Source organism: Melitaea cinxia, chromosome 3 (genome assembly GCF_905220565.1).
Source record: "Melitaea cinxia chromosome 3, ilMelCinx1.1, whole genome shotgun sequence".
Taxonomy (NCBI): Eukaryota; Metazoa; Arthropoda; class Insecta; order Lepidoptera; family Nymphalidae; genus Melitaea; species Melitaea cinxia.
The window spans coordinates 664,871-736,959 of NC_059396.1; the positions used below are offsets into that span (position 1 = coordinate 664,871).

Genomic DNA, 72,089 nt, shown 5'->3' on the forward strand with positions numbered 1-72,089 from the left:
TGGGTTGTTCCCTCTGAGCTAGGAGCCCCACACTCCCACCAGCCTCATTGGCATTTGGCGGGTAGATGAAAAAAAAGGTTACGCAAATACACATTATTAGCGATAATTCAGAAGTACCCGTCAGATCATGCTTAAATTTAAACCAACCGTGCACCACCTGACAAGTTCCACCATACGATTAATAAAAGAATCATTGAAACCGGTCCACTCAGTCAAAAGTTCTGAGGTACCATATACATACTAATAAATATGTTAGAATTGGGAAAGTCCTCCTTTTTTGGAAGTCAATCGAAAACATTTCAAGTCCCTTTCAATTATAGGTCAATAATTAAATATAAAAAAAAACTTAATTATACCATTCATAGTCAAAATTTTGTACAAAAAACATTTCCTTTTACACGTTGTTTTTTCACCACAATTCCGAAAGTTAATTTCTCGGAAACAACATCGCTATTTTCAAAGCCGAATTGGCTTAAAATTCTGCATTTCTGTATGCAAATACATAGACGGCTGTTATCTCGCGACTATTGTGCGCGGATTTTCCGCCGGCACTTAATGCAACCCCCCCTTCAACCCCCCTTCAAACCCCCTTGATTCAACCCCCCACGTGTGACTCGAATATTCTATTGGCGAAAAATTTAACACCCGTTGAGTATATCTCTGAAGTTACATTGAGGCTGTGAAGAGTTGACAACGTTTCTAAGCCCACTTCAAGTCATTTTCAGACGGCAAGTTGTGTGAGTCAGATTATGGCGTTATATCGTACGACCATATACAGTACGCGGTAACAACATATGTGTAATAAGAGGTTCAGTATATTTTCTTAATATTAAATTTTACATTGAATACACTCATTCTTTTTTTATGCCAGACGACCACGTGGACGGTGTATTCCATACTATCATTATACGGTGTTTTGCTGTGTGGCCGAGTAGAATAGCACCACCCCCTTTCTTCCCGTGGGGGTCGTAAAAGACGACCGAAGGATAAACCTGGCCCAAAATCATCAGGGTCCTGGAAAAGGAAAACTTCATTTGAAACCCGGAATGGGGTCTACGTCAAGCATTCGTGCCATAGTTCTAAAATGTGTAAGACTCCTGCAGCCGAACTGGCTCCTCACATATCGACTCGTCGTTCCTGTGGGCCTAGCCAGTGAGGTCGGGAGGATGGCGCAGAGCTTGAACAACTCTGCGTTTTCCTGAAGAGTGTCCTAGGCGACACAGTGTCTGTCTGACACTGTCTAAATCGTCTGCAATAGACGGACTAAGGTCAATGAGAGCAGTAGATATTTTATTAGATCTCATCAAAACGCAACTGGGGAAGTACTTCGTCCTTACAGAATATCATAGCTAAATAAAACTGTTTTCAACTAGTGTTGTGTTCCTATGGTAAGTAAGGAGACCAGGGCTCCTGGGGATTGGGGGTAGGGTCCGCAACGTGCTTACGTTGCTTCTGGTTTTGTAGGCGTCTATAAGCTACGGTAATCACTTACCATTAGGTGAGCCGTTAAGCTTGTTTGCCGACCTAGTTGTATAAGAAAAAAGTGTTATTTATTCCTCCTGGAATGCTTTGTGGGTAATCCATCACTAGGCTAGACCAACTTACACCTGGGTATATTATCTAAGTTTTTAGTGTACCTTATATTATTATTGCTTGTTGATTTTGCTACTATGACTTTTGTGATTTTCGAAGTGCAACTTCTTTAAAATCGTTGTTATTTGAAACTCGATGAAACGAAAATACGTCATGACAAAGAAACAAAACACATAAATGTATAGGAGAGAATGAGATGGAATACATTACACGGTATTTTATATTCTCGATGAAAAAGTCTCTCGTAGGCTACTTTTCGGAAGTTTCACTTTTGATGTGTGTGAATTGTACACACATACACTTATTTTATTTTTAATCTAGATTCTATTTGACGTTCCTTAAAATTAACCGTTTCCATTTCATTCATTTTCAGCCTTTTAAGTAATAACTTAACTTTCATAGTCTCGTACCGTCTTTAAACTCCTGACGTCTGAATTTACTGCATTCAACAAGTTTCCTGCATAAATATATTAGTTTCAATATTATTAGCGCCATCAAACATGCAAACGCACTTAGCTACGAAGTCCGGTGGTTACGGAATTTTTACGAGTTCAGTTACGTCGACTCACACTTAGCTAATTAGACGCATTTGCATCGAACACTCAATCTATCCCTCAGATTAAATAACAGATTACCTAGATATTTTAGTTCCCTTGAAACCGGTTAACTTTGACATATTCTTAAAAGAATGAAATGGTTTTTAAAGCTTCAGACAATTTCAAATCAAAAATTATAGGAATATTTTGCTTTAAATATTATGCGAGATTTTAATTACCATAATGAGTATTGAGTAGATGCGCAAAAAATTGACAGTAAAGTCAGATAAGACAGTAAAGTAACATCTCAACTACGATTTTCTCCTATGTCTGAGACCCGGAAACTCACACAATACGCAAGCACAAACGGCTAGGCTACGTAAAATTTTATATGACCCATAAAAATTATATTGTTTGCTTAGAGCGAGATTTGAACTCGCGACCAGCCCAATAGCAACTGTGAAAACCCAACATAATCATATATATGCATATTATTTCATACTAAACCTGCTATAATATTAATTTACTTAAATTTGTAACAGCTGCTCTGGGGTCTCGGTAAACGCTTCACACTCAACAACCCCTAGTAGGATTTTCTCCTGTGTTGAGGGTCCGGAAACACAATACACAAGCACAAACGCCCAAACCACGACAAACATCTATAGGGCCAATACAAATGTCTGTCGTGAGCGGGATCGAACCTGTGACCGCCAGCGCAACAGCCAGTGCTTTGACCGCTGCGCTAACGCGTGGCGCTGGTGCGTGTAGTTGCCTAAAACATCGATGGTTTGCGGGTTCAATTGTCACTCAGGATAGATATATATACAGGATGTATTTGCACAAATATTAATTTCTTTACGGTTTGGATGCCTGTCCTTGTAGGTTTCCTCGCCGTGCCTCGGAGAGCACGTTAAGCCATCGGTTCCGGTTGTTATCATAAATACCTGATAGCGATCGTTGATCATCCTAGGGGACATATACGCCACACAACCTGGTTAAGCTCTAATCCTTCTCCTACGTGGAGGAAGAGGCCTATGCCCAGCGGTGGGATACTACAGGCTGAACCGTATCCTATCGTAATTGTAACCTTATAACAAATCCTTCGATCTGCCGCAAAAGCTTTCTAACAATTGACAAATATACAGAGATATTTCGTCACTACTTACACAATACATTGCTTACGGCACATATGCAATACGTTATTTTCGTAATATAATACATTCCCTATCAGTAAAATTGTATATAACATATTCATTCATTCATTACAGCCTATACAGTCCACTGCTGGACATAGGCCTCCACAAGTTTACGCCAAAAATAACGTGAACTCATGTGTTTTGCCCATAGTCACCACGCTGGGCAGGCGGGTTGGTGACCGCAGTACTGGCTTTGTCGCACCGAAGACGCTGCTGCCCGTCTTCGGCCTGTGTATTTCAAAGCCAGCATTTGGATGGTTATCCCGCCATCGGTCGGCTTCTTAAGTTCCAAGGTGGTTGTGGAACCTTGTTATCCCTTAGTCGCCTCTTACGACACCCACGGGAAGAGAGGGGGTGGCTAAATTCTTTAGTGCCGTAGCCACACAGCACATATAACATATAAATGTATTAAATTAATTTCTGGCAAGAATCCAGTAATAGATATTAATTGTATGGATAATGTGATATTTAGAGAAAGAAAAACTTAAAGATAATAATGAGTATTATATAATTGTGTTTGCTCGAAAAAAAACCGACTTCAATTACATCGACAAGTAATTAAACGTAAGTAACCAAAAAAATACTCAAGTTAATACGGATTAACAAAGATTACTCTACAAAATTAAAAAAAAATATCAGCTTTCGAATGAATCAAGAATCATCAAAATCGGTACACTCAGTGAAAAGTTATGCGGTATAATACAGAGTAGGTCAACAAAAAAATAGTCAAGTAAATACAACAACACATTATTACATACACGAAAAGTAGTTGTCAGATCTCAATTAAATTTGAATGGGACCACATTGGTTAAAATAAAATCAATCAAATCTGTCTACCGTCAAAAGTTCTGAGCTAACACATACATTAAAAAAAATACGAAATGAGAACCTAGTCCCTTTTTTGGAAGTCGGTTAAAAAAGCAGAATTTGTTGACAAGTTATTATAGAGGTAACAGATTGTCAGTGGTCGTGGCTTCGATCTTTGCTCTCGATAAATGTTCACCTAGGTCGTACAAATATTTGTGCTGTGTGTGTTCCTGACTCGGGAGTCAGGTTCGTGGGGTTCTTTTACTGGAAACTGAGACGTGGTTTCTTTTAAAACATTTTGCGTTTTGCTATTCATAGTAATTAATTCGTAATAATAATAATTAATTACTTTTAACTTTAACTATATACAAATTTAAAAAAAAAATCTTAAAATAAAATATATTTTTTATTAATTATTAAAATGATATTTTCTAAAAGATCATTGTTATTAATTAATTGAACTAATTTAATTGGTCCTAAATAAATTTTTCGTAAAATACATAATTACTTGAACTGAATAAAAATAATACATTGTCAATTCTGTCTTACTTATAAATAAAACCCTAGAATACAATAATATAACATTGGAAGGACAAAGGATCGAGCCTATAGTAATGAAGTTCAATGTGTACGGCGTCGAGATCGACAATTACATAAAGCGGATCCCGGAATCCGGGATTCCGATCCCTGGAGTCCGAGCCATTGTGCGGATACAATGGACACCCTAGTTTGCGGCGTCATTGATTGCGGTGTGTAGCGAAAGTTAGATACAATATATATGATAGATAACATGTAAGTATAGTATAAGTTAATTCACATATGTTTCTTACAATAGGAAAACGGGCGCCTGCTCAGCTAAGAGACAGGGCCCCTAGCACTCTACCATAAGGTGCGCTTAGCCCAGTATGGGTGTATTTTTTTTTTCATTCAATTCACGTATCATTGGTTTCATTCAAGTAGTCGAATGTTAATGTCATTAAGTTATCATTATGTGATGTGGATTATCTAATGGATATATATTTATTATACGTTACGACCAACAAATTGGGTAAGTAGCAAACGTAGGATATAGCAGTAACCAGGGCGAGGTGATGAATGCTAGCGTGACCCCGTCTCGCCCCATTCAGGCGGATTTCTGCTGACACATGGTGGTTTTTGGTTAGTAAGAGTCCATAACCTCTCCGGTGCCCCCATTTTTTTCCTCACGTAAAAAATATAGCAATAAATATTGTGCTCATTATCTAGAGCAACTCGATTTGGAAAGTACCTCGGCCTTACAGAAAATCGCAACTAAATAGTACTGCTTTCAAGCAGTGTTGCGTTCCTGTGGCCTATTACTACGGTAAACGATTACAATCAGATGAGCCGTAGGCTTTTTTGTCGACCTAATTCTATAATAAAATACAGTATAAAAACTAAAAAAATACAACAATATTACGGCCTGTAAGCGTAGTTGTGATATTTTGTACATTAATAAGGCGGCACATGTCAGGGCCGTAAACAAAAGCAAAACGGTTAAACAAATACGGACCTAAGTTTCCATTGTGTTTGCTAAGCCCCTTTGTTCCGTCGTATGTCTTCATGCTTAGAAGTTCCATACTTAATTTATTTGTATTGTTAAGACAAGTCAGTTCAATTGTTTGAACACTAGCTACACACCCTGACTGTGTTAAGATATTAAATAAATATAGAGGTGATTGAGGGGCTTATGGTGGACTTTGGGGGGGTTATTGGAGAAGGTTAAAGCGTAGTTGCTTGTAGGAGAACAAAAGACAAACATAATGTACTGATTTTTGTTAATACCATAAAATACTGTATGTCACTTCAGATGTACGACTTAAAAAAAGGAGGAGCTTACTCAATTCGACCATATATATATATATGTATATATATATATATATATATATATATATATATATATATATATATATATGTGTGTGTGTGTGTGTGTGTGTGTTCGGGGATAACTTCGTCGTTTACGAACCGTTTTTGATAATTATTTTATTGTTGGAAAGGAGATATCCCAAGGGTGGTACCGTGATAAGGAAACCAGGTTCAGATAATGGAATTGTTTGTTTTTTTTTTTTTTTTTCATCTACTTACGTTGTATTATTTGTAGATTTAATTGAAGTCGGTTTTTTTCGTTTTATTAATATTGTATGAATTTAGTCAATCAACTTATTTCCTGCTCAGTCTCACTATATTGTTGACTGGTGACAACCAATCAGTATTGAGTGGGGAGTGTTGTTATAAATTAATAAATAAAAATCTTACAACACACACACGGTGTTCCTAAAGTAAGCTACATATAAATAATTATAAATAAGCTACATTGAATTAGACCGTGATCTTCGAAAGGACTTAGTTATAAATCATACTGAAACGTATAAAAAATAAATGGACTTGTTCAGTTAAGTCACCAACCCGTCTGCCCAGTGTGGTGACTATGGGAAAAACACGTGAGTTCGCGCCATTTTTGGCACGAACTTGTGGAGGCCTATGTCCAGCAATGGACCGTAATAGACTGAAATGATGATGAATGATGATCAGTTAAGTTTTTCAGCAGTTATCGTGACCACACCAGTTTTCATATATACATTTGACAGCCGGACGTCCACGGAATAATTTTTTTAAACATTTTTTTTAATTTATTTAAAAAGCAAAATATCTTTTAAAAATGTCATAAGTGTTGAAAATAGTATTTCTCCATTACATTCATATGTAGATATTATTCTACAAGTGCGATAGAAAATAAATAGAGATAATTTTAACCGACTTCCAAAAAAGGAGGATGTTCTCAATTCGATTGATTTTTTTTTTAATGTATGTTACTTCAGAACTTTTGGCTGGATGGACCGATTTCAATTTTTTTTTAAATGAATCATTTAAAGTCATTTGGTCCCATTTTAATTTTACTTTTTGAGTTATATCTAATAATGCGAATTTACGTGACTATTTTTTCGTTGACCTACGCTGTATTATACCATATAACTTTTCACTGAGTGTACCGATTTTGATGATTCTTGATTCATTCGAAAGCTGATAATTTGTTTTGTATCTAAATTTAAGTTATATTGAAAACTCATCACCACTTTTTGAGTAATCTTCGATAACGCGTATTAACTTGACTATTTTTTTGGTTACTTACGTTTTATTACTTGTCGATGTAATTGAAGTCGATTTTTTTTTTCGTTTGCGAGCAAACACAATTATAGTTCAAGAAATCGCTTTATTTTTCACTTCGCTTATGAGGCATGCAAAAAAACTTGCCCTTAAAAACCACAGCGAAATCCGATTGTTCTGTCATTTAGTGGTCAATAGTTAATAGGTGCATTAATCTTTGAAATCACGATTTATTTCTTTACCTCATCTAGGGAAAGCTAATGCCACTACGTTTTAAATGTCATTAGTACGTGCAATAATTTACTTACAAGTAATGAAACATAACCGCGCCAGAGCCATTTAACTGTTTACGAGCATACTTCGGACCGCGGCTCATTAACTTGGTGCGAAGTTTGGCAAGACGGTTAACTACCGCGCGGGCAATGTTGATGCATTGTACTCGTAAAAGCGGTTAACAAACGCACTGATTCTTTACCAAATTAGGAACCACTATTCGATAATTTTATTGCCTTAATAGGGTTATGTGTAATATTATCAATTAAACATATAATGATGTTTGCTCGCAAACGAAAAAAAACCGACTTCAAATACACCGACAAGTAATACGAAGTAGATAGACGAAAAAATAGTCAAGTATCTACGCGCTATCAAAGATTAATCAAAAAGTAGCCATCAGATCTCAATCAAATTTAAATGTAACTACATGACAAGCACCAGATTTTGTTTGAAATAAGAATCATCAAAATCGATACACTCAGTAAAAAGTTATGCAGAATAATACAACGTAGGTCGACGAAAAAATAGTCAAGTAAATACGCGTTATTGGATTAATGGAATTTATTTTGTATTTGCATATTGTGGTGTACAATAAAGAGTAAATAAATAAATAAATAAATAAAATCGAAAAGTACTCGTCAGAACTCAATTAAATTAAAATGGGAGCACACGACACGCACCACCTTTTGATTAAAAAAAAAAAATCATCGAAATCGATCCACCCAGTGAAAAGTTGTGAGGTTAATATATATATACATAAAAAAAAATTACAATCGAATTAAGAACCTCTTCTTTATTTGGAAGTCGGTTAAAAAGAAGTATAATGTTATAGCCAGGTTGCAGGTTTGATATCCGTACATGGCATATATTGTCCGTGCCGATGTTTGCTATGGTCTACCGTTATGCTTGTGTGTTGTATGTAGACTCCCACCACAGGATTAACCGCGTCTTGGCAAACGCAGTGTGGGACGTCATCCGGCCCGTTGGACTGACGATCTACATAAGATTGCCGGTGTAGGCTGGATGAGGATTGCGGAAAACCGGGATGTCTGGCGCGAACTTGGGGTCCTATGTCCAGCAGTAGACTGGCTGAAGGCTGAAGTGATGGGGCCGTTGAGTGTGACTGTGTGGCTTTTAGAGGCTAAGGTAGCCTACCATCATTGGCCATAAGATTGTTTACCACTCTAGTCATCTAAAAAAAAAGTGAGACTCCACTCCGAAACGCGACTGAAATTCACTCCATAAGAACGATTGCCGAGATATTAATTTATATGGGGGGGGGGGGGCAAAACTCTTAGAAGAGATCTTAAATTTTTTTTTATGTCACTAGGTCGGCAAACAAGCGTACGGCTCACCTGATGGTAAGCGATTACCGTAGCTTATAGACGCCTGCGACACCAGAAGCATCGCAAGCGCGTTGCCGACCCAATCCCCAATCCCCCCAGGAGCTCTGGTCACCTTGCTCACCAACAGGAACACAATACTGCTTGAAATAGTATTATTTAGCTGTGATACTCTGTAAGATCGAGGTACTACCCCAGTCGGGCTCCTCCATATTTTGAGCAGGAAATTCCTGCTGTGCCCTACCTCAGATATTTTTATTTTTTTTCCTTTTTATACCTTGCATCTTTAATTAAGGAGTAAACTCCAAAACGTCTTTTGAATTTCAAATCCTATAATAATACTTCTAAAATTGATTTCACTACCAAGATATTCTTATTTTATGTCAAGTATTTACTAAATAAAACTGAAATATGTAACAAAGTTTTGCCAACCATCGTCGATCAATCAATCCGTCCCTTTGGTAAATACGTCAAACTTGAATATAATTAAGGCAAAGACGTTGAATATTTTGGCAGTTTAACTTAGAATTATTTTTAAAATTAGTTGTTTATAGCGGTTTCTCTTGTTACTTATTGCTTAGTGGATATTTGTATCGTAATGATTATATTTGACTAGCCCGTTAGCGTAGTTTGTAGTGGCCCAGCTTTCGCGGGTTGTAGGTTCAATCACCGCCTGAGACGGACCCCAGAGTTTTCGTAATAGGATTTCATTATCATCCCTTAGATTTGGAACTTTAAAACCTCTCTCTAAAATTATTTATTGACTTTATAATCATTATAATCATCATCGTCATCATTTCAGCCTATTGCAGAATACTGCTGGACATAGGCCTCCACAAGTTCACGTCGAAAATTGCGTGAACTCATGTGTGTTGCCCATAGTCACCACGCTGGGCCGGCGGGTTGATGACCGCAGGGATGGCGTTGTCGCACCGATGACGCTGCTACCCGTCTTCGGCTTATGTATTTCAAAGCCAGCAGTTGGATGGTTATCCCGCCATCGGTCGGCTTTATAAGCTCCAAGGTGGTAGTGAAACTGTGTTATCCCTTAGTCGCCTCTAATGACACCTACGGGAAGAGAGGGGGTGGCTATATTCTTTAATGCCGTAGTCACACAGCGATATATAATCATTATGTTATTTGTATTAATTGATTAACATAACACGGCCATAAAGAAAAACTGTTGATAGAAAAGTGCTTTTATATTTTTTATATTCTTGTTATTTCCTTCAAAATTTCGAAGATCCCCGTTAATTACTTTTTAAGAATTCCCGCTTTGACAGAGACGGAAATAATTGTGTCATTTTTAATTAGGACAAAGTTTTAATTGAATGAACGTCGCTTACAAGTTTTTCGAGCCGAAAAATGAGCTTAGTAATTATATTACGAAAATTCTTCACGTGTTTTGACGAAATCAAGCGATGTAAACATTAATAAAATTTGAGGTTCCTCCCGTGACTATGGTTCTGTACAGTATCCGAAACATCGGGCATGTAAAAAACTTTATAAACCGCAATAAAATCCAAAAAAGTTTTATAATCACTCGTTTGTTTTTTTGTATGTCTTATAAATGAAATAAATAAATAAAGATATAGTAGAGGTCTGAGTAATAGTTTACATCAAACAAAAATTAAAAGTTACGAGTTCTACGAACATAATACGCAACAACATACATAGTTTGTTTTTTGTGTGTTTGTGTTATTTGTGTGTGGTGTTTGTTTGTTTCAAACTATATATGTGTTTGAACACATATATAGTTTGAAATACACAGGCCGAAGACGGGCAGCAGCGTCTTTGGTGCGACAAAGCCAGCCCTGTTGTCACCAACCCGCCTGCCCAGCATGGTGACTATGGGCAACACACATGGGTTCACGTCATTTTTGGCGCGAGCTTGTGGAGTCCTATGTCCAGCAGTGGACTGTAATAGGCTGTAGTGTGAGTGAGTGAGTGTAGTGAGTTCTACGAGGCACGTTTGGATTAGACCACCCACCGGGACGTACATTAATCAAGAAATTAACCCGTTAAAATTTTATTTGTAGACCAAGCCTTATCCCCATAATTATAGGAGAAGGATTAAGTATATTGCAAGTAGGCGGATAACTTATCTAGCATGAGTAACAATAGCTATCATGTGTGTTTAATTATAATCGAGACTGAGGGCTTTATGCAAGCTTAGGGGTCAGACGAGGAGACTCGCCAGGACATAAAGATGTTCTGTCCTAAACCTGTGTCTGCCGGCGCTTTAATCAACTACATGCACCACTACACAAGAACGATTATCTATAATATGTGCACTAGCTGTGTCCCAATTTCACTTGCGTTATTTTGAGAAAAAACATACTAAATAAACTAGACAACACAAAAATATTTTTTCAATTCGAACCATTAGTTACGAACAAACAAACTCATCAACTTTATACGCAAGTACTTATACAGGTAAAGTCGATATAACCATAATCACGGTGTAATAATGAACATATTACATGTAAAACGATTATCGTTCGTTGTAACTGTAGATTATGTTATTATACGATCAAATATTGTAGAAAAACTAACCTTATCTAATCAAAAATAAAGTATATTTTACAATGATATTTCAATGGTTTTTCAGTAAAAATGTTATCGCCTTTAACGGTTACAGCTATATGGGAAGAGAGTTTTAAGAATTTAACGATCTAATTAATGTGGATTATGTTTATGGCTCACGAAAAATTGGTTAAATATTTTGTTGTGCATATTGCTTATGCTACGGAATCGGAAACTTAAAAAGAAAATTCAGGACATAATCTATGCTCAATAATCTGCTCATATAAAAAGATCACGTTAAACAATCGGTCCCAGTTTCTATCACGGAGACCTGATAGCGATCGTTACTCATAGTAGAGAATATATCCGCCAACCCACATTGGAGCAGCGTGGTACATTAAGCTCTGATCCTTCTCCTGCGTGGAGAAAGTGACCTATGCCTAGTAGTGGGATATTACAGGCTGAAGCGTATAAACAGTACAAATTCGTCACTAATTCCAAATGACATCTTTGTACCGGTTGCAGTCGAAATACGGGGTCCTTGGAGTAGGAGTTATTTTTTTTAAAGATTTAACGCCTCGACTTATTGCCTCCACTGGTGACAAAGGATCTGGTGAATTTGCCCAGATAATCGGCATAGCGATTCAACGGGGAAACGTTGCTGGCATTCTTGGCACCATTCCACGCGAATATAATTTATACAGCAACTATTAATATTTGTAAATATTTGTAGTGTTAAGTCGTAATTTTTTTTTCCATTAGCTAACATAGTGTTGGAATATATATTAAATAAAACTATTTATATCATATTTGAGCCGTGTTTACTTTCTATCCAACATACATAAGTCTTAGAAAAATTACAGAGTCAAATAATATGTCATAGGAATGTGTTCTATTTACAAAATATATATAAAACCTTTACATAGGCTATAAACTTATGTGTATTCTGTATAAAAGTGTGTATTTTAAAGCATAATAATGCATGGTTATAAAAATATACGGGTACGATACAAATGGTAATGTTAGTTTGAGAGCAAGCGCTTCCGGTACTTTTGCAGAACTCCCAACGTTTCACTCAAAATTTAAATACTGATCTAATGAGCCGTCAAATCTATCAAGGTACATAAAAATATTCTTTCTCTTTAAGTTAACCAACAAAATTATACATTTCTATAAGAATAAATGCTTAATAAAGGCCTAAAACATTTCCATATCGTAACGAAGCAATCTCCTTTCTAGTTCTGTTCGGAAAAACACAATCGCGAGAAATCTTTACGTATTTGATAGAGTGAATATCGCGACAATTTATTTCCTGGATATGGAATAAGATATATGGAGTAGGCGTTTTCAGTATAATAAAATACATGTGTTAGAACGATGTGAAGATCACGTAGTGTATAATTGTGTTTGTGTGTGTATGTGCCAAACTGAATAGAAATTGAATCATAACTTGGATAAACTGTCTTGTGTATGTATAATAAAATCCCAAAAACGATTTTACAATCGTATAAACATAAATTTAAAGTTTGTATTACTAAGAAAGTAATAGCTAAAGCGTATTATTCGGTGCAGGATTACACAGATGATAAAGATGTATGGACTCAGTGACGCTGTATTTCATGCAAGATATTACCAATTTTGAACTAAAACACACTTTACATATTATTTTTTAAAGAGTAACTGCTTCACTTTTAAAAATAATTAAAATTTCTATTTGACGATTCGATAGTGCTTATTGAAATCAATTTGAATACAGGTATTTTGATTTTGTGTAATGATGCTTTTAGTTGCCTTAACGTCGTTCGTGATTTTAATAATAATAATAAAACGAGTGTGCTTTAGAAATTTAGACCACACATCATTACAGCCTATACAGTCCACTGCTGGACATAGGCCTCCACAAGTTTACGCCAAAACTAACGTGAACTCATGTGTTTTGCCCATAGTCACCACGATGGGCAGGCGGGTTGGTGACCGCAGGGCTGGCTTTTTCGCCCCGAAGACGCTGCTGCCCGTCTTCGGCCTGTGTATTTCAAAGCCAGCAGTTGGATGGTTATCCCGCCACCGGTCGGCTTTTTAAGTTCCAAGGTGGTAGCGAAACTGTGTTTTCCCTTAGTCGCCTCTTACGACTAAGGGAAAACACAGTTCCGACTGAGTTAGACCACACTACTGAAGTAAAACTTCTTGAGCAATAGACCTGCACAATAGACTTGCACTGTGTCTTAGATATACGAAACGTAATTGGCTATGAGAGAAAGGGAGAAAGAAAATGTGTGCTCGCACCTCTCTCCCTTGCTCCGTTCACCTCGCTCGATCACACTTTTCGTAACGCTCTCGTCACGCATTCGCCAGCTTACTCCTCAAGTCAAGCATGCGTAAGGAAGTTTTACTTTGAAAAATTATGATTCTATGAATATTTGTGTCTGGTTCGGGTATATGTCCTTGGGGGGTTGCCCACAGTACCGCGGAGAATAACGAGATTCGACGCTCTTCTTGGCTATCATAGATACCTAATAGCGTTCGTTACTTAAAGTTGAAAAATTATTTAAATTTATTTTCTCTATATGTAGAGAAGATCTATAGCCAGCAGTGGGTCGTTTATACGCTGATTTAGTTTAATCGATAAAATCAAATTGATATGTATAAAAACTTTGTCTCATAATTGTGTTTCCAGGCAAACGAAAAAAAACGACTTCAATTATATCGACAAGTAATACAACGTAGGTAGACGAAAAAATAGTCAAGTAAATACGCATGATCAAAGATTACTCCAAAAGTTGTAATCAGATCTCAATGAAATTTAAATGTGACCAATTTGACTTTCGATTAAATTAAAAATCATCAAAATCGGTACACTCAGTAAAAAGTTATGCGGATTTTCGAGAGTTTCCTTCGATTTCTCTGGGATCCCATTATCAGATCTTGGTTTCCTTATCATGGTACCACACCAGGAATATTTCCTTTGCAACAAAAAAATTATTGTCAAAATCGGTTCATAAACGACAAAGTTATCGCCGAACATACATAAATATATATACACATATATATGTACGGTCGAATTGAGTAACCTCCTCCTTTTCTGAAGTCGGTCAAAAATAAAATAAATACGTTGAAAAAGACATTAAATGACTTAAATAGTGAACAAGAGTAAAGTTACACTAGACTAATTGTATTAAAATTTTTATTACAGAGGAAACACACACAAAAGCGCTTTAGTGTATTATCTAATTAAATCTTCTCACGTATGATTCTTAATTAAGCGCTAGAATCGCTGGATGAGCAACATCGACCGGGGCAAACGGGACACAGACAGTTTATGACGTATTTGACCTTGAATTTTAATGTCGACTAACCCTTAATGACGACGATTCACGATTCAGCCAGTAATATCACACTGCGGGACATAGGCCTCATTCTCATATATTCCATGTAGGAAAAGGCTCGAAGCTTAATCCACCGCACTGCTCTTTTTGCGCGTTGGCGATACTTTTAATGACATAGCATTATGATTCAAATAAATATTTGCAACATACACACATAGTCATTTGTTCCTAAAGTAAGCAACTTAAGGCTTGTGTTATAGGTAACAGTCGATTGATATAGCTACATTTTCTTTTTTCGATAAACATACATTTAAATAATACATATTTATTTAACATATATATTAGACCCAGACTCTGTGGATGGGAATCGAACCCAAAACCCCCAGAGCAGAAAGCAGTTTGTAGTGACCCACAAACTGCGCCAACAGGCTAGTCATAGTCAACATCATTTCAGCCGATCACAGCCCACTGCTAGACATAGGCCTCCATAAGTTCACGCCAAGAATGGCGTGAACTCGTGTGTTTTGCCCATAGTCACCACGCTGGGCAGGCGGCTTGGTGACCGCAGGGCTGGCTTTGTCGCACCGAAAACACTGCTGCCCATCTTCGGCCTGTGTATTTCAAAGCCAGCTGTTGTTAGCCAGGTGGTTATCCCACTATGGGTCGGTTTTGTAAGTTCCAAGGTGGTAATGGAACTGTGTTATCCCTTAGTCCTAGTTATCCTTACGACACCCACGGGAAGAGAGGGGGTGGCTATATTCTTTACTACCATAGCCACACAGTAGTCATAGTCATAGCATGTTTATTTATTTTTTCTGTTTCCACTGTAGGTTGACGCATATATTTCCTACTATGTGTAACAATCGTTATCAGATGTCTGCGATAACGACCAAAATCGACAAATTAAAGTGATCTCTGAGGCATGGTAAGAATATTTTTATATTTGAAACGTAATGATTGAAGGAGTCAAGGAAGGCTCTTTTACACGTTCAGTCTGTAACATCCCACTGTTGGGCATAGATCTCTTTCGCCATGTAGGAGAAGGAATAGAGCCTAACCCATCACGCTGCCTTTTCAAGACTTTAGAATTGTAATTTACACACAGCATAAAGTATTTTTGAAATAGTTAGTGTGAAAGTATCACCATTTTGAAATAAAGATTCTGCTAAGAAGAATCGGAACGAAACTAAACAGTTGCGCTCACAGAAACGTAAATAAAACAAAATATCTACGAAAATTCAGCTTCCTCGAAAAAACTCGAGAAAACCCACAAATGTTTTAAAGGGAAAATCCTAGACATATACATCTGCTAATTTGCAGTGCAGCAACATTTCAGATTAAATCTAACATCCGTTTACTCCTTAATTAAAAAGTCCAATTAAATTTAAAATCTTAATACTTTGGAAACAGAATCTGGAGCAGCTCGACTGGGGAATAACCTCGACAGACGATTTACGACGAAAATTATGTTGTATTATTACTTTCTTTTACCTTTACTACTACTATCTTATTTTATTTTACCAAAATATTCTTATTTCTTTTTTGTTAAAAGTTCTACAATCCTGACACTATAACTGACATAAGGCACAGCAGGAAATATCCTGCTGATGATGAAGATGACAGTTAAATAATACTGCTTTCAAGCAATGCTATGTTCCTTTGGTGAGTAAGGTAACCAGAGCTCCTGGGGGTTCTTAGGTGGAGGGTAAGCAGCACGCTTGCGATGATTCTGGTGTTTCTGGCGTCTATAAGCTGCGGCCATCGCTTACCATCAGGTGAGCTTTAGGTACGGTAGTTTGCTAAAAAAAGTTAATTTGCCACAGACTCGACAAAAAAACGTAATTTTTTTTCGACTTGGCCAAACCTTTCCAAGTTCCAAACCTTTTTTAAATTTTCATTCCTAATTTGCATTAGGATAAGTAATGTCTTTTGCAGCGCAAGTTAAACAAGATGTTTGCATTTAAATCTTTCTAAGATATACCTTAAAAGATGAGATAGAGGAACGGAGTGGTCTGTATACATACAAGAGATTGTGTCCATTGATTGAACGCTATAAAGCGCTATATTAGCACTCTGGGAAGTGTGAGGGGAACAGGGCGTGAAATCCCTCATCCCCATCGAAAAGGAATGAATGTCTACCTATTGCCCCAACGCTTGTTGTCGAGTTCTTGTATATGTATTCAATCACTCTGATAACTTTGATAGCGCGATGTAGGATACGTCAGTTTTCCCTAGTTTTTTTATGTCGCGAGATAGATGGCGCTACAGCACCAATGCAAATTTTAATTCAATTATTATATTTTGACGCGTTTATGAATATTTTACACTGTGTAACAAAATCGAATGACAACTAGTTTCGACTTGTTTCTGCCTTATCTGGGTGAAGAGTGCTTTTTAATTAAAGAAGTTAGAGACCCCAGACTCAGTTATTTTAGATACAAATTTTGTGGTTTGTAAATCAGTGTACCTTTTAAACATACAGAATACCACTAAACATAGGCCGTTTCCGTTAAACATCCCGGTTCTCCGCAATCCTCATCCAGCCTCTACCGGCAATCTTACGCACTTATGATCAGTCACTATTGCTTCTCAATTTTAGAATATTCTGTCGTACTGTATATACAGCGCTATATTTTTAGCGGATAGCCAGCTCAATCAGACATTCGGATTGTAGCTCCACCTCGTAATTAGGTCACGTACACGCTTGCTTTTGAATTGTAAAGCCGTATGCACACTGAGCGATGAATTAGCGTGCGGATGCTCTGAATAGAGATAAAATGTTTATTTACAATTAAAATAAGCTGTTATTTATTTTAAAATAATGTCGAGACCGGTTTTAAAATAATGACTAGTTGTATAATAGGCTAGTAATAAGCTAGTCTAGTAGGATATCGTTATGATTGTGTTACTATGCCAGGTAGAGCGTTAAATGTATAGCTGTTGTAAATAACTAAAGGCTTAGCGATCACGGGTTCGATTTTCAGACACGATAAATGTTTGTATAACGCTTCAGCCTGCAATATCCCACTACTGGGTATATGCCTCTTTCCCCATGTAGGAGAAGGATCAGAGCTTAATCCACCACGCTGCTCCAATGCGGGTTGGCGGATATATTCCCTACTATGGGTAACGATCGCTATCAGGTGTACATGATAACAACCGGGACCGACAGCTTAACGTGCTCTCTGAGGCACGGTGGGGAGACCCACAAGGACTGCACAAACACCCAGACCACGGCAAACACCTGTATGGCCAATACAAATGTTTGTCATGTGCGGGGATCGAACCCGCAAACGCCAGTGCAACAGGTACAATCCTTGGCTGTGACCCTTGCGCCAACGCGGCGTCATTTATATGCGTGGCGTTTGCATGGGCCACACAAATGTTTGTGTCTGAGTATTTGTGATTTTATCACGGGTTTTCGGACCGCGACACAGAAGTTAAATTCCACTAAAAGCCGTTGAATGTAATGCATAAAAATTGTGAGATATAAAGATTGCTTATATCAAGCTAGGAAAATATCATTACCAAAAACTGGAGCTGCCCGACTTGGTAACTCAAACCTTACAGAAGATAACAGTTAAACAATGATGTTTACTACTAGTGTTGGGTTCCTGTGGTTAGTAAGGAAACCAGGGCTTCTGGTAAGAGACGAGAGTCGGGTCGGGTGATGTTGCATTTATCCATAGGCTAGCCCTTTAACATCAGACGGACTGTATTTTCCCCTACCCTAGTAATATAAAAATATGCCAATATGGGCTACTTCACAAGTGAGCAAACTTTTTCTTTGTATTTTTGTATTTTTAATATATTGTTAATTATATTGTGGGTCGCCATGTAAAGGATGGGTGTTAGAAAGAAATATAAGATGTCGATTGTTCACCGGTCAGATTTATTATACTCTAAATACATGAGATATTATAACTTATATACTAAGACAACGAGGCGCCGCGTTGGCGCAACGGTTACAGCCATGGATTGTACCTGTTGCGCTGGCGGTTGCGGGTTCGATCCCCGCACATAACAAACATTTGTATTGGCCATACAGGTGTTTGCCGTGGTCTGGGTGTTTGTGCAGTCCTTGTGGGTCTCCCCACCGTGCCACGGAGAGCACGTTAAGCCGTCGGTCCCGGTTTTTATCATGTACACCTGATAGCGATCGTTACTCATAGTAGGGAATATATCCGCCAACCCGCATTGGAGCAGCCTGGTGGATTAAGCTCTGATCCTTCTCCTACGTGGGGAAAAGAGGCCTATGCCCAGTAGTGGGATATTATAGGCTGAAGCGTACTAAGACAACGATAATAGTTATATGTATATATCACTACACTACAATATCAACTTAAGGCCTAATACCGTTGCCAATTGGCGTACGTACAATCATGTTTTTTTTTACAATTTTATAATATAATTTTAAGGTGACTATAATATACCCATTAATGTTTTTATTAAATAATAACATTATTATATAGTCGTACAGTCAGACTCGGAGCGAGAAAAGAACCCACAAGCGTGGAACGCTAAACAGGATCCCTTGCAACTAACCTAGGCTTTATACAGATTCAAAATGACAGCATCATCATTGAACATGACATGATTATCAGCTCTTTTGCTAAAGAACCTTTAAAACGTAAAAAAAGTTTGTCTGCACGCACGTAAGAAGTTAAACTTCGTTGGCTAGCTATATTCACGTTGCTAACTTCTTCGTTGACTAGCTAACTTCAGGGTGTCGGTTTTTTTGTAACGGTGTGCGCGCGCATCGTAAAAATTTAGCGCAAATTTACACTCATCATTATTCCGTAACGCGCCAAATGAAATATAACTTCAAAGAATATTATTGAACCTCAAAACGCTTTAATATGCTATTGAGAAGAATTCTCTGAAAATTTCTCGCTAAACATTAGCATAGTTGATTACTTGGGGAGAGGAATTCGGCGCTTGCACGAAAGACCCGGATTCTTTGTCCGAATACTCGGTTTCATATTCACAATACTCGACATATTCCGTTTATTAATTACTAGCTACGCCCCGCGGTTTTACACACGTTAATTTGAGGAAACATAGCATATTAGTTTCTTCGATAAATGGGCCATCAGACACCAAAAAAAGTTCGAAGCAGTAGCTTCTGAAATTACAACAACACAAGCGCGTCAAAACAAACGAGCAAACTTTACAACTTTATTTTATAAGCGATTACAAAAAATGAGTACATACATAGAAGTAGCCACGGTTTTGTTTGTAAAAGTTTTTACTTGCAAGAGTTTTGCCTTAATTATTTACAAAAGAAATAATGTAAAAAAAACTACAATACTTAAAAGCCTCAACCCAAAAGATATAAGTAAAATGAGTGCGATTTTTACGTACATTTTAGCATTTGATATCTTGGAAGTGACCGATTAGTGGGCACGGCTGTTCCTTGTAAACACAAATTAAATAAATAATAAATATCATGTAACATACGCACACGGTCATCTGTTCCTAAAGTAAGCAACTTAATGCTTGTGTTACAGGTAACAGCCGACTGTTATAACTATATTTTTTTGATAAACATACATAGAAATAATACTTATATAAATATATAAATACAAATATTATATTACACACAGACTCAGGCGGGAATCGAACCCGCAACCCGCGGCGCAGAAAGCAGGGCTACTACAAACGGCGCCAAAGAGCTAGTCTATTGAATATGTTTTGTCCATCAGAAAATAAGTAAGGTCTAGAGGGTATTGGGTTCTGTTCTTTATATTTAGTAGTAGCCTGAAAAACCGACGCCACGTTACATACGCCATACAGTTGTTTGCCGCGGTCTGGGTGTTTGTGCAGTCCTTATCTCTTCACCTTGTCTCGGAGAGCACGTTAAGTCGTTGGACCCAGTTGTTATCGTGTACACCTGATAGCGATCGTTACTCATAGTAGGGAATATATCCGCCACCGATTAAATTCTAATACTTATCTTACATGGGAAAAAAGGCCTATGCCCAGCAGTGGGATATTACAGGAAGCACGAAAAACTAACGCGATTCCTACATTTATCTCTGAATAAAACAGACAAGTACAATTTCAGCTCTGGCCGTACAAATGATTATTCGCTAATCAATCGTTTCACCTAACGCTACACGCGTTCGAAATAAATCCTTTATTAGTTCTCATATAATCTGAACTCTATCACACAAGCAATAACGCCTAATTTCGCGCAAAACCTTTTGTTTTATAATTACATCTAAACGTCCTACGTCCGTATTAATCTACCCCAGTTTTCATTTCAACGCTATCATCCGTTTCTATTACAAATTTATTGTTTTCTTTTCGCATTTCCCTATTTCGAAACACGTAAGGTCGCTTTTTGTAAGAACTGTGATAATTCGGCTAGCGTCTATGCAAATGAGGCGGGAGAACTCGTCGTTATGAGATCAAATTAAAATTTCGCTCATCATAATCGCGTATACGCGCAATATTATTTTAAGGTGCACTCCGCATACAGAACACGGCTTTCATACACTAAATATAAAACGAAGGTACCCTCACATTTCATATTTCATATTTATCTTATGACCGGGATTTTCTTGAACGCCTTTTCTTGTTTTTTAATATTTTTTGTCTGTGGTAAACATCGTTTTATAAAACTTGTTTATTACTAGCCCTTTGGTGCAGTTTGTAGTTCTCTCCTTTTTGCTACGGGGGTTATGGGTTCGATTCCCGCTTGATTCTGGGTGTAGTATAAGTAACTATTTATATATGAATTAATTTCATGCATATTTATCGAAAAAAAAATGGCTATAACAGTCGGCTGTTATCTATAACACAAGCATTAAGTAGCTTACCGTAGGAACAGACGACCGCGTGTATGTTAAATGTGTTTTCCAAAAGACAGTCTTAAACGACGAAATCCTGCAAAAAGTAATTTTTATTCTTTAGGGCCAGTTCCACTGCGAACATGTTTATCCTGCACATACGTTTCGCCTAAATTAAGAAATTATAGCTTTTATTTTTAGATTTAAATTTCGAATAGAATAATAAAGTGAAATTCGATTATTAAAAAAAATACCTGAGTATACCTATTACCTAAGTTTGTACTGTCCCCAATGTTACATGTAGCAATTTTTAAATTGGTTTTTGTATTTCGACTTTGTCTTTTTTATGTTTTTTTTATATATATTATTTTATTTGTTACCTTATGGTGAAATATATATTATATTTTCATTCATGTATCATAAAATTGTATCCGTGGAATACTATCATCTGTCATAAAGCGACAACGGCAACCGGTGAAGCGGGCCCTTAATGTCCTTATAAGGTAAGCATGAACTACAATTCTATATGAACTTATTAGTATATTAAAATATCCTTACGTTTTATTTACCATAATTCCATCAATAAAACGAGTTAATACTATACGTATATGAATATTGAATTTCAGTTAAAGTGTATTAGATCATTTATAACCATTATAAACACGGTCTAATAAAAATCGAGTGTGCCTTAGACCACAGAACTGAAGGGAAAGCTACGAAACCTCTCTTTCTGTTTCACTAACATGATATTTCCCCCTTCAACTTCCATTCGCTTCGCCATGTCACATTTTTCGTAACGCTCTCGTCACGCATTCACCAGCTTACTCCCCAAGTCAAGCATGTGTAAAGAATGTTTACTTCAAAAATATATGTATATGAGAATTTCGTAGACCGATAAAAATAAAACTTTATTTTTGTCATAAACAGCGCGTTGTTTTAGACACAACGGCAGTATTTATTACGTCACGTCAAGTAGGGGTTATAATCCATATTCACGCGAAATATAGCGCTATTTAAAACTATATATTACGCTTCAGCCTGTAATATCCCACTATTGGGCATAGGCCTGTATGTAGGAGAAGGATCAGAGCTTAATCCACCACGCTGCTCCAATGCGGGTTGGCGGATATATTCCCTACTATGAGTAACGATCGCTATCAGGTGTATATGATAACAACCGGGACCGACGACTTAACGTGCTCTCCAAGGCACGGTGGGGAGCCCCACAAGGACTGCACAAACACCCAGACCACGGCACACACCTGTATGGCCAATACAAATGTTTGTCATGTGCGGGGGTCGAACCCGCAACCGCCAGCGCAACAGGTACAATCCATGGCTGTGACCGTTGCGCCAACGCGGCGTCAAACTATATATTATCTACTAATAAATTATATTGAATGGAATAAATCTGAAAACTAACTGAACTAAACTGGTGTAAATAAAATTGTTACGTTAGCATACTTTGATTTCAATAGATGTATAACATTAAGATCGATGTTATGATAAGGGTTGGTTTCCTTTTAATAACATAAATTTTCCTTTAACGTACAAGAATATTAGTTATTTTGATATAAATAAAAATAATCGCAGTGTAAACACGAGAAGGAATAACAAAATTGAAACTCCAAGTTTCTGACTGCGCAAAGTAAACATCTCTTTTCTGGGTTATAATATTCGCATGTATAATACAATTCCACGGCGATATTGAAATTTTCTGGAAATAATTTTAAAGTTTGTATTAAAAAGAAGTTAATAACTATAACTTATTATTCGGTGCAGGATTACACAGATGATAAAGATGTGTGGACTAAGTGACGCTGTACTTCATACAAAATATTACGAAATTTGTATAAATGTGTTTATATACTTAAAAAAAGTGTAACTGCGGAGTTTCCTGCCTTCACTGCAGAATCTGTATTCCAAGCCAGTGGTAGTCTCACTTTTATAAATAATTAACATTTTAATTTTTAAAATGACGATTCGAAGGTGTTTTTGAAGCATATTTGAATAAAGATGATTTTGATTTAAGCTGCTAAAATTCTTATTAAAATTTATTAATTTCATAATACCGTATTAAGCTATTTTAATCAAACTAATAATTTGTGTTTTGACAATTTTCATTATTCAGGGTACTTTTAAAAAAGATCTTAATAGTTTAGTTGTTTCTTCTCTACCCCCCCCCCCCCTTATAACTTAGGGGTATGAAAAATAAATGTTGGCCGATTCTCAGACCTACCCGATATGCCCACAAAATTTTATTAAAATCGGTCGAGCCGTTTCGGAGGAGTTCAATGTTTAACACCATGACACGAGAATTTTATATATTAGAGATATTGGGTTATTTTAGATAAATGTGAATTTTACTTAAAAGAAATTTCACATTTAACATCTGGGTGACCGAGCTTGGCTCGGTATTTTTAGCAAATCGTAGTTTTTGGAAATCATATTTAAATACGAATTACGTATTGATATATGAATAAAAATATGAATTTACCGACCCGACCGAATTTACCGACCCGACCGATTTCACCGACATAATAATAAAAAATATGAACTGGTTATTTAAATTAAAAAATCATGAGTGCTATTAAAATAATCAATCTAGAGACATGGGGATTTAAACCGTGGTCTTCTCGGTCAATCCCGACCGGCCGATTTCCCACCTGAGCTATTACAACCTTATTGATAATTGCGAAATTTACCTTCGTATTCTAACGATATTGTAGCCATTTCATTGCCTAAAAACAGAGATTAAACGACATTTTATAAAAATAAATCCTAGCTATATTGATTTATCGCCCATGTAATCCTCTGCATACTAAATTTCATGAAAATCGTTTGAGCCGTTTCCGAGATTCAGATTATATATACAAGAATTGCTCGTATAATAAATAGTATTAGATATAATTGAATGTATTTGCATATACTATTTGATATCACTCATTGGAACACAATTTAATCACTATTTGGAACTCAATTTAATTTAGACAGTCAATTGACTTTATTGAAATCGTATAAATATCTGATAAGAGAGAAGGGAGGGATATTGTGTGAAAAGGTTTGGTGGAGTGAACTTGTGAAAATAAAGGCATTTGTGTACACCTACGACGCAGATTTATTTCAAGATATATACCATTTAACTGGCTGATTTCCTTACCTCGTAATGTCTTAAAGAGGATGTGGATTCGTTCCTGTTATCTTAAGTACCTGATCACTATCGTTACTCATTTTAGTAGGAAAACAAATTGCTACTTCAAACTCTAAAGCTTCTTCTGTATAGCCAGTTAGGTCGTTACTAGTATTAAGACTTGAGGTTGTTTTAAGTACAGTTTAATTTAAATACGTTATTTTTACTTTCAGTTATTTTGTTGTGTACACATATTTAAATCTATAGTTTTTGGACTACTATTATATTATACCCACATCTGTCATAAACAGCAAAAAGCGCTCTTAATCTTCACTCTCAGCATTACTAAACTTCAATGTCTGTTCTTTCATACAGTTTCACTCCACACGTTTTTAAGGCATTAAGCCTGTAACATCCCACAGCTGGGCATAGGCCTCTTGTAGGAGAAGGATTGGAGCTTAATCCACCACGCTGCTCCACTGCGGGTTGGTGGGAACGTTCCCAACCTAGACCCTAAAACATTATATCTATGTGCAACTTTCTGATCATATATTAGTACGTATGAAAGCTAAACATTAAAGATAGTTCACGCACAAATCTCACAAAAATACATTTTCAAAATTACATACATAAAAATTAAATACATTACTGGACCCTAACTGTTAAAGCAAGCTTTGCACTTAGGGGAATTACCCGATTGACTGAGGTCGTTACTTCTCTCTGATAATCTAGCTAAAGCCCTTCTGTTATAAGGATCATATAAACAAACTAAGCATGGCTCAGCGCTATCAAGCGCTATAATTATGTGAAGGATCAGACCATAGAGAACTAGATGCACTCTTAAAACTACTAAACCCGAACGAAAGGCGAGTGCCCTCAATATTCATAAACTGCGCTGAAACAGTGCAACAACGAGACAGAGCGGGTTTACGCAATGTTCGTACAAATTGTTCGTTACTTTGGTATTTCTTGGTAACTTGCTTAGAACTTTTTGCTGGAGTACGATTTTAAAAACGATATAAGTATGTACATAACCTTATATATACCTATGTATGTGTGTATGTAAGTACATATACGATTAAATCTGTAATATTCCATTGCTGGAAGTAGGCCTCTGTCTCCATTTAGGAGAAGGGTCAGAACTTAATCCACCGCGCTGCTTGAGGCACAGCGGGGAGACCCACAAGAACCAACCACACACACCAACACACCCAGAACGGAAATAAGCATTTGTACAAATATTCACATCGAAAGACTCTCTCTTATCTTGGCTTTAAGTCTACTTTTTAACCGACTTCCAAAAAAGGAGGAGGTTCTCAATTCGACTGTATTTTTTTTTTTTTTTTTTTTTATGTATGTTACATCAGAACTTTTGCCCGCGTGGACCGATTTCGACAAATTTTGCTTTAATCGAAAGGTGGTGTGTGCCAATTGGTCCCATTTAAATTTATTTGAGATCTAACAACTACTTTTCAAGTTATATCTAATAATGTGTTTTTACTTGACACTTTTTTCGTCGACCTACGTTGTATTATACCGCATAACTTTCTATTGGATGTACCGATTTTGATAATTCTTTTTTTGTTGGAAAGGGGATATCCCTAGTTTGGTACCGTGATAAGGAAACTAGGATCTGATGATGGGATCCTAGAGGAATCGAGGGAAACTCTCGAAAATCCCTAATAACTTTTTACTGGGTGTACCGATTTTGATAATTTTTAATTTAATCGAAAGCTGATGTTTATCATGTGGTCACATATAAATTTCATCGAGACCTGATAACTACTTTTTGAGTAATCTTTAATAACGCGTAGTTGCTTGACTATTTTTTCGTCGATCTACGTTGTATTACTTGTCGGTGTAATTGAAGTCGGTTTTTTTTTCGTTTGCGAGCAAACACAATTATGCTCATTACTTTCGTATATTTGAGCAATAAAGTAAATAAAAACCTTTCCACTAGTAATAATTTTTTACGTCTCATAAGCGTTCTTTCGTTCTAACCATCAAAAAATGAAATCAAAATTTACTGTATCAACTTCTGAAACGTCATTGTTCATAAATGTAATATACGTACACTATTGTACACTCCACATGAACTATCAACCTATTCAAAATACAGAATCTGCTTGTAATAATGACTAGAACAATAAAAAAATTCTAAATTTTATTTCATCAAGTGTTTTTCAGTCATTTTGAAAACCAGTATTATAATAATATAATGAAAACAATTGACTCCCACGCCCTTAATCCCTCGTTGAATCAACATTGCCCCTCTCTTTATTGTTCTTCGATAAAGTTTCAGAAATTATGGAGGAATAAAGGAAGAAATTATTGATTTTTGTTAAATACTGTACGGCTAAGACCTTTCATTTTAATTAAATCAATAATGAACGTGTAACCGTTGATGTGATTGTGAATCATTTTATTTTACGTCGGTTTAAAATACAAACACATACATACCGTGGCTAACCTTATTAATTTCACTTTTATTAATATTTACGTTTCTTCCTCATTCTTCTTCATTTCTTATTAAACATTGTGACGTAAGTTGAACCCGCTCAAGGCCGTTAGTAACACTATCAATCCGGTCTTACCTCGACTCTATTAATGTATTGAGAGGACGCAAGCTGTGTCCGACTGTTTGTAAATAAATTATGTTTACGATAAATGTGGATTAATTGTTTGGGTTTGGGAGGACTATATTGGTGCTTACAAGTCTTTTTTTGTAAATTTAGGGAACTTTTATACTTATAATCAATACTAGGGTGTCGTAAGATACCCTAGTATTGGTGTTGTAATATAGGGGGTATCGTAAGAGGCGACTAAGGGATAACAAGGTTCCACAACTATCTTGGAACTTAAGAAGCCGACCGATGGCGGGATAACCATCCAACTGCTGGCTTTGAAATACACAGGCCGAAGACGGGCAGCAGCGTCTTTGGTGCGACAAAGCGAGTACTGCGGTCACCAACCCGCCTGCCCAGCGTGGTGACTATGGGCAAAACACATGAGTTCACGTTATTTTTGACGTAAACTTGTGGAGGCCTATGTCCAGCAGTGGACTGTATAGGCTGTAATGATGAATTAATACTAGCGATAAAGCTGAAAGTTTTTTTTTTTTTCAATAGTCCATTACCAAAGATGGCTATAGGCTATGTTTTCTTAAATAAACTGGTCTAAAAACGCGGGGCACAGCTATTAATGTATAAAATATACAGAAAAATTGGATAAAATAATTAGTAATTGATTTAAAATAATTACGGCTGTTGTTTTATAATTTTTTTGAAATATTCCATATTACACAAAAGGTTCTAAATCTTAGCATTATTTTCTATAAATAATATTAAATAAGTAAATAATTCTGGTTAAAAATTGTTGAAAATAATTGAATAACTTCAGAAAGTTTTACAGGCAATGTTTTAATTTTTTTATGTTAGTGTGTTACTAGTAACTAATTGAGATTTTTTAAGCTATATAATTTTTTTTTGGAATTTACTCCTTAACAATCGATTATCATATAAGGCCTTCGGTATGAAAAAAATATGAAGAGTAAAATTTACTGAACAGATGACCTCTTTACGTTTCTTGTAACGCCATCTATCGGAACTCAATATGGTCGATAGATGGTATTATTTGATTCGTTTATTTGGTATTAATCTTTCTCTTAGACTAGTGAGCCTTTTTTGTGCCTATTTAGACTGATCTGAAGGAGTAAACTCCAGTCGTGCGTCGGAGCTGACATACATACAAATAATACAATACATGATTTAAATACATCTAAAATGAAGCCCGAGTAGATTTACGTAGATGGGTCTACGGCGTAGCGGATACGCTTTTTAATGAAGGCGACGGATTAAATGTTTTAAAACGGGTGCCTTTATTCCAAATTTAATTAAAAATTTAAATTATCTACAATTATGTTTTTCTCTAATTTTTGCGTGTATTTTGACACTCGTGATTAAATGCATCCTTTTAAATAACTGTAACCAGTTTGACTATTTAATGAAATTTTAAATTTAACTAATTTTGAATTAACTGACCATTCGAATTTAAAAAAAAAAATGATTAATCATAAATATTATATTATAATTGTATAAATGTTCATTTAATATAATTCTTATTGTTCGTGATTTAATTAATAAGAGATGTAAGACAAATATTTTAACGTATATATTTCAAAAATTTGTACAGTAATTTTGTTAACAAGAAAAAAAACAATTTTTAACGCTTAGAGAAAGATCAACGAATGTTATATATTAAAAGTGAACGTCGTGAAGTTCGTGAACTCCGTCGCTGCTCGGGCGCGCCGTCCGCTGCTACTTCACACCGTTGCCGATGCTTTTGTTTATTCGTTTTGTTAAGAGATGGCGCAATTTGTAACATGCCCGGCGCCTTGAAAGACTCCGCTTTCAATGAACTCATAATAAGATAGATTGATTATATTAGATCGGTTTCCAAGGGGCTCCTCGTTCCTTCGTGACCGGACGATACAGGAAGTGGACTGATTTTAGTAACGGCTCGTTGTATGACTCCATTGGAGGTCCTGATATCTACAACTCTGGGAATACCATCTTTGCCTGGATACAGTCTTATAATCCTCCCCAACTTCCAATTAAGTGGTGGTTGATAGTCGTCTTTGACTACGACAAGCGTATCAATTGAAATACGGTCTTTATTTTCGATCCATTTTGTCCTTCTTTGTAATTCGGATACATATTCTTTTGACCACCGTTTCCAGAAGTGTTGACGTAGCTGCTCCACTCGATCATAGCGAGCAAGACGTGTGTAAGGTGTCACGGTCAAATCTTCATACATGGGCGCAGTCAAAGGCCGGCCAATCAGAAAATGACCTGGAGTAAGGGCCTGGAAATCATCAGGATCTGTGGACATAGGATGCATGGGACGGGAATTCAGGACGGCTTCAATTTGCGTTAAAACCGTGCTCAGCTCCTCGTACGTTAATTTTGCATTTCCGACAATTCGACGCAAGTGGTACTTACAAGACTTCACCCCCGCCTCCCACAGCCCACCGAAATGAGGGGCGTATGGAGGAATAAATGTAAACTTTATGTTATTATTACTAGCAAAGTCTATAATATCATTTGAATTTTGAAAAACATTCCTTAATAATTCTTTTTCGGCTCCAACAAAATTTTTCCCGTTATCTGAAAATATTTGATGAGGCTTACCACGACGAGAAATAAATCTTTTGAGCGCCAGAATGTAATCCTGCGTAGATAAACCACTAACTAATTCTAAATGAATTGCGCGTGTTGAAAAACATATAAACAAACATATATAATTTTTAATCAATCGAGCACCCCTGCCCTTTTTATTTAAAACATAGATAGGACCCGCGAAGTCTACTCCGCAGTTCATAAATACGTAACCTGCCTCCAGTCGTTCGGGGGGCAAATTACCCATAACGGGTGTTAACGTTTTTCCCTTCATGCGAGCACAAGTGACACAGCTATGCGTAACTTTTTTTGCCAAATTCCTAGCGCCCAGAGTCCACCACAGGTCGCGCGTAGTGGATACCAACAACTGAGGCCCCGCGTGAAGTAAACGTTTATGTTCAGAAGTAAATAAAAGCCACGCGAATCGATGTGTAGCGCACAATAATATCGGATGTTTTTTATTATAATTAAATTCAGCGTTACCCAAACGACCGCCTATTCGCATTATTGAATTATTATCTAAAAATATATTTAATCCCGATATTTTATTTACTTTTTTATCATGCTTTACTTTAATAGGTAAATTAAGTTTAAGATTGTGATATTCATCGGGAAACGATTGCTGTTGAGCGATGCGCGTCAACATTTGCAGTGACTCATTGATTTCATCCACACTTAACGAACCGGTTTTACGTTTAGATTTATCAACGCGAGTGTTATATATAAAACGCAATAAGTATGCACCCATTCGCTTTAAGCGATTAAAGGACGAGAATCTTTCAAAATCAATGAATAAATTTAAACGTAAGTTACGTTACATAGGTTGACCGTAGAAACTTTTAAATCGGGTACATCGTAACAAATTATGTGATTATATTCATCATTATCAGTGCAACTCCAGTTCGAATTATACGGATCACTCAAAAAAGGAGGACCACACCACCATAAGCTATTTTTATCGTATTGAAGAGAATCTAAATCTACTCCTCTTGTTAACATATCACTGGGATTTAAAACACCTTTTACGTGCCGCCAAATCATATCTCCTGTGAGTTCATTTATTTGTGTGACCCTATTTTGCACAAACGTTTTAAGTAAGTGAGGAGACATGCGGATCCAGCTTAAAACAATAGTGGAGTCCGTCCAAAAATAAATTTTGTCAAATGTTAAACGTAATGAATTTTTTATTTTATTATATAATTTTGCACCTAACAATGCTCCACAGAGTTCAAGTCTGGGAATACTTATTGATTTTATTGGGGCCACCTTAGATTTAGCACACAATAACCTAACGTTTGGTGGTGAATTATTATTAACGAATGAACGAATATATGCACATGCGCCGTATGCGTGTTGTGAAGCGTCAGAAAAAATATGTAATTCCTTTATTGTAGCATTTTCTATTAGAACATGACGCGGAATCCTAATTTTAGGTAAATATTCTAGTTTTGTAACGAAATTATTCCATGACTGTGCAATGTTAGCGGGAACGGTATCATTCCAATCCAACTTGGATAGCCAAAGATTCTGAAGTAAAATTTTAGCCTGAATTATAGCCGGAGCTAATAAACCTAAGGGGGCATAAATTTGAGAAATAACTGACAACATTAAACGTTTAGTAATTTTAGAATGGCAATTTTTTAATTTGGTAGTATAATTAAATTCATCATTTTTATTAGACCAGCCTAACCCTAAAGTTTTAGCCTGACATAACTCATCACCGCCTAACTGTTTTATTGTATCAAGATCAACGTCATAGTTAAATGTCCATTTTCTTAACAAAAAACAACCGCTTTGTAACACTTCCGATGTCTTATTGCAAATATCCAATAAATTATCCAATTGATCATCACCAGTGAGCACATCATCAACATACATATCATCGGTAATGACTTGAGCTATACGCTTATTATTACACTCCGCAGCTAGTTGGTGTAAACAACGTATACTAAGGTACGGCGCAGACGCGGTGCCGTACGTAACTGTATTTAATTTATAAATACGTAATGGGTCATTTCGACTCGCTCTCCACACAATAAGTTGCAAATCTCGTTGATCTAAATGAATTCCGATATTGCGATACATCTTTTGAATATCCGCACATACTACGTATTTATATTGTCTAAAACGTAACAATATTGAGAATACATCATTTTGAAGAATGGGGCCAACGTATTGTATGTCATTCAACGAATAATTAGAGGTTGTAGCAGCACTTGCATTAAAAACGACTCTCAATTTTGTTGTCAAGCTATCCTCGCGGTAAATGCCATGGTGGGGTAAAAAATAGTATGGGGTTTTCATGTTATTTATATCCCCTGTCCATAACGACATATGTCCTAACTCTTCGTATTCTTGCATGAAATCAATATATAATTTTTTATATTGAGGAGAACGTTCTAATTTATTTTCTAGCGAAAAAAAACTATTTCTTGCCCTAGTGTACGAGTCGCCTAAGACGTTCGCCGGCTGCCGTAATGGCATGCGTACGTGAAACCTGCCATGCTCGTCTCGTACCGTTGTATCTGTGAAGATTTTTTCGCAGATTTCATCTTCACTGGAAATAACGTTTGACTTATTCGCAATTTCTTCTAATTCCCAGAATTTTTTTAATTGGGAATCAATAATACTGACAGTGTTACATTGAACCTGCTTAGTCGTATAACGCATATTATGAATAGGCCCCGATATTATCCACCCTACTTTAGTATCTTGTAAAATTGGGCCATTTTTAAGCTTAATTTTATTATTATTTAATAATTCCCAGAACATGTCAGCGCCTAGTAATAAATCAATATCGGCTGGAATATTAAATGTAGGGTCTGCAAGTTTAATATTATTAGGTATTTGCCAGTAATTACAATCAAACCTTACAGAGGGCAAGCTTGAAGTAATAGTAGGTAAAATTAAACATTGTACGTGGGTATTAAAAGAACATGTCTTTGAACGTATATTAATTTTACACGAATTGTTAGAATGTGAAATCATTTGTCCTACACCACTAACGCGTATAGTGGACTGTATACATGTAATATTTAAACGTTTATATAACCTTTCGGTAATAATACTATGTTGGCTGCCACTATCAAGAAGTGCGCGCGCCGTTTGAAAATTATAATCTGCATCGGCTATTTCTATAAGCGCCGTTGATAATAGAACCGGCTGCGGTATAGTCGCACAGATCGATGTTTTTGATGCGAGTGCATGACTGGTGCGAGTAACGTTGCTCGCATTATTTTTTGTTTTAAATGACGCCACCTGAGGAACCGTCTCCGAAGTATCGCTATTACCTACACTGTTCTCGACGTGAAGCAAGGTATTATGTTTTATTTGACAGATTTTACAATGACTGAACGTGCAACTCTCTGCCGTATGACCTCCTGTACGTAGGCAATTAGTACAGACTGATTTATCCTTTACGAAGTTAAGTCTTTCTAGCACCGAGAACGTAAGAAACTTCGGACATGTGTAAAGATAATGATTATCATTGCACAACAAACAATTACGCATTGGAATTTTATTTTGTCTCTGACTATTAAAATTTTTACTCACAACATAACTAAATGATTTATTTAAATGTTTTTTATGATCTGTACCTCGTAAATAGTCTTGGCTCGATTTGATCGGTAAACTATTGGGCTTATGGTTTGAACTTTGAATCATCTCTAACATATCAGCTCTGTTTTTTAAAAATGAAATTAAATCGTCCAACTTCAACTACTATTATTATCTCGATTAACATTAAAAGTACCCTTGTGTGTCTCCCATTCACGTTCTGTTGAACAATCGAGCTTCGACACAATTAAATAAATAATGAGGGTATCCCAATAGTTAGTAGGTTCATTTAATGAATTTAATGCGCGTAAATTGCGTAAAGTTGTATCAATTAATTTACGGATTTGAGTGGGCGATTCCCTAGTAATCGATGGTATAGTAAATAGCGACTTAACGTGATTTTGAACGAGTAAACGATTATTATGAAATCTATTTTCCAATAAATCCCAAGCAATAAAGTAATTCGGGGCAGTAAATTCTAAGGCACTTATCACCTGAAGGGCAGAGCCACTCAATGATGATTTTAAATAGTGGAACTTTTGAATCGAATCTAAATCATCACGAGAATGAATCATAGTCTTATAAGAATTACGAAACTCAAGCCACCGGTCATAGGAGCCATCAAATATAGGTAGTTTTATTTCGGGTAATTTTATCGACACAGGATTATTTGAAAACATTTGAGGCCGAATATCTTTATTTTCGTCGCGTAATAGTTGCTTTACAGCAGCCAATACGCGGTAATATGAACTCTCAAACTGTTCTCGGTACTCTAGATGCTGTAAAAGATCACACTCTTCAACAATGTTCTCAATTTCAACTTGAATACTATTAAATTCTTTAAATAATACAGTTAAAGCGTTGTATCGCAATTGTAACTCGACCGTTTGTTCTGAGCTTAATCTACCCCCTTCTAACAGCTTATTAAAATATTTTTCGAACAAAGTTAATCGACACTTAACAGCACCCCTTTGCTTTTTTAGCAGTAGAATGCGTTCAGATTCAGGTACAGGTACACTAATAGAACTTAATGGATTAGGCGACTTTGACCTGCCTGACTTTTGTGCTTGGGTAGGCACTTTACATTCATTCGCACCCTCACTCATTTCGGTAAGCTATAGAAAAGAAAACAAGTAAGTACTTACAGTCTTGAAGACCAGATGCGCCAAAAAACTCACAGGATTATTTACTTTAAGCCCGAAACTGACGAATCTGGAATACGAGTAACGATTTTAACGCAAATTATGAAAGGAGAAGAAATAGGAACGATTGACCTGACCGATACCGGCTGATGACTCTTCTTCCTTTCTTCCAGACCGTTTTCTGTGCTACGTGTAGCTTGGTTCAAAATTTTATCCGGATCGAATGACCAAATTATGTTCGTGATTTAATTAATAAGAGATGTAAGACAAATATTTTAACGTATATATTTCAAAAATTTGTACAGTAATTTTGTTAACAAGAAAAAAAACAATTTTTAACGCTTAGAGAAAGATCAACGAATGTTATATATTAAAAGTGAACGTCGTGAAGTTCGTGAACTCCGTCGCTGCTCGGGCGCGCCGTCCGCTGCTACTTCACACCGTTGCCGATGCTTTTGTTTATTCGTTTTGTTAAGAGATGGCGCAATTTGTAACACTTATAAATTTTAAAGAAGTTCTGACGTAAATGAAATCACAAATAAATAATAATGCCTTCAAGTGTTCCTGTAGTAAAATAGCAAAATGTTCTGGAGATATGATGTGTTACCAGCAAGTGAAAGGCCTGCAACACTTCAAGATATCAAGATACAAATTAAATTTAATACGAAATTTGTCATTCACTTCAAAAGTTAAAACGGAATTTTAAATTAAATACAATATGTATACTTACGCAATCTTCTTATACAGAAAGCTAATTAAAGCAAGAGCACTTGAAATTAAATATTTCACCAACATTGGCGTGTATACATCTCGGGAATCATCTCGACTATCTCGACGATGGCGTAATTACTGTAATTGATAGCAATTTCCTTCAATTCATAAGCGCGCCCGCAACGTTTTGGTAAAGCAAACAGGGATCGATCTTACGGCGTCTGTAAATTTGCTTACTTAATCGCCTTATCAAATGTTTTGGAGGATTATCTTCCTTATTTGTATGCTACATAAGGGCAATTGTCGTTCAAAATGATTTGAAACATAGGGCGTGTTGCGGTGAGACTACACGCATTAAAGATCCGGATGCATTTCGGATACCAAAGATAAATTGTTTAAGATGAGCTTTTAAACCATTATTCTGGCATTTATATGTTGTTTGTGTTTACTCCTTTTAGTTTCTGTGTATTTATTGTGAATTGTATGAATGAGATGTTTTTATTTCAATTCATTCAATCATTCGTTCTTTTAACGAAAATGTATATGAGTAATTCGTTCCAATAGCCATTCAAAATTATAAATATTCAAATGATTTTGGTATAATAAACTTCAATCAAATAATTACAAAAATGAAATGTAAGTCAAATTCTAATCATCATCATCGTCATTGTCATTTCAGCCTATTGCAGTCCACTGCTGGACATAGGCCTCCATAAGTTTGCGCCAAATATGGTGCGAAGTCATGTGTTTTGCCCATAGTCACCACGCTGGGCAGGCGGGTTGGTGACCGCAGGGCTGGCTTTGTTGCACCTAAGACGCTGCTGCCCGTCTTCGGACTGTATATTTCAAAGCCAGCAGTTGATGGTTATACCGCCATCAGCCGGCTTTATAAGTTCCAAGATGGTAGTGAAACTATGCTATCCCTTAGTCACCTCTTACGACACCCCACGGGAAAAGAGGTGGTGGCTATATTCTTTGATGCCGTAGCCACGCAGCATAAAATGTAAAATTCTAATAAAAAATCGATTATTATTTTGGAAATAAACTAACCTGAAAGTATCATGTTAGTGATTAGTAAAGGCTTTTTAACTGAGGTAGAGCACAGAAGGAAATATCCTGCTCAAAATCTGGAGCTACCCGACTGGGGAAGTACCTCGACCTTACAGAAGATCACAACTAACTAATACTGCTTATAAGCAGTGTTGTGTTCCTGTAGTGAGTCAGGTGACCAGAGCTCCTGATTGTGGCTGTCTTGAACGAGTTAATTACAGGTGATTTGAAGCTACTACCAATGATGATACCAATGTATGATAACATATTCATCATATAATTAATATCATCCAAAACGAAGCCCATTAAGAATGTTATAAAGAAGAATTAGCGAGTTGAAGTGTGCAGTGGACTGGTCATCTGTGTCGCAGGACCGATAGCCGTTGCAGCAGACGGGACCTGGAGTGGAGACTGCGTCTTGGCAAACGCAGTGTGGGACGTCCCCCGGTCCGCTGCACCGACGATCTTCGTAAGATTTCCGGTGTGGGCTGGTTGAAGATTGCGGAAAACCGGAATGTCTGGCGCGAGCTTGGGGAGGCCTATCTCCAGCAGCGGAATACAATATGCTGAACTGATGATGATGATGACCAATGAATCATGTTAGCACAAGTCGCAGTAATATTTCAGTCTGAATTTCAAACGTGATATTGAATACAATAAACAGTGATTGTGGCGTCAGGTGAAACATTCAAGTAAACAAACCATTAATCGTTAATTACAAGCGTTTCAGCGACGGCCAAATATGAACAATGGACGGCATTTCATTTCACAACAATCGCGCCTCGTTATATATTCCGTATTTCGATTCCGCTTATGTTAATAATGTGGGTGTATTCAGCTGTAATATTTATAATTATATTTTATCTTATTTACTTACGTATATTTTTTAGGTATTTTTAACTTAGGTAGGGCACTGCAGGAAATTTCCTGCTCAAAATATGGAGCAGCTCGATTGGGATAGAAGATCACAGCTAAATAATACTATTTTCAAGCAGTGTTGTGTTCCTGTTGGTGAGTAAGTTGACCAGAGCTTCTGGGGGAGATGGGAGCAAGGGTCGGACAACACGCTTGTGCTTGTTTCTGGTGTTGTAAACGTCAATAAGCTACGGTAATCGCTTACCACCAGATGAACCGTATGCTTGCTTGCAGACTTATTTATATAAAAAAAAAACTTCATACATAATCAAAAAAGACTGTTCGTAATTGTATGATGTTAAATTAAATCGAAATTAAATTAGTTGATGTTTACCCTTAAAATGAAAGTCTACCCGTCTTCCTCTCATTGACCGATGAGTAACAACATTCATATCTGATGCGAGTCATAGTAAACGCCACTGCCCATCAAATGTCATTCAAACAAAGCATTTTTCACGAAAGCACATATTTCAAGATATTTGCGGTGGTTCACAAGGCACTTGTTTTCTCTCTAATTGTATATAATGTAAGGTTGTCAGTAAGAGAAATAGCGATAAGGCCAGCTTTGCACTCATCTATCAACGTTTGTCTTATGTACGAAAAACATTATAAAATTTATATAACTTAACTAATTAAGAGATTTAAGCAATATTTTGATATTCAACCTGTCAAAACTTTAAATGTGAAATAATTTGCCATAATAGCCAGATTGAGGCGCGCTAGAGATCGTGGATTGGTTATACACTCTGGGAATTTGTGCTTGAGGTAGATGTGAAATATACGCAAAATAAAAAATAGAAAAATTTAACAAATCTTACAACTTTATGCTTTTGACAATACGCTAAACATGACAGAGTTTATCGGATCAGCTTGCACACCAATACATTATGTGTGTACATTATGTTATATTAAATGATCCGTTTTACATGTCGTTTTTAATTGTAAAGTTACATCAAGAGAAAATTATAAAAGCGGTAATGAACGGTCACTTACGCCCGAGTTGATGCTCGATTCAAAACGAAGCCAAGATCTTGAAAAGTACCTCGATCCACCACAAAGCATGAGTAGTAATTAATAGTTGGTTTTTCATTTATTATAATAATTTTATTCATCATCATGATCATCATTTCAGCCTATTACAGTCCACTGCTGGACATAGACTTCCACAAGTTCACGCCAAAAATGGCGTGAACTCATGTGTTTTACCCATAGTCACCACGCTGGGCAGGCGGCTTGGTGACCGCAAGGCTGGCACCGAAGACGCTATTTTATTCATAAGTCATTTTTTTTAGATAACTAGGTCAACAAACAAGCTTACAGCCCTTTGACCTACACTGTAGCCTATAGACATCTGCAACTCCAGAAGCATCGCAAATACATTGCCTCCCCAGGAGCTCTCGTCACCTTACTAACCACAGAAACACATCTATGAGATTTAATCTAGATTAAGTAATACGTTTATTTGATGTTTTTTAGATTTTTAAATATTTTTTTTGAAATTGATTCATTTTTATTTAGTAACTAGCTGACCCGGCGAACTTCGTATCGCCTAACAGTCGATTCTTTAATTATATTAATTTTTTTTTTAGAATTTTTCTCTCCGTAAGAACCATCCTCGTACTTCAAGGAATATTTAAAAAAAAGAATTAGCGAAATCGGTCCAACCGTTCTTGAGTTTTGCGCTTAGCAACACATTCAGCGACTCATTTTTATATTATAGATTTTATCAGAGATGATAATTTTATTAATTTTTGTATCTCTTTGTCTGTTACATATATAACATACATACTATAAAACAAAGATGCTTCCCGCTGTCCGTGTGCTTAGATCTATAACACTACGCAACGGATTTTGATGCGGTTTTCTTTAATAAATTGAGTGATTCCAGGGGAAGGTATACATGCATAATATAGTAGAGAAACACTGATAATTTTAGAGGTTTCTAATGTGATGTTGTAAATAAACGCACTTTTCGCGCTTACATTGCATATATTTATTTTATATTTTTAACCGACTTCCAAAAAAGGAGGAGGTTCTCAATTCGACTGTATTTTTTTTTATGTATGTTACATCAGAACTTTTGACTGGGTGGAGCGATTTCGACAAATTTTCTTTTAATCGAAAGGTGGTGTGTGCCAATTGGTCCCATTTAAATTTATTTGATATCTAACAACTACTTTTCGAGCTATATCTAATAATGCGTTTTTACTTGACGCTTTTTTCGTCGACCTACGTTGTATTATACCGCATAACTTTCTACTGAATATACCGATTTTGATAAAAAAAATTTTGATGGAAAGGAGATATCCCTAGTTTGGTACCATGATAAGGAAACCAGGATCTGATGATAGGATCCCAGAAAAATCGAGAGAAACTCTCGAAAATCCGCAATAACTTTTTACAATGTGTACCGATTTTGATAAATTTTAATTTTATCGATAGCTGATGTTTATCATGTGGTCACATTTAAATTTTATCGAGATCTGATAACTACTTTTTGAGTAATCTTTGATAACGCGTTGTTACTTGACTATTATTTCGTCGATCTACGCTGTATTATCGATGAAATTGAAGTCGGTTTTTTTTCGTTTGCAAGCAAACACAATTATGTATCAGCATTGCACCCGTGCGGAGCTGATACAGGTCCCTAGTTTAATAGATATTGACATTTTATACCATTTTCAAATCCTTCTCAATCTACTTGTGGTAATTTTCTGGCCAAATATTAACTAAAAAAAATATTTAAAAAAAAAAAATGTTGGCTAACATTACACAAACGAATCATCCGTTCAACTCTTATGATTAGTTTTAAATATATTATTAAATACTTGTCTATAACAGTCTTCTTATTCCAATGCACGTTTTGTTTACATTTTCAAACTATACTGTCTAATAAACTTTAAAATGACATAACTTATAGATTGAAATTAGCGAAGAAATAAATCAAATTTTTAAAATCAATTGTGTTAAAAAAAATTACTTATTGTTACTTTTTTTCTTTTAAAGGGCACTTGTGTTACTTTAAAATCATGGATTGATTATCAAAGAAAGGTTTTCATCATTAACCAAGAAGGATCACCTAAGTCTGAGTGCTTGCGCTCAACTCGCAACGAGGCCAAGAGGTCGAGTGGCGTCAATCTGTCTCGATGATGACACAAGGGAGTGTTGTGCTTATTAACGTCTTAACAGCGGAGATTATTTCACTGTTACGAGATATATTTTAGTTTTTATAGAAGATCAATTTAGAATACCTCCAAAAAGTGATGACGGAAATTTCATCAGCTTAATTTTAAGAAAAATTTCGTTGTATTTTCAAATATTTTTCTGTGCAAAGCTTCGTTAGAGTGAAGGGAATTGTTTGCTGAAACAAACTCATAAATTATGCTTCAATATACCACTGCTGAGCATAGGGATCTTTCCCCATGTAGGAGAAGAATCAGAGCTTAATCCACCACGCTGCTCCAATGCGATCGCTATCAGATGTTCATGATAACAACCGGAATCAACTGTTTAACGTGCTCTCCGAGGGACGGTAGAAAGACCCACAAGGACTGACTCTTAAATCAGGCATGAACAATTTATAGTATAACAAATAAATACGAAGCTATAACAAAATGCAAATATAACTTAATTATTAAAGCATCTATCTACCTTCGAGATTTTCAAGTGTGACTTCCTACCTAGCTAATATCAAGATATAAATTAGCCTACAGGTTACTACAGGTAAGTAAGATAAACTTTGGCTATATACGCAACAAATTCCATGCGATAGATTTACTAGTTTTTACGAAGATGACTAAAAATACCGACATTTTCGCATTTATAACACGTGGTTCAATAAGTCCCGAGACTAAGTACTAAAAAAAGGTCTTTTTTATAAAATTAATTTTTATTCATCAACATAGTCTCCTCCAAGAGCGATACAGTCCCTCCAACGCTTTTCTAACTTTTCTATCCCATGTGTGTAGAACGATTTGTCTTTGGCTTCAAAATAAGCCTCCGTTGCTGCGATAACTTCACTATTTTAGTCAAATTTCTTACCCTGAAGCATTTTTTTGAGGTCTGCAAACAGCCAGTAATCGCTGGGGGCCAAGTTTGGCGAATAAGGGGGATGAGGAAGCAATTCGAAGCCCAATTCGTTAATTTTAGCCATCGTTCTCACGGACTTGTGACAAGGCACGTTGTCCTGGTGAAACACCACTTTCTTTTTGTTCATGTGAGGCCGTTTATCCGCAATTTCGTACTTCAATCGCTCCAATAAGCACATGTAATAGTCACTATTTATATTTTGCCCCTTTTCAAGGTAGTCGATGAAAAGTATTCCATGCGCATCCCAAAATATAGACGCCATAACCTTACCGGCCGATTTCTGAGTCTTTGGACGCTTCGGGCGGCTTTCACCAGCCGCTCTCCACTCCGCTGCCTGCCGATTGCATTCCGGAGTGAAATTGTATATCCAGGTTTCATCCATTGTTACATACCGACGTAAAAAATCCTTTTTATTATGATTCATCAGCGCCAAACATCGCTCTGAATCATTGATACGTTGTTCCTTTTGATTAGTTGTAAGCAAACGCGGCACCCACTTAGAAAAAAGCTTTTTCATGGCCAAATTTTTATGTAAAATAGTGAAAACACTACCAGCTGAAATCTTCACTATCTCAGCTATCTCTCGCACTTTTACCTTCCGATCTTCCAATACGATTTTGAGGACTTGGTTAATATTTTGTTGAGTCACTGCTTCATTTGGACGACCTGAGCGTTCCCCATCATTGGTGTCCATGCGACCGCGTTTGAAGTCGGCATACCACCGACAAATGGTTGCTTTAGAGGGAGCTGATCCTGCATAACATTTTATAAGCCATTGCTGTGCTTCAACGGTATTTTTTCCCATTAAAAAACAATGTTTTATCAACACGCGAAACTCGTTTTTTTCCATTGTATCGAAATTACAACCGTAGCGTCACTTAAATGTTTCAAAATCAATAATTTTATTGTTCCATTTTTAAAAATTTGACACGTATTCTTGTATTGGTAGCCAGTACTTTTTAAAAATCAAAAGAGTTTTTATTATATGCGCCATTTCCAGGTTAGTCTCGGGACTTATTGAACGATCTAGTAGTTACTACGATTGGAAGGATTATATCAAAATTATTATAGCTTTAGTAATGTTTATTGATAGATTAAAGAAGACTATATTTGAATCTGTTTAGATAATAAATGTGAATATAGACGCAAAGCAGTTCAATTTAGCGACGAGGGAGCGCCGATGACGCTGAATATTCATGAGCGTCCCGAGACAATCCATTAGTCACTGCAATTAGGATATCCATCTCAAAAATAATTCAGGCCATGGTTTTCGAAAAGGCAAAACACGAATACCTACTTAGAATTACGAATTACTACTTTTTGATAGATATTATAAGTTATATCAGATATTTTTCTACGTTAAGCTACCATAGCCTTTTCATTTATTCCTTTTTTTATACAACTAGGTCGGCAAACAAGCGTTCGGCTCACCTGATGGTAAGCGATTACCGTAGCTTATAGACGTCTGCAACACCAGAAGTATTGCAAGCGCGTTGCAGACCCTATCCCCAATTCCCCCCAGGAGCTCTGTTCACTTTACTCGCCATAGGAATACCACACTGCTTAAAACAGTATTATTTAGCTGTGGTCTTCTGTAAAGTCAAGGTACTGCCTCAGTCAAGCTGCTCGGTCTTTTGAGCAGAAAATTTCCTGCTGTGCTTTATCGCATTTAAATTTGAGCGAGATTTAACGAGTTATCCTTAAAATATTTTATTGACTATTTTATCAAATACCAGCGCAGTATTTTTTGTCAATGTACTTTAAAACTCATGGGGTTTTTGCCCAAAGTGAACCGACGATCTACGTAAGATTGTTGGTGTCGGCTGGATGAGGACTGCGGAAGACCGGGATGTTTGGCGCGAACTTGGGGAGGCCTATGTCCAGCAGTGGACTGCGATAGGCTGCAATGATGAATGATGACTTTAAAACTATTTGAATTTTTGTTTTATTTTCGAACAAACAAAATCAGATGCTAAAAGAAAATCCTACTTAAATTTAGCAATTATGGTAAAACGAATTACCGTTAATACGCTCCAAATATTTACAGTGCAACACTTAAGTGCTTCATTATTCAAATTCGTCTAAATATCAGCCGAATATGCATGCATTCTATTAGGTAGAGGGCGTGTGGAAATGAATTTTCATGAGAATACCGAGAATATCACTTACACTACTATCATAATATATACTACCATCTCTGTGCATAATATTTATTTAATACAATTACATATTATTTTCTAATGTTTACGCGAATATTCCTCATTTTAATGAAACAACTTTTTCGAAATTTTATCCGATTTTCTGGTAGACAGTCCTCTTGTGACCATGGTTGTAAAGTATCTGGAACATCGGGAATTTAAAAAAACATAATAAACTGCGATAAAATCCGATAAAGTAGTTTCATTATATTAAAATTATGATTTTTATTTATTTCTATAGAAATGTAATCACTGTTATGACAGCAGGAACTCTTAACATGTGGTCACTTTTTTTAACTGGTATTGTGAATCAATTTCTATATTGTGAATCAATTTCTAAGCAATAACTTTTGGAGTTCATTTCTTAAAAACGTAACAACCGCTCTGGTGTCGTGGTTCAAATAGTCGCCTAAAACACTGACGGTCTGCGGGTTCGATTCCCGCTCGGGATGGACATTTGTATTTCTACAAATATTTCTTTCCGGTTTGGATGTCTGTCCTTGTAGGTTTCCTCACCATGCCTCGGAGAGCACGTTAAGCCGTCGGTCCCGGTTGTTATCATAAATACCTAATAGCGATCTTTACTCATAGTAGGGATTTTTGATTAAAAATATTTAGAATCACCGTATTTGTTAATACTTATTACACAAAACAACTTAATCTACAATACCCCTAAATTTTACAATTTCTTAAGATGAACAAATACCACATGCACTAATTGTGTTAAAAAAAAACTGACTTGAAAACATTGTCACACATTTTCAAAGATTACCCAGTAAAATGTTCTAACGTAACATACACAAAAATAAAACAAAAAGCACAAACAAATTGAGAACCTCCTTCATTTTCGGGATTAAAAAATTGAAATTTGAAATTCGAACAGCGTTACAGTTAAGTATAAAAAACCACATTTAAGTTCTATGAAAAACAACAGTCCACAAGAATTTGGACCTGCTACAGTTGTATTATAAGAACAGAAAATACAATTTTAATTGAGAATTAAAGAAATGCTTTTAAAATTTTTCAGACATTTTCGTTAAAGTTCATTGAGATCATAGTCCATTACAGTAAGAGGTTCATCCCTCGTTTCCGCTTCAGATGATTCAACCTCTCGAAAAGAAAAAGATTTATCTTCTTGATTTAAAATATGATTTAAATGTTAGTTTTATATCTACGTCCCTGTTAAACGTCCACCAGATGAGATTTTTTAACTTTAGTTGCACAATATTTTATTAGTAAAATTATCAGCTGTTAGCGCTGGCTGTTACGCTGACGATCATGGCAAACATTTCATAACATATGGATGTTTGCCACGTTTTGGTTGTTTGTGATTACGTTCTGACGACTGGCGACGCGTTGGTGTAACGGTCATAGCACTGGTTTGTGGCTGTTGCGCTGGCGGTTGCGGGTTCCATCCGTCTCACTCGCCACCGGGGTGTAGAGCATTCACGGTGCCCGTGAGTACACTATAGGTGAAGGCGGCCCGCACAGTCGGGCCAAACGTCGGGGCGTCACGGTTGCGTGCATTAGCGATCCCATGACGCCCCACTATGGCGATGCCGAGCACCACTGGTTGTTAGTGGGCGGTTGCAGGTTCGGTTAGCGCACATGACAAATATTTGTATTGGCCATACGGATGTTTGGCGTGGGCTAGGTGTTTGTTCAGTCCTTGTGGGTCTCCCCACCGTGCCTCGGAGAGCACGTTAAGCCGTCGATCCCAATTGTTATCAGGCAGACCTGATAGCGATCGTTACTCATAATAAGAAATATATCCGCCAACCCGCATTAGAGCTGCGTGGTAAATTAAGCTCTGATCCTTCTCCTACATGGTGAAAGAGGCCTATGCCCAGCAGTTAGATATTCCAGGCTGATTGTGTTCCGTGTCTCTATCGATGTATATGGATCGTTAATTTGCTTATCTGCAAATACCTAAAAACAGACGACCGTGTGCTGATGTTAACAAAAATCATATGCGACACAAAAGTCGCATGACTGCTGCAGCGAATTATCTTTACAAAACTAATAATAACAATGTCAGATATTAAACTTCGTGTAAATGACACTTTGTTTATATTTCAAGATGAGTTCGAACAGCTGTTATTCGAAACTTAATCCTTTCCACTGTTAATAAACAACTAAGAGTAAATTAGCCAAACAAACGTAACAACGAGCGTATCGATTTCAAAACAAGTTTATCCTAAATTAATTTCGAATGACCGTTTTGATCCCGTTAACATTGTTACAGAGGCACACATAGCCCGCTACCATGATACTGGTTGGCAAAATTGGATACAGATATATTCTAAATACGATGTACATTGCGTTTTATATTACCTGTTCATGTTATGTTGCCAATGCGAAAGTTTAAATGGATGTTTGTCACTTAATAACACAAAGACGAATAGACTTCTGAAATATGTATTTTTTTAATATAAAAATAGAATTGATTTTAAAATAACACAATATTTTTATTTTGTACAAATCTACTTTTCCAATGGGATAAAATTCCAACCCCAGCCTACAATCTAAACAACGAAATTCTGCTTTCAAAAATGTAGTTTGTAACTATTAATTTCTGAATATAATTCATCGACTCATATTAAATTACTTATATAGCTATGTCATGTTAAGTAAATGACTCAGAACCACGTCGTATCTCGTAGATCGCATGAAGCTGTGGGACTCGGTTATTTCTAAAATACTAGTTAATAATTATCTTGTGTATAAAAATTTGCAGAGAAGAGGTTATACGTATTTATTTTATAAAAGTGAAATAATCTTCGCTGTAACAATACAAAGAATAAATAATAATATCCTCACTCAGAGCGCAATGTACGTCAAAGTTTTTGATGTACGATATTTATCGTTCACATCGCTTTGATACTATAGATATGGTTAAATATAATATTATACATGTTTCAAAATCAAAAATAACTTTATTCAAATAGGCTTCAAAAGCACTTTTTAATCGTCATTTTATAATTAAAATTTTAAAGTGATGTTAGATGAAGGTGATTTCATCTGCTATGTTGTTTATTATTGTTTCGATGTTTATACATATTATTTATTACTTACTAGAGGCCCGGACAGACTTCAATCTGTCAAAAGTTAATAGTAAAAATTTTAAAAAATATTTTTTTTAGTATAAAAACCTTCCGTGGGCCTTAAAGAACACAAAAAATAAATTAGCCGAATTGGTCGAGCCATTCTCGAGTTATGCGCTTGGCAACATTCGTTTTTATTTACATAGATTATATTGAATTGATTTTGATTTTTTTTGTCCAGAAAAAAAACGCCAAAAGCAAAAATATATTTAAACGATAAACTTTAGTATCTCATGTTAAATTAACATGGATTTCTTTTTTCGGTTTCGGGTCAGGTCTCAGATAAATAATTTTTATAAGATTTACTCGAAATCAATTCTATAATTTTTGTGACGAGCGAACAATGTACGACCTCTTTAATTACATATTGATCGATCAAATTCAAAACATACGCAAACAAACTCAAACTTTACGCATCTTCTTGTACAAAGGAGTTTGGAGCTTTCGTCACAGATCCGCTGCGGCTTTTGGATTCAAAGTAAACAAAAACGTGCTTTCATATTCGATCTACAGAGATTATCGCGTTCAAACATACAAAATAACTTCCCTATACGCGAACGTTCTAAACAAATCTTTCCTACTCTTTCTATATATCTATTTTTAGGAACCAGATGTGGAATCGAAATAAAAAATACAGTAACAATTACTTACAAGCTTTTATCGGAAGTCTAAACAAAATGTGTTACAAAAATAAAATAAAGCTAACGTTTAAATAACTTTAACGAACACTACTCGATTACAAAAATTAGGCAGGTTAACTCTCCAAACGGACAAGGGTTTCCCTTATACTACACGAAACACGTTCACAGTTCACGAAGTGCGTCTCGAACTGAAACGCGCACAGCGCACGCGCGTCATCCCTCCTACGGTGACCCTTCTTCACTATTCTTCTAACACTGTAATATAAAAATGAGTCGCTGAATGTGTTGCTAAGCGCAAAACTCGAGAACGGTTGGACCGATTTCGCTAATTCTTTTTTTAAAATATTCCTTGAAGTACGAGGATGGTTCTTACGGAGAGAAAAATTCTAAAAAAAAAAAATTTTAATTTCCTGAAAAAGTCTAAAAACAACACTTTTCTATACTCCCATACAAAAGATTTGTGATAATACTTAAAAGTCAATTTGAACTTTAATACCATACGATAAAGTTTGTGTTAGGTGATACGAAGTTCGCCGGGTCAGCTAGTAATAAATAAATATCTTATAACATACACACACGGTCGTCTGTTTCTATGGTAAGCAACTTAATGCTTGTGTTACAGGTAACAGCCGACTGTTATAACTATTTTATTTATAAATATAGAAATAATACATATACAAATACAAATATTACACCCAGACTCAGGCGGGAATCAAACCCGCAACCCGCGGCACAGAAAGCAGGGCCACTACAAACTGCGCCAACGGGCTAGTCTATAAAACTATGTCGGCTGACAGGCGTACGGCTCACCTGATGGTAAGCGATTACCGTAGCTTATAGACGCCTGCAACACCAGAAGTATCTTAAGCGCATTGTCGATCCTATCCCCAATCCCCTACAAGTATTCTGGTCACCTTACTCACCACAGGAACACAACACTGCTTGAAAGTGATATTATTTAGCTGTGTCCTGTGTAGGTCGAGGTCTTTCCCCAGTTGGGCTGCTCCAGATTTCGATGATAATTCCTACTGTGCCTTACCTCAATACAAAGTATTGTCTGAACACACTGAAAAACCTGAAACTAACGGTCCTGGTAATCTTATGTATATATTTTGTCCTCCAGAAAAAAAGGAAGATCTGGGGGGCCTGGAATCTTAACACTATAAGCATAAAAACGACGTTGATTTAGATAGAATTTGATATAAATAAGAATAATCAGCAAAACGATAGCAAAAAGGTAGGCATTACATTCGTCCACAATGGGAAGGTTTGAAGATTTAATGATTCAATATGTTTGCAAAGTTTTAACAAACTTCTTGCGAAACCCGTGACGATAGATTATATACAAATACAGCTTAAAATTCGCAATATTTATTTTAAAACTAGCTGTACTCTGCGGGTTGCTACGCTTTTTTTTATTTGATTTTTTGGTCGTACCAACTCAGAAACCTTTGTGGGGTCATGCACAATACTTTGCTGAAGATCGTGAAATGATCAAATGCATAGTTTACGATTATATAAAGGACATACAGTCAAACATTTATTTTTATATATACATAGATACAATAATTTTAATACTTCATAACCTCAGTGTTTTGTAAGTTAGTTAATTAATGTTAAGATGTCTTGTAATTGTAAATCGTCCGTTAACTAATTAGTTTAATTCAAGCAACATTTTAAAGGTTCACCGCAGCGCGGCGGACTCGTGAGCGCTCTTTTAAAACTTAAATTAAAAAATGCAATCTCAGCTCACTTATTTTAAAAATAAACAACGACTCAGTTGTGTAACTGTGTGTGTGTTTTTATATCAGTGTGTGTTTTGATGTGATTAGCTTGAAAATAATTATTAATTACACTTTATAGGAGACATTGTGTGTCGCAAGAACCGCGAAATTTAAGCAAATGAAGAATTTTATACAAATAGTAACAGTTCGATATTACGCTGTGACTGTTTTGTAGTTATTTCCTTGAATAATCGCTTCAGCCTGTAATATCCCACTACTGGGCATAGGCCTCTTTCCCCATGTAGGAGAAGGATCTGAGCTTAATCCACCACGCTGCTCCAATGCGGGTTGGCGGATATATTCAATGGAATTGAAATAATATAATAGAATAATACATGAGTTGTCCCTATGTACGCAAGAAAGGAAATCTTCAATTTTCATATTAAAATCATGTATTCAGCTCTAGAAATGCACAGTTTAAATGGGATAGCATTATACCCATACGCATAATTTTAAACATTTATAAAGAAACTAGTCGTTGCCGGTAAGTTACTTTCGAATAAAAATTTTGATTTGATGACAACTGTTCTGTAGAACCTTTAACACCGGCGGTCGCTAGTTCGATTCCCACTTGGGACGGATATTTGTATATGTTGTAACGTTATACGTACATTATTTGTGCTGCTAAATTAAAATATGTTTAAATTTAATATTTTAAATACGTGAAATGATTTTTCTTAAAAAAAAAAAAAACATTAGTTTATTATAATTAAATGAAATGAAAATCTACAGTAATTTATGATACACTATTTTATCATAAATTATTTTTTTCTCTACAAAAAAATAATAAATTCATCAACCGGCATTTATATATTCGCGCGGGCAACATTTTAACTTTTCAAAAATTCAAATGTATCTTTTGTCTCGGCTTATAAAAACGGCAGTACTGGTCGCCGCCGCGTCATTCATTTTTGGAATTTTGTCTCAAGAAATAGTTAACGCACATCACACCTTTTATTACGGTCTCTATACGGTGGCTAATATATATTTAAGCATCGTAACCGTATTTTATAAAATTGTGTGATCCTTGCTTAGCGTTGTCTCGATTTAACAAATATTATAGTGTCAGTTTTTATCGCCCCCAAACTGGGGTTCGACGTTTGGGTCACCAATTTCGACGTTTCCACCTAACCCCAACGACGAGAATACACTCCGCCGAGTCTTGAACTACCCGTTCCTGCCGCCCCCGGTCGATAGCGGAATCCTGTCACGCAGCTCCCGGGAATATCACCTGCACGGCGAACCAGGAGAGTACCTGAGCCGAACTGCATTTGGAGCTTGTGTGAATTGGGTGCTCGACCCCGCCCATATACGTACATTTTTTTTATTTTACCTCACCGGGTTAATTAATCTAATAAATTTTTTTTTTGTTCATGGTACCCTGGTTTTATTTACTTCCTTAATAGACCAGGGGAACCGTGACAATGTATATAAGGAATATATCCGCCAACCCGCAGTGGAAAAGCGTGGTGGATTAAGCTACGATCCTTCTCCGACATGGACAAAGAGGCATTGACTAGCAGATGGACATTACAGGCTAAATCAAACAAACAATAAATTTAATATTTGTCGACTAAAAATATCGGGTTAGCTAGCTTATTGTTAACCTTTTCAAAGACTTAAATAACATATAAACTATAAGTATACAATAAAATAAGTACCTACATAACAATATGCTATATCGCATTGGGTTTTATTGTGGTATATTTATTTCTAAAAGGTTATTCTGTAAAACCTTTCACAATTTGTAACGTATGATCGCAATGCAACTCGTATTCAAGGCTGAATGGAAAAAGCGATTCTCCTTTGAGAAATTCTAACGAATAAAACTTCTTACCCCATCGGGAATATCTGGGGCTTTTGAAATATTTAGAAGTTACCGTTTCCTTCTCGAGGATTTCTGAGCACGTTTCATCAAATCCGCACAATCGATGTATTTTTTTAAATAAAATATTATATATGATGAGGTGGAAGAGGAAACGCGACGTACGTTTTTCGAGACTATGCTCTTGTTTAAAATGAAACAAACACACACGTTTTCTTAACTACTATACTTATTATATAAACTCAGATTTAAACTCGTATATAAACTCCAAAAAATACCATCAGAAGTCTCTTAAATACATCTTCTTCTTAAAGTTCCATCTTCTCACGAAGTTCGACGATCATTTTGGCAACTTGTATAACCCTTGATACCGCGGCCCTGAATAACGAACGGGTGTTTTTCCCAAACCATTGGCGTTCTTAAGTACATATATGAAATATTCTTGACAGCGCAATTTAATAGACGGTACACCGCCATCTATTAGTAAATGAAGAAACTAAATACATTAATCTGACCCCGGACGCACAACGCCATCTATTAGTAGATGTAGGAACTGAATACATTTTCTTTATATAAAATCAATATTAATCTTTTAATCAGGTCTATTTCGAATGGGCTTCAACTTGCTGTGCCCTGCGGTTCATTAAATTTATTATTATTAAAGAACTTAATGTATTTTGTACGATTTTATTTTTGTGTTACCCACACATTAGGAAATTCTAAACATTTTTAGTATCATATCAAAAATCGACCGTTCCAGCGGGGATCGGTCGCTTAGACCGAATATAAAATCATCATATCAAAAATTTCAATCTAGCGAGTACATCGTTCCATAGCTTAATTGGCTAGAGCACCGCGACACGGTCAGTCAGAGATGCAGGTTCGATCCCCGCTGGAACGGTCGATTTTTGATATGATACTAAAAAAATTTTTAGCACTTGATGTATGATTGAACAATTATATTTCACTCTATCGTGCTAATCGCATACAATCGCATACTTACTGTGCCCCCGGAACTACATACGCGTTAATATTTTTTTTCTGAATCTGGATATTTTCGTTTTGAAGTGAAACGTCTTTAGGCGCGTAAGGGTAAAATTTTTACGGATGAAACGGCAACGTTTTTGTCGATCTAAAGCTTTAGATTTGTATAAATATGAAAGAGACATAAAAATTAGTTTGCCGAAGAGGTTTCACTTCTGAAATGTGTATTTTTTACGCACGCACTTTTTTGTATTATGGACAATTATTTATATTTTTATACTTTATAGTGAACTTTACTCTTTTGAGAAATAAATTCCTAAGTTGCAATCTTGGAAATTCACAAATAGAACGTAAACTAAAATTTAAAAATTAATAAATCTCATCCAAAAGTACAATGTATCCAAGTGCAACGTAAGTGATTACACTTTGTTCATCCCCGGTAATACAATTTCATGTGAGATGTTATTCCATCGAGATTTTATTACTTTCTGAGAATAATGTTTGAGCAAGAATTTTATTTCATTTATTTAAACAGATCTGTGAAGTTTTAACTGTTTTAAAGTCTTAAGCTGGGGATTTAATGTTATTTTTGTGTGCTCAAAAAATTATCTATAAATGTTATAAGCTTTAATTGAAGTAAAACTTAATGAGAGCTTTACGAAAGAGATGCTTTTAGAGGGCGTTACGAAAAGTGTGATCGGGCTGGGCGAAGTTGAGAGTTTTACTTCAATCGTGTGGTCTAAAGCACACTTTTCTTTTTGTAAGTTAATTGATTAAATATTCCAATTTCCGTGAAAAGTTGGTAGTAATTTTTTGATCGACTTTTCTTTTTAATTTTACTAACCCATTCCTCGTTCTTCCTTTCTTTAATCCGAATACTATTTTAATGATATAATTTACAACGCGTTGACGAAGCGGTCACAGCACTGGCTTTTGAACTTGCGGTTACATTTTCGATCACCGATCATGATAAAGATTTGTATTGGCCACACAGATGTTTGTCGTTATCTGGGCGTTTATGTGCTTGTGTATTGTGTGTTTCCGACTCCTCGACACAGGAGAAAATCCTACTAGGGGTCGTTGAATATGAAGCGTTAATATGTGCTTATATGTTAGCAGGACTAAAGTAAATGTATTTGTAAAATAATCAATAAATATAATTTTTCACACACACGGTCTTTTATTCATAAGGTAACTAGAAGAACAATATTATTATTTAATGATAAATAAAGATTGATTCTTTAAAGCTATCATAACTTATCGCATTTCACATACACGATAAAACAACGTTGCTTGGGAGGTACGTAGCGCATCTTATACATATTTAAATAAAATCGCTTTAAAATATTGCAATTTATGGCCTGTCTGATCGGCGAGATGCTTTCGAAATGCGGCTCCCGACACTCCGATATTCTGCAATCCTCGCTACAAGTGAGTGACATCCGCTGAATGGTCTTATCGCAAAACTGAATACGTATTTTACTAAAATTGATACGAAATTTACATTTTATAGATATTGTAAATTGAATAGGAATAACTTTATTCGATAAAATAAAATTGTCATTCGTATTGTACGTGTTGTGTTGTGTAAGTGCTTTTTGAAGTTTTATGTTGGTTAGGTATAGCTTGTTATAGTCGATTGAGATTTTATTTCTTACAAACTCTCCACATCTTATGTGATCCTGGTACATGGAATTCTTCCAACTCACGTTGTATTAAAGTGAAAACTTCTATAGCCGCATTTGGCCCTTTTTGTTAGGGAAAATCTTATGAGTTCACGTCACCAACGTGCAAATTTTGATACTAAAAGTTCTAAGTTTTCATTTCTATCGGCAATCTCTATAACCGCCATTTTTTTTTTACTTTTTTAAAGTTTAACTCCTTAAGAATCATTTTTCATATAAGGCCCCCGGTATTAAAAAAAATATGAGTAGTAAAATCTACTGAACGAATGACCTCGTTACGTTTCTCGTAACGCCATCTATCGCGTAAAGTCTAAGGGCGTAGCAACATTTTCTAATAACGCCACATCGTTGTAACGTATCATCGTAGATGGCGATATAGCACTCGTTTATTTACCATATGATATGGTATTAATCTCTTTCTTAGACTAGTAAACCTTTTTATGCCTATTTGGACAGTTGATCTGAAGGAGTAAACTCCAGTCGTGCCTTGGAGCTGACAGACACACAATTTTTTTCTTAGGACTTAAACAAACTAACTTGTTTGACTACGATAATATTTATTACAAAGGTTACATAGTTGGGAATTTTAATTATTGTTATTGTAGATTGGCATTTTTATAAAAAATATCTACAGTTAGGTTTTAGTTACAGTCTGCAGTCTAAAAGAAGACTGAACAACCCCACAGAGCAACTGTAAAACCTTACTAGTTTGTCCTTCCATTTGTAACAGGTGCTCTGGTGCCAGTTATCTTTGGTGTGCCTTGTAAATAGCTACTTGAAATTTCATTCGAAGTAGCCGGCATTTACCACCCCCCTATGGAAAAAATCTCATAAAACATGGACAAATGCAAACCAAATTCTCATACAGGGTTATGAGAGTCTATGAGATCTGATAGATTCTTATAACTCGGTATGAGAATTTGGTCCGCTATTGTCCATGTTTTATGAGATTCTTGCCATGGGGTCATTTACTCAAAAAGATATTAATCATAAAATGCTCGTAGAAAGATTTTTTTTTTTTTTTTTTTTATTGTTAAGGAACACAAACAGTTAAAAATAAACACATACAATTAAAGTTACAAACATAATACATAAACCAAAACTGTGTCCACAAATAGGACCGATAGCAAAACAATATATGTGTGTACAAATCAAAGCCAAAACGAATTTTGTTACTTAATATATATTTTTTATTTTTTATTACATATACTATTTAAATTAATAATCTTAATTTATTAAACATTATACATATTTACAATTCACAACTTAAGAACTAAATATTTACAGATAGTTATGGTACAAATCATGTCCACGTTGAATTGTGCCAAGAATACTGGCAGCATTTTCCCATCGAATCGCTATGACGATTCTCTGGCCAAAAAATGCACCAGCTCTCTTGTCACCAGTAGAGGCAATAAGGCGAGAAGTTATCTCATTTAAAAAAAATTTAGCACTGCTACTCCAAGGTCCAAATCCCTGTTGTGGTCTCCTGCAAACGGCACAAAGATGTAATTTGGAATTAGTGACGAATACTTGTCCCGTTTAGTCGTTTCAGCTTTTTCCGCTGTTTCCCTGACAGAGACGGAGCGAGTGTATCAACGCAGGTTGCGTCCCACAAAAGCAGAATATTTTTAATTTTAATTACCTCCTTACTTTAATGAAATGCTTAAATTTGTTCGAAGTGCGTATTGCTATAATTTTGTCACAGGAGTAAATTTGTCGCTACGTTATATTAGCTTGTCGTTTTAATTCTTCCTAGTCACGCTGTGGTGAAATGTTTTTTTCTTAAAATATGTCTGTTTATGTATGTTCTTATATTAATATGCGCATTTTAATTTATGTTTACCCCCTATTTTTGAATGAGTAGGACTTTGGATTGAACTAAGCCATACAAACTTTTCAATATTTTTTTTCCTAACAGAAATATTTTACATACAAAAATACATACTCAGTACATACTACAGTCATCTACTAACGGAAATAGAATAACGATCAGTCTAAATCGATCCTCCACATTTTCATTTCCACAGTTCACATTACCTATAGACCACACTATTTCGAAGAACCAATTATTTTATTAATACGAATAGATACTAAAATGGTACTATTATCTATTGTTTGCTAGTCAGTTTATCAAGAATTGATAAAAAATAAAACCCAACAAAAATATTGTTTTTCTGAGAGATTATTATTATTATTATTTGGCCCATAACGTGTTCCATGGGTTGCAACAAGAGACATAATATCCCAATTGACATGCATTTACCATACTACATAATACGACAATATTCTTAATTTTACGTATCAGGGCTCATCATATATCAGACTACGAACATAGCGATGAATCAGAGGTGGTGCCATTTATAATGAAATGCTCAACGGCTTCCAAATCGTAAATCTACGTGCCACCATATTATACTAATTTCCATGTCTTACTAACCTCATAAACAATCTATTATTCCCTTCAAAGTCAAATTAATGAAGCAATGTCTTACGTATTTAATTTGTGACAACAATTAAAGAAGCCGTGACACTCCCCTCGAAAATATAATTAAATAATTTGTCACTCGCGACGGTGAAGATGCCGTGACATCGTGTTTTGAGTAGATTTAATGTTTTAAACCGACTAAAAGTGTCGGAAGAGGTTAAATATTATTTATACCGAGTAAAAACCTTTTTTTACAGTGTCGAATTTGAATAAAAGATCGCTTAAGCCTCTTTCGGGAAATAAAAAAATATGATTATCATAACCGCTATTTACTGGAATGGATATCGATTTTGCAATTACACACCGATTCTTCAATACTTTACACGTGGGATATAAATGTTAAGTAATCGTAAAATACCGTAAAATACGATAACTACGGCGTACGAATCCATGGTTTTCCACTGTCCTCCAATGTTGGGGTGATCGGTTGCCTTAATGGCGGGGCAATTTGCCTAAGTGTAGCCCCGGGATGGGGATAATCGGCATGTGTATACACTTCAGTAAGTATACTGTAAGGGAAGTACCAGGACCGCATAACTAATGCGGAGTCAATATGAAATTGAAATTTTCCATTGACTGTCATGTACGGAATGTTGTTGATCATGTTTGAATATAGTTGACGATGTATTGCGTCCATTGTAAGATACTCGGATTGAAAAAGGTTTTGTGGTAAAAATTTATTATATAAAATTATAGAAAAAAAAACGAAGCTAGTATACACGAATTAGAACAAACCAGAAAGTACCCTTAGCTAGCAACTAATACTATTTAGAAATTAGACTTCCATTCTGTTTAGACATATAAAATTTAGGGACATTTCGTAAGATCTAGCTGCCTAGACAATGTCATATTCGCTAAACTTTAAATTAAGTAAAGTGTAATGTAATTCATATTTGACATTCGTCTCATTGCTCGTCCTATCGCTTTAACGTCAAGACTTAACTCAATAATTAGTGTTAGTGCTCGCTTATGGAGTTATTGATATAAATATAATTATATAAAAAGCTAAAAGAGACTTTTTGACAAGAATCGGTAAAACTATTTATTGTAGGTTTTAGAGCAGAATTACGTATTTTTTTTTTTTGCATTACGACCTTATACCAATATCCTCTTAAAGGAATGATTCTTTAAAACGATTGTAATGATTTAATCGTGAACTCTTATAATATAATCGCTTACATCTTACCTACTAATCAAAAACAATAAAAGGTATGTGGAACTATTTAGAGTTTTTGAAATTGGGTAAATAAAATTAACAAGAAACATTCAACAAATATAATACTCTTCGAGGTCCGGGATTTCGTTACTGTTAAAATCAGTTTTCACATTAACACAGTTAGGTATATCTTCTCTTTTTGGTAAAGAAAGCTGAATAATCATTAGATATCTCTTTTTTTATACAACTAAGTCGGCAAACAAACGTACGGCTTACCTGAAACCTCACAAGTGCGTTGCCGATCCTATCCCCAATTCCCTCCAGGAGCTAGTCACCTTATTCACTAACAGGAACACAAATTGCTTGAAAACAGTATTATTTAGCTGTGATTTTCTCTAAGGTCGAGGCACTACCCCAAACGGGCTGCTTCATATTTTGACCAGGAACTTTTCCTGCTGTGCCCTACGTCAGTTCAATGCCATGTAATAAATATGTATATTAAGATCGGTAAAACCAATTCGTATTGTACATAAACACAAGCATATATAGGGACACATAAACAAAAATACTCTTGTAAAACATAGCTGCCCTCTGATAAAAATTGTATTCACCGTTATCAAAATATTTCCATCAATTTAATCGAATACTATGTAACTAAAATTACAACAGTCAAATAACATCATTAGCGACAATTTAGTTTACATTAAATACTATCGATGAATTGTATTTTTCTCGGATAGTCGAAGGGTTAATGATCAACATAACTTTTTTTCTTCTGATTTTATAACATTATTTTTTGGCTTAAATCCGATTATGAATTAAATATACACGTTTAAATATATCGACTTTATTATGTTCGCATTTTTAAATGACGAATTTTGAATAACGATAATTTACTACACCATACACATTATATTTAAGCTTACAAGACTAAATTATTACCTCTTAAAATGAATGAATGTCACAAAGATAGAAACACGAATTGAAAGGAAAAAATAATAATCTCATTCGTCGTCTGATTGATGCGGCACTCGTTCGCTCAACGATGGTTCCCATTCATTCAATCATTCAACCCGTGAGTGCACGCCTTTAGGCAGTTATTCAATTTCCGAGCCAATGGCGAATGTAAATCTATTTGGACAAATATTTGCACTCAAATGCGTTAGTATCGGTAATTTGTTTTAACGATAATGGCTTAGCGGGAAATCTTTTGATCGAAACGTTATGATTTCCTACAATTTATTTTATGTGCAAATATTTTTACGCGTTTATTAAGGTTCATTTGCGTGTCGTTGACGGTTTTAGATGTTGACTAAATGGCGCCTGCGAGGCCAAAAAAAAAAATTAATCTAAGAATCCATTACAGTAAAACTGTCTGGATTTTTGTTATAAAGTCGCGTTAACGACATTAAAATTTTCTGTCATTTGATGCTATTAATTATATTTTTAAACGTAAAGTCTATTTTTTCGGAACTGTCTTATTTAATAAACAAACCCCTGTCAAAACGTAATTTACGTTTTTCCGCATTTATCACTCACTTTCACTACACATTAGCTTAAAAACATTTATAAAATTCCATTTAATATTTATTTCACTAAAAATAAATATAAATTTAGCATTTTGAACACGTAAAAATTATTAAAATAGGAATTTTGAGAGTACAGATAATTAATATTTTTGAATATGACATTTCAATATCTTTTTTTAAAAGGCAAATAGGGATGTGGTCATAATATTTTTAGAGGTGAATGAGAATAAGTGAATGAACAGCATGAACGATAAAATAGGCCGTGTCCTTTACCTATATTCTAAATTTTCATGAATTTTAATTTATTAATAAGTTAAAAAACAATGTTACCGTCAAGCGATTTGTTATTAAGTTTTATATATTGTTGTTTTTTTTCTTCTTTTTTTTATTTTGAGCGCAAAAAAAAATGCTTACAAAATATTGCAAATGTCAATCGTTTATGGTAAAGTGTCATGGTAAAGGTCTTATTTTATATTATGAATATTTCTGAATATCAATTTCACCCTGAACATTTTTAACGCTATGCCATATAATATTAAAGTATAGTACATAGCAATGGCTAATAAAAGCTTACTTCCCCAAGAAAAATTTGTGAGACTTTAGGATTACCCAATGACAGCTTCGTGAAGAAAAATTTTATGAGTCCTTTTGTTTAGATGTTAGAGAGAGTGTGTCACCGGCGCAATTGTAAATACAAATGATGAGACAATAAGACTAATAGCGTCTACTTTTTTTTCCTAGACACAGGCGGCCCTATTGTGTTATAAATTTTATTTGTGACGTCTTTTTTACTGTTCATTTTACACAAACGAAATGTAAATTTGTTGTCTTTTATAAAGATACTCGATTAATATTATTATTAATTTTTTCATAATTCTGTACCTCTACTAATTCTTAGCATAAATATTCAATACATTACCTATCAGGTTTTGAAATAATTTTAGCAATATGGTATCGTTAACATAAAATGAATTTTACTTTCGTCTATTCCATATTAATATAGTTCACTCATTTGCTCTTTGTGTCACTTTACTAAGCTTACAATCAAGAAGCTTATATAAAATAAGCTTCTTGCTTACAATATAACTCTATTGTCTGTGGTCGTAAGTACGCCATATTTTTTTACTAAATAAGACTGTTTTAAAAAAAATAGAATATACGTACGTTAATACACGTAACTTTTACAGTTCAATCACTTTTTATTTAGGTATTTGTTTTATATTTAACTAAATGTAAAGAAATGTTGATCACTTTGCTAAAATACCTAATTTAAATTTTACATTGAAAAGTGTGCTGTGTGGCTACGGCACTAAAGAATTTAGCCACCCCCTCTCTTCCCGTGGGTGTCGTAAGAGGCGACTAAGGGATAACAAGGTTCCACAACCATCATGGAACTTAAGAAGCCGACCGATGGCGGGATAACCATCCAACTGCTGGCTTTGAAATACACAGGCCGAAGACGGGCAGCAGCGTCTTCGGTGCGACAAAGCCAATACTGCGGTCACCAACCCGCCTGCCCAGCGTGGTGACTATGGGCAAAACACACGAGTTCACGTTATTTTTGGCGTAAACTTGTGGAGGCCTATGTCCAGCAGTGGACTGTATAGGCTGTAATGATGTAATAATGATTGAAAAGTAAACAATCTGTTTTATTTTGGTACTTTAATGATCTTGAAATAAAAATGTGATTTTGAGATAAAAGCAATTACCACGTTAAGAAAACGAGTGACTATATTTCTAATAATTTAATCCGACTTTTAATAACTTATTTACAAGGGGCCATCCATAAGTTACGTAACACAGTAAATAGGGGTATGACAAAGGTTGGGGTGAGGTGATTAATTTAAAAAATTAAAGTTTTAATTATTTTGTAAATATTTTAATCAATTGTCATACTTATGTTCGATTGATGACCATTTTAATGGGAATAAAAAGTTAAGTAATGTCCAAAGTGTGTAAAATTAATAAAATTTGAGACGCTACACTATGTACGTTTGTCATAATACCTATATGTGACCAGCTATGACAAGTAGGGGGTAAAACAATTACATCGACAAGTAATACAATTTAGGTAGACGAAAAAATAGTCAAGTAACTAAATACGCGTTAGCAAAGATTACTCAAAAAGTTGTTATCAAATCTCAACGAATTTTAAATGTGACTGCATGATAAACATCAGCTTTCGGTTAAATTACAAATCATCAAAATCGGCACACCCAGTAAAAAGTTATGCGGTATAACACTACGTAGGTCGAGGAAAAAATAGTCAAGTAAAAACCCATTATTAGATATAGCTTGAAAAGTAGTTGTTAGGCCTCAAATAAATTTAAGTGGGACCAAATGACACACACACCACCTTTCGATTAAAAAAGATTTGTCGAAATCGATCCACCCAGTCAAAAGTTCTGAAGTAACATAAATAAAAAAAAACAGTCGAATTGAGAACCTCCTCCTTTTTTGGAAGTCGGTTAAAATCGAGGAATTCGTGTAATGTGATAGATGATGAACAAAAAAATTTAAAGTTATGTTTTTTTAATCAATACCAACACTAATTGCCTACAGGTGAAGCAATATCTAGTGTTGTGGTAGTAGAAAAAGCCAAACTGTCTTGGTGTCCGAAATGTCATACACTTGCTAAAAATATTGCGTAAATTACTGAGGTTCAAAGCCAAAACTGCTTCTATATTTATCTTTATTTATCTAAATTTATTTATTGATGGCGTAGTATGGCATAGTTGTGCAGATTCTACAATATGGTTTATGTTAAACAAGTAAGAGGCAAAAGTTCGTTTGAAATTTCAGTTACAAAAAAGAATAAAAAAAATTTACGATATTATTAAGTGAATAAAAAAGAAGATTTTAACAATTTGATAGTATTTTATTTTTTTAATTTATTTGACTAAATATAATACTATTTAATTATTACATTTACTTATATGGAAAATTTTAATTATTTTGAAATAAGGTTTCTACTTTCTACTAAATTAAAAAGGTTTCCAAAAAATCGAGGAAAACAGATAATAATTATCAACATCGTGAAACGGAACGAAACCACTCATTCAAGCAATCGCACTCGCACGACCGTACTGTCAAAGTTAATTGTCAATTGTCAAACCTCCCGCGATGCCGAAGCGTCGTGCTAGTAGCAAATAAAATTTATAAAATTGTAATTAAACATTACGTTCGGTTATAGTTAATTTGTGTTAAGTGTATTTTCTATTTTCGACATGTTGGTGCTATTCGAGACGCCGGCGGGATACGCTATATTCAAGGTAAATGACACACGTGTTAAGTATAACCTATATAGTTCGCCGCTACAATAGATTTTTTCGCTAATAATGCTTTTAAAATTAGTTTAATATTCGTGAAAACTGTATTATCGTACGTATATTTCAGTATTGCGACTGAAAATGTGTGTATATTTTGGTAATATTCATAATAATTACTCATTATACGACGAAATATAACTGATAACACGAGTTTTTCATAACATTTGTGTATATAACATAACGTTATTTGCTTATAATCCGTTATTCTATTATAACGTAATGTGCTTGTATTACATAACTTAAAATATATGAAATACATAATTATGATAATGTGTTAATAAAAATACAGTACATATATTGTTGCCTATAATTATCAAAACGTGTCCAAAGCAAGTCGTGGTAATATTTTTGTAAATGCTGTATACTCTCTGTACTGAAATGTTGAAAGTATGTGAGTAAATAAACAACATGCAGTGTCGAGGTTATGTTACTAATATTTGGTTCTCTTGTTTTAGTTGTTAGATGAATCGAAGTTATCTCAGATAGATGACTTGTATCAAGAGTTCAACACTCCAGAGGGAGCGTCATCTGTGTAAGTAAAAATTATTTTGAGGTTATTTTTTTTTTTTTAAATAACCATGCAAATATGGAGTTGAAAACACTGACCACTACTGCAGTGGGGATTTCGAAACCACGTTTGCTAAAAATATTTTAACAGGTAAAGATATTTGCTATGATCTGAGTGTGTGATGCAAACACTAAATGAATTTTGTAGTAAGACATTTACTTGAAAAGCATATGTTACACTAACCTTTCCTAAGCTATCAGTAATAATGCAATTGTTTTGTATGATATGGTTACGTACCCAACCTGCATGTGTTAATTTATTTCTTCATAATATTAACAAAAAGCTTTTAAAAAACATTAGATCAAAATTTTTTTAACTACAAATAAACGGATATAAAAAATTTGTACGAAATTTCCTTAAAACTACACAATAATGAAATATACATGTATTCATTGTAATACATATCTTGTAACTCATTTGTAAAGGGTCATTCTTTTTTTATTTTTATAGAGGAGAGATGCAATAAATAGGCAAATAAATTCGTAATTATCTTTGCTTTTTAAATGTTCTATTTTTATTTTCTCGTATTAATACGACTCTCGTACTAATAGACTTCTATAGATATGGTGAGATCCAAGTTTTCTTTCCCATCCTATTTTTTAGTCTACTATAAGAATATTTTATTAATAAAGTTTGTTTTTACAGGGTGAAACTAAAGAATTTCATTAAGTTCGAAGACACTACGGAAGCCTTAGCTGCCACGACAGCGGCTATCGAAGGAAAAATTTCCAAAACATTAAAAAAAGCTCTCAAAAAACATGTTTGCAAAGAGGTCCAAGATCAATTGCTCGTCGGAGATGCAAAACTGGGAAGTGCAATTAAAGAAAAGTTTGATCTGCAGTGTGTCTCTAATTCCAACGTTCAAGAACTCTTGAGATGCATTCGTTCACAAATGGACAGTTTACTTACTGGACTGCCTAAGAAAGAAATGACTGCTATGGCTCTAGGTCTTGCCCATTCACTCTCCAGATATAAACTTAAATTTTCACCGGACAAAATAGATACAATGATAGTCCAAGCTCAGTGTCTTCTCGATGACTTGGACAAGGAATTGAATAATTACGTCATGAGGTGTCGAGAATGGTACGGTTGGCATTTCCCCGAGCTGGGAAAAATTATAACAGACAATACATTGTTCGTTAAAATTGTTAAATTAATGGGAACTCGTGATAACGCAGCTAAGACGGATTTGTCAGATATCCTTCCGGAAGATTTAGAAGAGAAAGTTAAAGAAGCAGCGGAAATATCGATGGGAACCGAGATCTCTGACGATGATATCATGAACATACAAAATCTATGTGAGGAGATCATTTCGATAACGGACTATAGGACACATTTGACAGATTATCTCAAAGCTAGAATGATGGCGATGGCACCGAACTTAACAGTTCTGATCGGTGAACACATCGGAGCCAGATTAATAGCACATTCAGGTTCACTGATGAACTTAGCCAAGCATCCGGCATCTACGATACAGATACTCGGAGCGGAAAAGGCTTTGTTCAGAGCATTAAAAACGAAGAAAGACACACCTAAATATGGTTTAATTTACCACGCTCAGTTGGTAGGGCAATGTAGTACAAGGAATAAAGGTAAAATGTCAAGAATGTTAGCAGCTAAAGCAGCTTTAGCCACTCGTGTCGATGCCTTAGGCGATGATGTGTCGTTTGAACTCGGGGCCGAACATAAAGTCAAATTAGAAAACAAATTAAGGCTTATGGAAGAAGGTAATCTAAGGAGGATAAGTGGGACGGGCAAGGCTAAAGCGAAATTCGAGAAATACCACAGTAAAACGTAAGTATAACTCTTCTATATTTTTGTATTGTTGTCAAAAATATTTTTATTAATTTGTAAAAGTAATGTGTTCAAATCTGGTTGTATTATCACTACATGGTAAACAAAGTCGCTACCCGCTGTCTGTATGCTTAGACCTTTAAAACTACGCAACGGATTTTGATGCAGTTTTCTTTAGTGAATAGAGTGATTCCAGAGGAAGGTTTATATGTACAAGAAATCCATAATATAGTAGAGGAACACTGACATAGACGCTTCTATTGTGATGCCGTAAAAAAACAATTTTTTCGCATATATTATATTTATTTTATTTTATATTTAGTATCAGCATTGGACCCGTGCGAAGCCGGGACGGGACGCTAGTTTTTTTATGTTTGCAATTTATATTAATAACTAGCTAAACCAACAGACGTCCTGTCTACAATCTATCAAATATGTAAAGTTGAAATATTCATGACATTTCCTGAAATTATCCATATTTCTTTGTAATTTTTATTTTATTTTATAAGAACCTTATTATCAGTAAACTTTAAAAAAAAAAACTGAACCATATGGCAATCTTTATTTATATAGATTTGTAATAAAAGAAGTTAATATCTTACTTTTGTCGTAACAGCGAGGTTACTGAATACCCCGTCGCTGCTGATAGCACACTTGGAAAGAAACCCGTCAAGAGAGAACATTCTCCCGAAGAAATGGACGGTGTGATTTCTAGTAAAAAGATGAAATTGGACCCGGACAGAGTTGATGTAAGTTGATTTAATATTTTAATATAATGTCTTAAATTAATCTTAAAAGTGCAAATAATTTAAGAAATTCTTAGAACATGTTTCTTTTAATTAAATTCTTAGTAGTTACTATTAGATCAATGAAAGACTAATATCAATAACATCAAATATGTTCATTTTAGAACTTTCTAGTGTTAGAAAAAATTTAAAGAAAAGTATACAAAATAGGTTCGACCATTCTAAAGATTTGTGTTTAGCGACACAGTTTTTAATTATGTAGATTAAATAAATTTATTTTAAACTTAATGAGCGCTTTACGGTTCAGTTGAATGAACTCTGTGACATTGTTTTATTGTTATCATAAAAAAAAATCGAATATCTTGTTCTACTTTCGTTTGTAGCTTATAGAATATATATACTACTACTATACTATGACTATTGACTATGTTGTAATGAAATGTAATGAAAACATTTATTTCGTCATAAGGTGATATACACACTTAACGAAAGTCAAATAATGTCATTTACAAAAATAGTAATACAAATAAATTTTAAAAAAAACCTCGACAATAATAAAAGATAGTTAACTACCTACTACTAGTAATTGTAATATTCTTAAAGTGTAATTTTTTTTATTTTTAATTTTTTTGTTTTGGTAGTTTCTTTTGATAAATGTTTTCAAACAATACTAGTTACTAGTGGTCGGCCAAAAGTCGAAATTCGACCATAATTAAAAGTTTAAATTAAAGAAAACCAAAAAATAATGAAAATAAAGAACCTTTTCTTAAATTTTTTAATTTGACTACAGACTTTGAAAATCAACAAAAAAGTATAATATAGATTACATATAATTAAATCAATTTTTATTACCAGATCAAGCCTAAAAAAGAGAAGAAGGTCAAATCAGATCCCCAAGAAGAGATGGAAGTAAGTCAAGAAAACGGAACAGCAGACGGTAGTTCAGAGAAGAAGAAAAAGAAAAAGAAGAAATCTCTAGAACCTGAAGCAGCAGAAGCTGAAGTAAAGACTGAGGCAGAAGAGACGCCCGTTCAAAAGAAGAAAAAGAAGAAGTCCCTCGAGCCAGAAGCGGCAGAAGCAGAAGTAGCGGAAGAACAAGCAACGCCTGTCAGCGAAAAGAAAAAGAAGAAAAAGAAGTCTAAAGTAGAAGACGAATAAACCTCCAATTACCTCTAAGAAGTATTGTGTATGAGTGCATCTGAAAACTTGAGTCCTAAGACACTTAGTATTTTTGTACTATATATAAAAAAAATTCATGATAAATACGTGATATACCATATTTTAATGCTGTTTGACATTAATATCGACTCTGGCAACATTAGCTTTTCATATTATCTTTACAATTGTAGCTTTTTGCCTTATTGTATGTAGCTAAATATATCCATTGGTTGAAATAATTCGTTAGTAATATTAATAATTGAGTTATTCTTGTTTTTATTATGTTATTAAGCTTTTAATTTCTAAGTGTCTGGATGAGTTTTGTTCTTTTCTGTGTTGAGTAAGGCTGAGGTCGCATTTGTTGAGTCTGCACCGATGACTTGTTACATATAAAAATAAGTTGAAAATAGGGGGTAATTTCTAATGCCAGAGCCCAAACTGACCAGCCGTCGAAGCGATATGGAAAAATTGAAATTTTGTGATACATTTGAAAAAATGCTGGACATGTTTTGATGTAGATTCAGTAAATAAAAAGAATATTTTACGAAAAATTTTAATTATAAACGCAGTTTTTTTTTTTTTTTTCGAAATAGTGCTACGTTCAATCGACGTATTGATGTGACATCTGTTTATGGAAATGTTTCTAGTTTTTAAGTATAAAATAATCTCAATGTGAGATTTTTATTAAAAATATTAATTATATTTCGTGTTTAATTTTTATATATACTTTATTATTTATCCTTAAAATACTTTTAAAAACTATAGAAAATGGAAATGAGTTCTTAAGACAAGATGATTCGACGATTGTCAGTTTTTTAACCGACTTCCAAAACAAGAGGAAATTCTCAATTCGATTGTTTTTTTTTTTTTTTATGTAACCACAGAACTTGACTGGATAGACCGGACAGATTTCTATGATTTTTTTTTAAACGAATGGTGGTGCGTGTCATGTGGTCCCATTTAAACTTGATCGAGATATGGTGAATACTTTTTGAGTAATCTTTGAATAATGAGTACGTTCACGGTTAATACGTTCTTCAGTATAAATTGTAAAACTGTCGTCGATCTTGACATTATAATAATACCTAATAAATAAATATAATATCAGCCTTACGAAGGAATAGCTTACTATTCTATTTTAACTTCATTTTTAATATTTATTATTGCGGCAGTAATATATATACTACAAAAAAAAACTAGCATACTTTAGACCATACTAAAGTAATAACTGCACAATAGGCCTGTACTTTCTTAGATATACGAAACGTAACTGGCTATGACACAAAGAACGTGGGCTCGCATCTCTTGCTCCGTTCGCCTCGCCCGATCACACTTCGTAACGCTCGCGCATTCACCAGCTTACTCAAGTCAGGCATGCGTAAAGAATTTTTAACTTTCAATAAATTAATTTTAGCACCTTGAAGACTCGGATACGACCTCTGATATGAAAGACGAATAAGTCACCGCTAATAATTCTTAGAACTATTTCAGTTGTAATTTTGATATTAATAACTTTGTGTTTAGGGAGGCATCCATAAATTACATCACACGTTGAGGGGGTAGGGTGTTCATGACATTGGGTGACGAAGGGTTCAAAATTTTATGACAATACATTTCAAATATTATATATACATACTTATTCAATAGAATGTATATTGTTAAATTTTTTTTATATCTATATTGAATTGATGTTGATTTTATTCAAAAATAATTTAAATGGAAATAAAAATAAATGTTAAATTGTATCTGTGACAAGAAGGGGGAAGCGGTAAAAAAAAATCGTGAAATTCGTGTGATTATTATATTATTATATTAAATAATTTGGACAGACCCTCAGTGCACAGCAGGATATGCAAAGTCCAATTTAGCATTTTCATACAAGTAGCAACGATAGCACGGCTTGAAACCGTAGTGGTTTTTTTGGTATTATTAATTAAACTAATAAACGATAAAAAAAGCTGAAATAACACTAACAAAATAATATGTTTAAAATGTACGCTGCAGCCTGTAATATCCCACCGCTGGACATACAAACACCCAGACAACGGAAACACCTGTACGGTCAACACAAATGTTTGTCATGTGCGGGGATCGAACCCGCAACCGCCAGCGCAACTGCCACAAACCAGTGTTTTGACCGTTGCGCCAACGCGTCGTCGTCATATTTAAAATTTACAGCAATTAATTTTTGATAAATACCCACGTATGTGTATATGTATAGTTTTATATTCTATTGTAATTTATTCTAATTTATATAACAATTATTCGTACACTTCCTAACCGCTTTTCTATACGCTGTCCTATACCCAAAGGTTGTCTGGAAGAAATCGCTCTTTTAGCGATAAGACCGCCTTTGTACATCTTCCTCTAGTTGTACTACTTTTGTTTGTATCTTTTAATGGTGTGCAATAATAAAGAATATTATTATTTTCTTTTTTGTGGCTAAATGAAGTTGTTTCTTTTAACTATTTTTTTATTTATTACTAGCTGACTCGGCAAACGTTGTCTTGCCGCTAAACGCTATTTAAAAATAGGGGCTGGTGGTAGAATTGTGAAAATTTAGGGTTGTATGTATTTTTCAACGCCAAATCATAATAAAATAAAAAATAAATAATTTATCAAAAATTTAAAAAAAAATTGGGGTGAACCACCCTTAACATTTAGAGGGATGAAAAATAGATGTTGTTCGATTCTCAGACCTAACATGCACACAAAATTTCATGAGAATCGGTCAAGCCATTTCGGAGGAGTTTAACTACAAACACCGCGGCACGAGAATTTTATATATTAGATTTTTATTAAAGTAAGCCTTAATTAATTTTATTTTGACACATTGTTTTCATTTAGTTATTTGATATATTAGTACCTATTTTTAATAACTTTATTATTGTCACAAACTCACCGCATTGCAAAAATATTCTCTCAGGCGATTAAAGTAATAAAATGTAAATGCTCGTGGTGTATATGAGTACGAATAATATTATAATATACATATTTTTCACATAGCGCGAAGTAAAACTCGCTAAGGTATCGCTGAGCCTTAGTAATAAATAACTTAAAAACTAATGAACTGATATTGAATATATTTTTACCAGGAGACGGTTACTATTATCAGATCTGTCAGAGTGACGTAGGCTATAAGTTCACGGGGAAAAGGGAACACGCTATCGTGTAATCCATACGAGAAAACCACGAGCAATAAATAAATACGAGTAAATCCAAAAAAGACACGTATCAAACTCAATATAACCTCACATGTACCAGGCTAACATAAGCGTTAAGCATGTTCACTCGACATTCTAATAGTGTTGCAAGTAGCAGGATATTGGAAGCGAGAGGATGTCTGCGGGTAGCCACATTCACATCTCAACTGCATTATCGACTGAACAGCGAACATAAATTCCCGACATGTCACATAAATCTATTATAGAATTTATTTAATGGATTGAAAATTTATTATCGTGTGTTCTAGGATTTTTATACTTATTTTAAAAATATAGTTGTAATTTAGTATGTCACTGCTAAATTAAAATCCGTGTTCTATAATCTTTATTTACTTAAAAACTTTTTTTACAAAACCTTTTTTTAAAAGCTCTGTACTTTACCTACAAGAAATATTACGCCGTTGCGCTGGGCAACTAGAGTTACGTAATGGTAATACTTGATAACAAGTAAATGGAGAAATATTAAAATTATATTTATTTGATCAAAGAATTTGAACTCTTCGTAATTATTAACTATGAAATGTTTAAAAAATACCTAAAACAGATACTATTAATTTTATTTTGTTTGAATATGCTTAACTCAAAACCAAATAGTAATATTTAGATTTTTTTTTAATAATTAACAAGGACCAAAAAGAAACAATAATGTTTTAACAGATAATCCTAAATTTAAATAATTTCCAAATATGAATTCTAATTTTAAAACATGGTCATTCCTGTTTCATTTGTAACGGTTATAAGACGGCTTGTCTGATACAGAGCCGAATCTCGCATCGGATCTCTCCTCGAAGCCTCGCCACATCAGACAGTTCATAAATTATGCTTTAAAACGATTTTATTCGAATTTAAATATCGATGAAAGCTCGAAATTTTGACAGGAACTATTATTCTTTCTAACATCAATTTAAAAATGAAGATAATCGTATTATTCAAATAATAAATGGGTTCTCCCTTACGTATGTACATCTTAATAGAAAAATGTGTTCACTATGTTTGTACGTATGGTTTTACTTTCATTACTTTCTATTTACCAGCTTCTTCTATTATTCAGCTTTTCAGGACTTTCACAAAGGGAACCAAACTAAACCCACTACACACTTGAAATAAATATACCATATTTATGTGTAGGTATATATTTCCCTATGGAAAAAATCTCATAAAACATGGACAAATGCAAACCAAATTCTCATATAGGGTTATGAGAGCCTATGAGATCTGATAGATTCTTATAGCTCGATATGAGAATTTGGTCTGCATTTGTCCACGTTTTATTTATTTTATACTTTATTGTACACCACAAATATATATACAAACAAAGCATGAAGACAGTTACAAACAGTGAAGTACAATGGGCGGACTTATGGCTAATTAGCCATTTCTTCCAGACAACCCATTTGTTTTATGAGATTTTTTCCATAGGGTCATAGATTTTTAACTTAATAAATAGGCATTGAGCTGCCAAACCGAAAGAACAGACCACTATGAGCCGGCAAAAAACATACGGCGCTAAATATATTGAAAACAAAAAGTCTAATATAAAATAAAAATATAAGAAACGTGCTTGTGACTTATTCTGTATCTGTGTTATGAAAACAAACACAAGTACACTCGGGTCCGGGTGTGTATTACAGCAGTATATCAACATCAGCACGCCGTTCGTCTGTCACGTTGCGTCACGGTGTCACGTCAAAAGATACACATTACCTCGTTGGGACGAAAGAGATTTATTTACGTTTTATTGAAACAAACCGACGTATGTACACGTATTTATGTTATTTAGGAAACTCGGGATTGTTTATTCTGATTTTAGATTCACTCTACGAAAATATTCATTTATGAAAACTGGAACGTAGGAAATGTTGGAAAAAATATACATAACTAGCGCACAAAGACATAATTGTGTTTGCTCGCAAACAAAAAAAAAACAAACTTGAATTACATCGACGAGTAATACAACGTAGATCGACGAAAATATAGTCAAGTAACTACGCGTTATCAGAGATTACTCAAAAAGTAGTTATCAGATCTCAATAAAATTTATATGTGACCACATGACAAACATCAGCTTTCGATTAAATTAAAAATTATCGAAATCGATACACCCAGTAAAAAGTTATTGCGGATTTTCAAGAGTTTCCCCCGATTTCTCTGGGATCCCATCATCAGATCCTGGTTTGTCGAAATCGGTCCACACGGTCAAAAGTTCTGATGTAACATGCATAAAAAAAACAGTCGAATTGAGAACCTCCTCCTTTTTTGGTCGGTTAATGAAGATAGAATTAATATTATGAAATGCTTGTAACTGCTTTTAAACAGTTAATAAGAATAATAAATATTAACACAAACGGAGCAACGATTCCAATCGTGTTTACAGCAGCTGTTGGCAAATTGCAGGGTTGTTTGAATGGCGACGATCTGCCATCGGAGCGCGGCGCTAAAGTTCGCCAAACTACGGCGATATCATAAAGTGTGATATTTAGAGGACAGCGCCCGATCTGTATTGTATTAACGATGAAACTAAGTTCTGTTTGCAAGGGAAGTTTGTTTTGATGTAGTGTAGTTAGGAATGTTTTAATGGTGTAAACAATAT

General features: G+C 35.0%; 1 protein-coding gene, 1 long non-coding RNA gene and 1 pseudogene across 2 annotated transcripts in view; 1 reads left to right on the forward strand and 2 right to left on the reverse strand.

Annotated features, from left to right (window-relative positions):
• The window catches only part of LOC123668719, a 12,077-nt gene extending 8,956 nt beyond the window's left edge, over nucleotides 1-3,121 (reverse strand). Inside the window, exons 1-2 of the long non-coding RNA XR_006745635.1 lie at nucleotides 3,111-3,121; nucleotides 2,015-2,016 (exon numbers count right to left, since the gene is read on the reverse strand). This is a non-coding gene — a long non-coding RNA (uncharacterized LOC123668719). The remainder of the gene's footprint in view (nucleotides 1-2,014; nucleotides 2,017-3,110) is intronic.
• Nucleotides 3,122-28,802: 25,681 nt separating this feature from the next.
• Nucleotides 28,803-34,485, reverse strand: LOC123669675 (annotated as a pseudogene).
• Nucleotides 34,486-61,746: 27,261 nt separating this feature from the next.
• LOC123669265 (nucleolar protein 58) lies at nucleotides 61,747-66,977 on the forward strand. Its single transcript, XM_045602878.1, has 5 exons — nucleotides 61,747-61,952; nucleotides 62,465-62,541; nucleotides 63,223-64,371; nucleotides 64,988-65,120; nucleotides 65,973-66,977. Exons 1-5 carry the CDS (start codon nucleotides 61,908-61,910, stop codon nucleotides 66,273-66,275), a joined length of 1,707 nt encoding a protein of 568 aa, XP_045458834.1. The 5' UTR covers nucleotides 61,747-61,907; the 3' UTR covers nucleotides 66,276-66,977.
• Nucleotides 66,978-72,089: the final 5,112 nt, after the last annotated feature.

Coding starts and splice junctions, on each gene's coding strand:
- LOC123669265 (XM_045602878.1), top strand. CDS start 61,908: ATGTTGGTGCTATTCGAGACGCCGGCGGGATACGCTATATTCAAG. Junction 61,953..62,464: donor CGGGATACGCTATATTCAAG/GTAAATGACACA, acceptor CTCTTGTTTTAG/TTGTTAGATGAATCGAAGTT. Junction 65,121..65,972: donor TGGACCCGGACAGAGTTGAT/GTAAGTTGATTT, acceptor TTTTATTACCAG/ATCAAGCCTAAAAAAGAGAA.